The 72,089-nt window shown below is 37.0% G+C and overlaps 1 protein-coding gene across 1 annotated transcript; it reads left to right on the forward strand.

The window, feature by feature from the left end:
- The first annotated feature begins 34,069 nt into the window (after positions 1 to 34,069).
- LOC126381562 (protein bric-a-brac 1-like) lies at positions 34,070 to 53,594 on the forward strand. Its single transcript, XM_050031028.1, has 5 exons — positions 34,070 to 34,078; positions 34,276 to 34,333; positions 48,951 to 49,217; positions 52,327 to 52,493; positions 52,969 to 53,594. The coding sequence occupies exons 1-5, from the start codon at positions 34,070 to 34,072 to the stop codon at positions 53,455 to 53,457; spliced, it is 990 nt and encodes a 329-aa protein (XP_049886985.1). The 3' UTR covers positions 53,458 to 53,594.
- The last annotated feature ends 18,495 nt before the right edge of the window (positions 53,595 to 72,089 follow it).

The following is a 72,089-nucleotide window of genomic DNA, read 5'->3' on the forward strand; positions in this document are numbered from 1 at the left end:
CTACTGATAACGCAGTAAACTCCTGCATTTCAACGGCGTTTATGTCGGTTCTTATATATATACAACTACCACCATGTTCTTCCCATTTCCGACAATATTGGGATATTAGAATATACCCGTTTAAGTTAATACATTTTAATGTATCTTCCGTCAACCAATGCTCTGTTAAAGCTAACACGTCACACTTGAGGTCGGAACTGAGAAGAACTTCGAGTTTATCAGTTTTATTATTTAGTGAACACATACACTTCTCATCAAAAAAATCGAAACACTTCCGTTTTCATTGTTTCTGTCCGAATTTAACACAAAAAAGAATTCATACGATGAAAAAAAATACATAAATGTATAGCTGGCAGTTTGGCCATTACAGTAATAAGCGAAAATTCTAAATTCAAAATTAGAATTTCATTTGTTTATCTTATAAACGAAATGAATCACTGTTTTGAGACAAATGTGTGTTTAGGGTTGGAGTACATTTAGCGTTTAAAAACTAAAAATTGGCGCCTATCCTTAAACTTTTTGTTTTTTATTTCAATACTGTGACTTTGGGACGTCTGAAAAAAGGTTTTTTTTCTAAAACGTATGGATACTTCGCCCACAGAAGCCGCCCAAGTTGTGGCATTGCTGGATTCTGGCCTTAGTCAGCGTGTTGTGGCTGCAAGACTGCATCTAAGCCTGTCATCTGTTCATAGAGTCTATAAACGTTATCGGGAGACTGGTTTGTTCACGCGCCGTTCAGGATCTGGCAGGAATCGGGTCACTTCTGAGCGAGATGATCGATTTGTTGTAACAACTTCTTTAAGAAATCGACGCCTTAACGCTTTTCAACTGCAGCAGCGGCTTCGTGTTGTACGAAGGGTGGCTGTAAGTGACTCTACAATTAGAAGAAGGTTGAAGGATCGTGGACTGGTACCGCATAAGCCAGCAAATGGGCCGAAATTAACTGCAGACCATCGAAGAGCGCGCCTTAACTTTGCACGTGAGCACCTAAATTGGTCATACCTACAGTGGAGCAAAGTTCTCTTTTCTGATGAGTGTAAAATTATGCTGTATGGTAACTACGGAAGGAACAAGGTCTACAGAAGAGACGGAGAACGCTATGCACAATGCTGCATTGAAGAAAAGGTCAGCTATGGTGGCGGTTCGTGGACGGTTTGGGGAGGAATCAGCGCCGACGGTAAGACAGAGCTTGCTTTCGTGTCTGGGCCACGTCTGCCTGCACTAAACTGTCATCGGTACGTCGAAGAGTGTCTCGAGCCTCATGTGATGCCCTATGCACATTTTATTGGCAACGGCTTCATATTCATGCACGACAATGCTAGGGCTCACACCGCGGGCGTCGTACGAGATTATCTTAACGAAGTCGATATCTCTATTATGGAATGGCCAGCAAGAAGCCCGGACATGAATCCCATTGAATATCTGTGGGATGAATTAAAGAGACGAATTCGAGCAAGAGATCCTGCCCCAGAAACACTTAGCCAGCTGCAAGATGCAATCCAAGAGGAATGGGACAATATACCACAGCATGTGATCGTGACTCTCATCCGATCGATGAAGAACCGTATGGAAGCAGTAATTAGAGCTCGGGGAGGGAATACAAGTTATTAAATAAACGTTTTTTAGCTTTTTTTTTCATTTACGTGTGTTGTTTTATCCATTTCCTTTATACTCCATCCATACTAATATTATAAATGCGAAAGTAACTCTGTCTGTCTGTCTGTCTGTCTGTCTGTCTGTCTGTTACTCTTTCACGCCTAAACGGCTCAACGGATTTTGATGAAATTTGGTATGGTGATAGATGATAACCTAGAAATGGTCATAGGCTATAAATAATCACGCCATCGTTCTTAGGGGGTAGGCAGTTGGCAGATAACTAAATTGATTTAGTGATTTGTAGTCGTTTTTGTTGGGACTTTTGCTCTTTCACGTCTAAACGGCTGAACGGATTTTAATGAAATTTAGTAAGGTAATAGTTGGTTATCTAAAAACGGTTGTACGATCAAATTGATCACGTCATCGTACTTAGGGGGTAGGAAGTAGGCAGAAAACTGAATTGAGTTAGTGATTTTTTTATGGTTTTTGCTGGGAGTTTTGTCTATCATGCCTAAACGGCTCAACGGATTTTGATGAAATTTAGTTAGCTGATAGATAGTAATCTAGAAAAGGATATGGCCTATTAATATTTATGCTATCGTACTTAAGGCGTAGGCAGTAGACAGAAAACTAGGTTAGTGATTTTTAATTGTTTGTTTTAAAAGTTTGCCTCATTCACGCCTTAACGTCTGAACGGAATTTTATAAGACTTGGTTAATTTAAAGATAGGATCTTAGGCACGGACACAGGCTACTTTTTATGGCGGGAAAATACCTCATTCCCGCGGAAATCTAGATTTCGTGATCGTGTCAAGAAGCGCATGACGCCATAGCTACTGGAATGATTTCGATGTTTTTTTTTAAACTGAGTGACCTCAAGTTAGTACTTGATCACTTTTCTAACTTAGAGGGTAGGTAGGCGCCATAATTTAGGGAATTTATGATAAAATTTTGATGCAACTGTCTTTATTAAACAGTTATATCTCATTCCTACAGGAACCTACACATAGCTATAGCTAGCTATCTATTAACATTAAAACTCTTTCTAGAATCACATTACGCCAATTAATTGATCTGATTTGTATAAGTTTTTTTATTCAACTGACTGTTACATTACATACAGATAAAATCTAATTACTTACACCACATAATTAATATAGTACTACATGACTAGCTACGCTTTAAACTTGAGGAGGTAATTCGATAGACATTTATACGAACTTTAAGCCCAGTAATCAATCATAGTAATAAGGTAATACTCATTTTAGACAAAGAAACGGATAGGTAATCAGTTCGTCAACGAAATTATAACACCTACACTTAGTTTGTTTACTATTTAACGAGGGAAAATAATCCTTACTAATATTATAAATGCGAAAGTAACTCTGTCTGTCTGTTACGCTTTCCCGCTTAAACCACTCAACCGATTTTGATTAAATTTGGCACAGACAATCTTTAGACCCTGAGAAAGAAAATAGGATACCTTTTATTGCGAAAAGAAGGGACGAAGAGATTGAAATAGGGGTTGAAAGTTTGTATGGGATATTTTAATTTTAAAATATAAATCCATGAAACTTTATATTTAAGCACTTGATAAAAAATAATTAAACATTTGTTCTAGCGTTGCTGAAATTTCGACCAGTGAGGGGGTGAAATGAGGGTTGAAAGTTTGTATGGGAGTTCGTCATTTTTGGGGATAAAACCACGAAACTTTATATTTAGGAACTTGATAAGAAATAAAAAAACAATTTGTTAAAGCGTTTTTGAAAATTCGATCTTTGAGGGGATGAAATAGGTGTTGAAATTTTTTATGAGGTTCGTCATTTTTCAAGATAAAAATATTAAATTTTGTGTTTAGGCACTAAATAACAAACAAAAAATCGTTTGTTCAAGCATTTTGAAATTTTTACCAGTATGGGGGTGAAATACGGGTTGAATGTTTGTATGGGTATTCGTCATTTTTGAAGATAAAACCATGAAACTTGGTACGTAGGTCTCTTAGGATGTGCAGAGTTTTTCAACAAACGGATTTTCCGAAATTCGAACGGAACGGAACGGATTCGGAACGGGAACTACGAAGCCAAACTTTTTGTATACAAAATATTAACCACTGAACTTAGGAACATGATATTTAGTAGTTTTGGGTGTATCAAGTTAAAAAAAATTGGCTTTTGTAGATAAAGTTCCTTTTAACGAATACTCTGCATCGCCGCCACTGCCGTCGGTCGTCGTTCGTCGTCGCGCACATTCGCCGAAGTGTGGCGGCAGTCAACGGCGCTGTCTTGTGGTGGGGGAGCGCACGTGGTGTATACGTGGCCTGCTCGCGAGTGTCGAGTCCAAACAATTTCTACATTTTAACAAATAATAACAAAATAGCAAACGTTGTGTACAAAAAAGTTTTAAATTAGGTCATTTTAAAATATTTTTGTACACAACGTGACGCTGACCCCTGTAAGTGTCTTGGACATAAGGGACCGATAAATATTCCTAGGTAATTTCTGCCACTCAATGGAATACATAGGTACTTTATAACGACTGTAAACAGATATTTTTTATTTTTTTTTAAATATACCTACTTACTCTCTTTTAATCACATGCTATACCGTTCCTTTTATATAATCCTTAATATTCAAATTAAAAGTACGCAGACGAAGTCGCGGGTACCAGCTAGTAAACTATATTTGGTAGGTGTATCTCTCTTCATCGCAGCAGATATTGCATTTTATATCTGTTATATTGGTCGCTAATTCAATGTCATGTGAAACCGGGCCCTACAACAAACTCGCAGCGCGCCTGATCCGCATACACGACTACCGTATTGGTTCGTGAAACTCCGGCGCACGACTGTCTTGTAGATGATTTTTTCGTGATCAAGCCATTCATTGTTCGGTAGCCATTTATTGGATTGAAATTGTTTACAGTCGCGCGGTGGCCGACTATGAATTTAGCTCACGTACCCCATGATGTTAGCGTCTAACAAGCTATACGTGGACTGAGATCGTATTTCGATGGACTTTTAATGTTCGGGTCATCCAATTGACCGCGGCAGATTATGTTATTAAAATACCCATCTAAGCATAATTAAACATTCAGATGTGTGCTCACTTGAATAGATATCCTCGAGAATACATAAAATATTATTGTGACTATTTCTTAGTTAAAATTCTAAAATATTAACAAAAACTAAACGATAATCATTCATTTTAGAATTTACCATATAGATATGTATTTTCCTTGCACGATGTGGGTACCTACCTAAATCATAAATTAGATTTTAATTATTATAGTTTTACTACTTAAGTTATTGTGTAATACAAAGTTGGTGAAGCAGCTGAAAATAAGTGAGTTGATTGAGAAAATCTGCGTCAATAAGTTTGTCGATTCACACTTCACCGATTTCATAAGTTGTGTCTTATGGTCTTCATCATCAAGTATAATTATATTATTTAATTATCTTTTATTTATTATTTTTACTACATAAAAAAATATTTTTTTTTAAATTATACTGATTTATAAGAAGTTGACCTAGACATAGACCATGTCAATGAGTGAATCAGTTTACTTCGAGACATACTTACGTGCGCTGCGCTTATCTAGACGGAATGGGCTAGCAGCTCCTTAGCAATCGAATTAGTTACAATTCCTCCACCATTATAGACAATATGTACACACACAATGTAACCACGCATTGATATTACACTGGTTCCAAAGTGTCGTTATGTTATGACGGTGTAATGGCATTCATTCGGCTTCCCACAGAACACTGAAACTATAAATTGCAATTTGCCTTATTGCAGTTGTGTTGGGTTGCAATAATATTCCGCTGCAACAATTCTACGCATGATTATTATATTGAAGACTGCTTTTGTTAGCAATCAACGATATTTAGAACTAAAAGCTGTGTTTAATTGTTTAATCCCATCGTGATGAGCTTTAGAAGAATTATGTTCTTTTTTCTTATATAATTGTTTGCTTAGTCGACTTTAAATGTTCGCTCTTATAATTCATTAGATATATTTTCTTCTATAGTTATGCATACTGAGGTATAATATAATTCTCCATTACATCGTTTCATACGCTGTGTAGTTTTTAATAATAAGCACCAACTTTCTGGAGCGTCGCGAGTAATTTCTCCGGTCACAAATAACATATGATTTATAATGTATAATGTCTACATTTGTACAATGAGCAAGGTACCGTAGTAAGTTCGGCGGGTTCCGTTGCCCACATTGTAATATTGTACCATCTGTCTTTGTACGGATCCCATTTTCTGTGCTGTCTTAATTACATTACAATATCTGCAGGTTACAGTAATATAAGTGTTGGTTGTATTGTAGGTGTTCATTACTAGGTCTCTTTTTCGAGGGGTCCAGCCACGGCATGTGGTAGTAAAACAACGGACTTAATTATGTTTACAAACACTACAAAGTGTCTATTAAAAAAACAGTTTATTATTTTAATTGTTGTAAGATTGTTGTTCATTATTATTTTAATTGCGTCCCTTAAATTAATATCATAATCCCAGAACCATAATTAGGCACTGGCATTCACTTAAAATCTAAATAATGTAACAAATCTGAGCAAATAGTTGAATGTAAACGCTGGTGGAGTCTACATAATGACTTGATTGTGACTTCAAATAAAAACTAAAGAACTTCAATTTATTGATTGAAATAACTTGATGCTGAATACCAACAAGGGCCATTAGAATTTTTGAAAGGGTTTTATTGCCACTATTCGGCGACTGTACGTGCTTTTAACTGGCCTTTCAACGGTCCTACACTTAATGCATTTATGCAAACTTCTGCAAATATCTCGCTTGCCCCAACTACTTAACTGCCAGCGATTTTACTTGCCTTTTAAGTGGCCTGGGTACACCACAACAAAACTGTTACTAACTACGATATATATTATTATGCATTACACAATCCATAAACGAATGAGTATGAGACATAAATATCCTGTCGTACACCTGAATACGGACGAATTACTCGGAAATAGGAACAGAAAGGATTTAACTTTTAGCGACAGATCGTACCAACCGGCTCTCGAATTTACACCTTAGCCAATTTAATGCAGATCTGTGTGCGCCACCTAGAACCTCGGGAATGCGTTTGTTCGGTTACACCTTGTTTCCCGCGGTATCCAAACGATCAAGAACTCGAATGGAAACGTTCACAACTTAATGCACTTAAAGAAAAGGGAGTTGATCATGGTTCGGTAGCTATGCAAAATTCCGCCATCGCAAACGACGCATTGTTGCTGCGTATTAGCCTTATTTATAACCCGTTGTGCTCCCCCTGCACCCTCCACGAGGTGCGGGTTAGCGGTTCAACGCGCCAATGAGAACCCAATCTAATTCTGTGATGCCGGTGTTTCCAATCAATCTAACGACTGATCAAAATTTGAATAGGAACGGTCATTTCCTAACACACTTTTGAGCTAAGAGTCTAAGCTGCGCTGCGGTTGATTGCTTTCTGACAAAATATAAACTGACTAGCTGGTACCCGCGACTTCGTCTGCGTACTTATAATTTGAATATTAAGGATTATATAAAAGGAACGGTATAGCATGTGATTAAAAGAGAGTAAGTAGGTATATTTAAAAAAAATAAAAAATATCTGTTTACAGTCGTTATAAAGTACCTATGTATTCCATTGAGTGGCAGAAATTACCTAGGACTATTTATCGGTCCCTTATGTCCAAGACACTTACAGGGGTCAGCGTCACGTTGTGTACAAAAGTATTTTAAAATGACCTAATTTAAAACTTTTTTGTACACAACGTTTGCTATTTTGTTATTATTTGTTAAAATGTAGAAATTGTTTGGACTCGACACTCGCGAGCAGGCCACGTATACACCACGTGCGCTCCCCCACCACAAGACAGCGCCGTTGACTGCCGCCACACTTCGGCGAATGTGCGCGACGATGAAAGGAACTTTATCTACAAAAGCCAAATTTTTTTAACTTGATACACCCAAAACTACTAAATATCATGTTCCTAGGTTCAGTGGTTAATATTTTGTATACAAAAAGTTTGGCTTCGTAGTTCCCGTTCCGAATCCGTTCCGTTCCGTTCGAATTTCGGAAAATCCGTTTGTATCCGGAAAAACTCTGCACATCCTAAGAGACCTACGTACCAAGTTTCATGGTTTTATCTTCAAAAATGACGAATACCCATACAAACATTCAACCCGTATTTCACCCCCATACTGGTAAAAATTTCAAAATGCTTGAACAAACGATTTTTTGTTTGTTATTTAGTGCCTAAACACAAAATTTAATATTTTTATCTTGAAAAATGACGAACCTCATAAAAAATTTCAACACCTATTTCATCCCCTCAAAGATCGAATTTTCAAAAACGGTTTAACAAATTGTTTTTTTATTTCTTATCAAGTTCCTAAATATAAAGTTTCGTGGTTTTATCCCCAAAAATGACGAACTCCCATACAAACTTTCAACCCTCATTTCACCCCCTCACTGGTCGAAATTTCAGCAACGCTAGAACAAATGTTTAATTATTTTTTATCAAGTGCTTAAATATAAAGTTTCATGGATTTATATTTTAAAATTAAAATATCCCATACAAACTTTCAACCCCTATTTCAATCTCTTCGTCCCTTCTTTTCGCAATAAAAGGTATCCTATGTCCTTTCTCAGGGTCTAAAGATTGTCTGTGCCAAATTTAATCAAAATCGGTTGAGAGGTTTAAGCGGGAAAGCGTAACAGACAGACAGACAGACAGAGTTACTTTCGCATTTATAATATTAGTAAGGATTATTTTCCCTCGTTAAATAGTAAACAAACTAAGTGTAGGTGTTATAATTTCGTTGACGAACTGATTACCTATCCGTTTCTTTGTCTAAAATGAGTATTACCTTATTACTATGATTGATTGATTGATTGATTGGGCTTAAAGTTCGTATAAATGTCTATCGAATTACCTCCTCAAGTTTAAAGCGTAGCTAGTCATGTAGTACTATATTAATTATGTGGTGTAAGTAATTAGATTTTATCTGTATGTAATGTAACAGTCAGTTGAATAAAAAAACTTATACAAATCAGATCAATTAATTGGCGTAATGTGATTCTAGAAAGAGTTTTAATGTTAATAGATAGCTAGCTATAGCTATGTGTAGGTTCCTGTAGGAATGAGATATAACTGTTTAATAAAGACAGTTGCATCAAAATTTTATCATAAATTCCCTAAATTATGGCGCCTACCTACCCTCTAAGTTAGAAAAGTGATCAAGTACTAACTTGAGGTCACTCAGTTTAAAAAAAAACATCGAAATCATTCCAGTAGCTATGGCGTCATGCGCTTCTTGACACGATCACGAAATCTAGATTTCCGCGGGAATGAGGTATTTTCCCGCCATAAAAAGTAGCCTGTGTCCGTGCCTAAGATCCTATCTTTAAATTAATCAAGTCTTATAAAATTCCGTTCAGACGTTAAGGCGTGAATGAGGCAAACTTTTAAAACAAACAATTAAAAATCACTAACCTAGTTTTCTGTCTACTGCCTACGCCTTAAGTACGATAGCATAAATATTAATAGGCCATATCCTTTTCTAGATTACTATCTATCAGCTAACTAAATTTCATCAAAATCCGTTGAGCCGTTTAGGCATGATAGACAAAACTCCCAGCAAAAACTATAAAAAAATCACTAACTCAATTCAGTTTTCTGCCTACTTCCTACCCCCTAAGTACGATGACGTGATCAATTTGCTCGTACAACCGTTTTTAGATAACTAACTATTACCTTACTAAATTTCATTAAAATCCGTTCAGCCGTTTAGACGTGAAAGAGCAAAAGTCCCAACAAAAACGACTACAAATCACTAAATCAATTTAGTTATCTGCCAACTGCCTACCCCCTAAGAACGATGGCGTGATTATTTATAGCCTATGACCATTTCTAGGTTATCATCTATCACCATACCAAATTTCATCAAAATCCGTTGAGCCGTTTAGGCGTGAAAGAGTAACAGACAGACAGACAGACAGACAGACAGACAGACAGACAGACAGACAGACAGAGTTACTTTCGCATTTATAATATTAGTATGGATTGTTTCGCAACAACCAAAATTATTAAATACAAGAAAATCCTTTTGTATGAAAAATCTAAACCACTCAAGTTAGACGTTTGAAATTTGGCATGCAGGTACTTTAGTAAACTTAAAGCTTAGTTGCAACAGGATATTACAAAATTCCCACGGGAACGGTAGTTAGCGGGAAAAAACATTTGTATGAAAAAATCAAATCTAAATAAAAGGAGAAACTGACTGACTCAGTGACTGACATATCAACGCATAGCCTGAACGGCTAAACGTAGGCATTTGAAATTTGGAAGGGACATAGCTTAGGTACCGTAGAGGTGCACTAAGAAAGGAATTCCCGGAATTCCACGGGAACGGAAATTAGCGGGAAAATCTTTTTGTATGAAAAATCTAAACCGCTTAAGTTAGACGCTTGAAATTTGGCATGCAGGTACCTTAGTTAACTTAAAGCTTAGTTGCAACAGGATATTGCAAAATTCCCACGGAAACGGGAGTTAGTGGGAAAAAAACATTTGTATGAAAAAATCGAAACCGCGTAAGATAGATATTTTCAATTCAATTCAATTAAATTATTTATTGCATTCCATGTAGTACAATCACTTCACTGAAGACTTTCAGAGAAATATATCTATTTTCTTGTATCGTACTTTTTAGAGCGTGATTTTTCCATAGTCGGGTTTTAGTTTTTAAACTTATTTTTTTACAATATGTATTTAATTTGAGTAATTTTATATTGCGATATTTAACAACTTTTTGTTTACTTACAACATATTATTTCACATCATTATGTTATTTATATTATTTTGGGGTCTTATTTATTAAGATACTTCCGATAAATGTTTAATGCAAGATTCGGAGAACCTATCCGGAACATGTCTGAGCAGTCATGTTATCAACTCAAGGTAATTATCGAGTAAATACAAGAAAACCCGCAAGTAAAATCTAGTAATATGTACATATTTAATGTGTGCATATTAAGCCAAATTAATTAAGCATTTGATATCCAACTTCCATTCGGAAAAAAAAATTTTTCGTCCTCAGTTTATGTCCTCTAGAGGGCGCCACAGTGCTCTTAGCATGACGCCACGTAGCCTACAACTACCAGATAATCAAGACACTTCTAGTGACATCTCATTTGTTAAATTCTGGCAGGTGGTTTAGAAGTTAGGTAGGAACAGACGAACATACATACATAAATGCATAGCTGCCAAACACATAACCCTTTTTGCTTCGTCGCGGTCGGGTAAAAACTAACTTAGTAGGTATTTCGCAATGTTAAATATGTGATTAAAAACTAAATTCACTTAGCTTGTGGCAGCACTTATAAACATTTAAAGCAACGCGTTTATAAAGTAGCGTCGTATGCAATACCCTCAGAAGTAACAGAAGGTAGTGCTTGCGTGCTTATTTCGAAATAGAACAAAATGGCGTCAAATCCCACGAAGATCCCTCATTAGGTGGACGAAAGCGAAAACGCCCGAAAAAGAACGAGTTTTAATTCGGGAAAGCCAGTTTCCCTTACGTTAAAGAGTGGCTCTTTTACGTTTTGTTTTTAATTAGTTGCCGCTTAAACTTTTGCGCGTTTACGTTGTTCACTTTTAATTCAATTTTTTTTCACCCTAATAAAGCTTTTAAGAAACATATATTTGACTACTTATTTGACATATTCCGTCAAGTTCTTTAAGTAAATGATACTTTTTGCCTTCTTGTTCCTATATTAGTGTGTTTGATGAATGTCTTTCATTGTACAATTTATATTTGACAAAAGTATAATTACTTACTGTCTTACTTTCTATAAATAGTTTTTATCCATACATAAGTACTTGTACACTTACATGTAAACGAATCCTTTCCTCCTTATAATATTTGTTTATATTCACAAATCATTAGTCTTCCATGATGGATAGAAGCACTCTCGAACATTTGGTTTGTTCAAGGAAAATAGGTATAATAATAACGATTTTAATATAACAGAGAGCGAATTGCGCTCGTGAACATTATGGAAACAAAACAATAGACAATGAGTCGTACATACACGTGGTAATGTTCTAAATTAATTATAAACAGACGCGTCGGAAATTTTCTCGGCTGGCGTCTTACAAGCGATTAGTAATTGTGTTATCGTTCAATTTAAGTCATTAGTTCTCGGCCCGAGGCGCGCCCCTCTCGTCTGCTTACTTAAAATATTATAACTTTTCCCCTTCCACATGAACCAAATATTTTTAGGTGGGTACTGTAACTTCATCTCAACCAGAACCAACTCGCGACTCTTCCTAAACATCCAAAACTTGAGGAAATTTACTAATGTTTGCTTAATTCTAGAAATTCTCCATTCTCGTATTTTCGTCTCTCTCTCGTATTTTTAGATTTTTAGATCTCGTATTTATATATTACGTGTCTTAGCGGACGATCGACGTTATGAACCTACCAAGATTAATTTCATTCTTAGATAGATAGATAGATAAAATACTTTATTGAGCACAATGGACACAAAAACAGAGATAAGGACAAAATATACAGAAAAGCACAACAGGCGGCCTTATTGATCATGCAGCAATTTCTACCAGGCTACCTTTGGGTCTTAGTTTACCCAACATTAAAAATATGTCTGAAGTAAGAAAATATTCGAAGCAGAATAATATATAAACGTAGTTGATTCTATTATTTATAGGTGCTGTTGAATATTAAATGGTGGACTTAATGTGAAACTACAATTTACAAATTCAATGTGTCCACGCCCTTTGCTGGTAGTTACGAGGCATTGATGTGAATAATGAAGGAGTGTTAAAAATTACAGTCGTTCCGTATACTACAAAAGTAGTTTTATATTAAAAAAATATAATAAATGTTCGACAAATTCGGGTGTAAATAATTCAGCTTTTGCGCCCTGTGGCCTCCCGAGTAATTGCGAGTGTTACACTTGGGCCACTAAATCAGCGGACATCCCCCCGCTAGTGCGGTGACTATCGTCGCCTTATATTGAAAAATACGTAAGTAAGCACTTTTATTTTCAAAAATCACATTAGGTTCTGATTTTTGTTAACAAAACCTCAGAACGGACAAACTATGTTTAATGCATTAAACATAGTTTGTCCATTGTGAGGGTTTGTAAAAGTATATGGTCTCAATTTTTACCCTAAATGAAATTAAGAAATGGACGTTTATTGAAGAAAAACATCAGGATGAGATTTTTCAAAAAGCGCTTACGTGGTTTTCACTATAAGCCAACGCTATAACCTTTCGCAATCAACGAGCATCCCACAAATTAGTATTCAATTTGTGGTAATTATTCGACGTCTCAGCAGCTGAAACTGTAGCAACATCAAGCTAATGCCTAGAAGTAGCTTTTTATCATCATCATCAGCCCATTAACGTCCCCACTGCTGGGGCACGGGCCTTCCGTATGGATGGGTAGGGAGATCGGGCCTTAAACCATCACGCGGGCCCAGTGCGGATTGATGGTTATTAACGACTGCTAATGCAGCCGGGACCAACGGCTTACCGTGCCTTCCGAAGCACGGAGCAGCTCGAGATGAAAACTTTTTTTTTTTGTGGTCACCCATCCAATGACCGGCCTTTGCGAAAGTTGCTTTACTTCAACAATTGCAGACCGAGCGCGTTAACCGCTGCGCCACCGAGCTCCTAAGAAGTAGAAAGAAGCTTTTAATTCATCTTAATTTGCATCGACAAATAACTGGCGCATTTCACCTATTTATCACAGACTAAACTAGCGTGTGTCGCTTGCCCCGCGGCCCCGCCCGTAGTGGGGGGAAGGGTAAACGGGGGGTAAAATTAACATGTTTGTCTTGCTTACGTCGTCGGCAACACCGAAACTACGCCGAAGTCAAATAAATTCTTACTCGTTTTGCATAAGTACACGCGTCCTAATGTTTGACTTAAACATTGTCACCTCGCTGTAATTAATGCTAAGAATTAAAACTTTTATGTTTGTAAGTACAAGGAATGTTAATGAAAACGGTTGAATTATTTGCTACAATGGGGGTGCCTTAGTGAAGTTATAAGTACGTAATTACGCCCCGAAGAAAATGTTTTACTTGCTGGCTACCTATTATTTAGAGTCTATGTTATACAACTCTACTTAGGTTGTCTGTGACTCCATTTCTATTCTTATAATGAAATACTACAATTTAGAAACCATTTCATCCAAATACGAAAATATACTTCCGAAAAAACTTTTACAAAATGACACATTGCCCGCACCTAATTGTGGGGAAAATGCACTGTATATTATTCTACGAAAACACTTATTTGTGTTTTATTCCGAACACAAAGGTTCCGTTCCGTACCCAAATTATTTAATAATATATTGTATGTTCTAAATCATAGGTCTATCACAATATGAATAGCAGAAAATTATGTACCTATCTCCCTGGTAAACAAAGTAATAATTTAGAAGCGTTTATACATACAATACCGAACGTTACACATTTTTTCGTAAAATTACAATGGTATAAATGTACGAGTATGGTCTAGGCCTGAATATATTGTATTGATGTTTTACAATCTGGAGGAATGGTCGATTTTATATTTTATTATGACAATGGCCCCGATTCCTGCAGACACCTTCTAATTTTATTTTAAGTATACCCGTCATTTTCTTATCCGCCGAAAACGAAAGGGGCGGATGACTGACACACTTTTAATTTTAAAATGAAAGAATAACCCGGGCGATTAAAAGAGCCATCTCGCTGATATGGTGTGCTGTCAAATTAATTCTGTCGAGTTATTGGCCAATATAAAACTACGGGAGGGCTTTTTAAATTTCTGCCTAAAATTGACATGTGTTCCATAAATTTTATGCCTGTCGATTACATGTCCCTTTTCTTTTAAGTAGATAAGAAAATGACAAATCAAAATTAGATGGTGTGTCCGAATCAGCAGCAATGTGTTAGGTCAGAGAATAGAAGGTAATCCAAAGTAAAGTAGGTAGCAAAAATAAACGGCTTTGAATGACGTGAGGCCAACCGATCACTTATATATAACCTTTTGAAAAGACCTTTTGAATAAAATGCATTATTGGACATAAATTGATAATCGATACAACGCCGATCCATGACATTTCAATATTACGTAACAAATCAAACCTAAAAGAAACAGCAACAAAATGGAGCGGAACACGCGCTCTAATATGTAAATACCGTTCTAAGAACAAAAGCGAACCCAACGGACAGACGAACAATGGGAAATATGTGTAATAGAGAGGCAAAGTGCCTATCAAGCCTTCAGATGCTGTAAACATATAAAATGAAGGCGGTTATTGTTCTTCAGAAACAATACGAGCAACATTTTTCCAACAATTGACTGAAGCTATTTCAAGTGAAAGCGCCATGGAAAAAAATAACGACCAGTGGATACCACATCGACGCACGTTTAAACAATCAAACGGGGAACAAAAAGACAGTAATGTGGAAATGGATAATGCAGAAGCGCTGCTGATACCGCGCCACAGGTCATGGGCGGCGGCGGCGCGCGCGCCACCCGCCCTGCCTCGGATCCTACGTCCCACGCGCTAATACGTATAAATTGTGTATGCATGGTTGTAATATTGAAATCCATACTTCCATACTAATATTATAAATGCGAAAGTAACTCTGTCTGTCTGTCTGTCTGTCTGTTACTCTTTCACGCCTAAACGGCTCAACGGATTTTGATGAAATTTGGTATGGTGATAGATGATAACCTAGAAATGGTCATAGGCTATAAATAATCACGCCATCGTTCTTAGGGGGTAGGCAGTTGGCAGATAACTAAATTGATTTAGTGATTTGTAGTCGTTTTTGTTGGGACTTTTGCTCTTTCACGTCTAAACGGCTGAACGGATTTTAATGAAATTTAGTAAGGTAATAGTTGGTTATCTAAAAACGGTTGTACGATCAAATTGATCACGTCATCGTACTTAGGGGGTAGGAAGTAGGCAGAAAACTGAATTGAGTTAGTGATTTTTTTATGGTTTTTGCTGGGAGTTTTGTCTATCATGCCTAAACGGCTCAACGGATTTTGATTAAATTTAGTTAGCTGATAGATAGTAATCTAGAAAAGGATATGGCCTATTAATATTTATGCTATCGTACTTAAGGCGTAGGCAGTAGACAGAAAACTAGGTTAGTGATTTTTAATTGTTTGTTTTAAAAGTTTGCCTCATTCACGCCTTAACGTCTGAACGGAATTTTATAAGACTTGGTTAATTTAAAGATAGGATCTTAGGCACGGACACAGGCTACTTTTTATGGCGGGAAAATACCTCATTCCCGCGGAAATCTAGATTTCGTGATCGTGTCAAGAAGCGCATGACGCCATAGCTACTGGAATGATTTCGATGTTTTTTTTTTAAACTGAGTGACCTCAAGTTAGTATTTGATCACTTTTCTAACTTAGAGGGTAGGTAGGCGCCATAATTTAGGGAATTTATGATAAAATTTTGATGCAACTGTCTTTATTAAACAGTTATATCTCATTCCTACAGGAACCTACACATAGCTATAGCTAGCTATCTATTAACATTAAAACTCTTTCTAGAATCACATTACGCCAATTAATTGATCTGATTTGTATAAGTTTTTTTATTCAACTGACTGTTACATTACATACAGATAAAATCTAATTACTTACACCACATAATTAATATAGTACTACATGACTAGCTACGCTTTAAACTTGAGGAGGTAATTCGATAGACATTTATACGAACTTTAAGCCCAATCAATCAATCAATCAATCATAGTAATAAGGTAATACTCATTTTAGACAAAGAAACGGATAGGTAATCAGTTCGTCAACGAAATTCAACGACACGAGGGAAAATAATCCTTACTAATATTATAAATGCGAAAGTAACTCTGTCTGTCTGTCTGTCTGTTACGCTTTCCCGCTTAAACCTCTCAACCGATTTTGATTAAATTTGGCACAGACAATCTTTAGACCCTGAGAAAGAAAATAGGATACCTTTTATTGCGAAAAGAAGGGACGAAGAGATTGAAATAGGGGTTGAAAGTTTGTATGGGATATTTTAATTTTAAAATATAAATCCATGAAACTTTATATTTAAGCACTTGATAAAAAATAATTAAACATTTGTTCTAGCGTTGCTGAAATTTCGACCAGTGAGGGGGTGAAATGAGGGTTGAAAGTTTGTATGGGAGTTCGTCATTTTTGGGGATAAAACCACGAAACTTTATATTTAGGAACTTGATAAGAAATAAAAAAACAATTTGTTAAAGCGTTTTTGAAAATTCGATCTTTGAGGGGATGAAATAGGTGTTGAAATTTTTTATGAGGTTCGTCATTTTTCAAGATAAAAATATTAAATTTTGTGTTTAGGCACTAAATAACAAACAAAAAATCGTTTGTTCAAGCATTTTGAAATTTTTACCAGTATGGGGGTGAAATACGGGTTGAATGTTTGTATGGGTATTCGTCATTTTTGAAGATAAAACCATGAAACTTGGTACGTAGGTCTCTTAGGATGTGCAGAGTTTTTCAACAAACGGATTTTCCGAAATTCGAACGGAACGGAACGGATTCGGAACGGGAACTACGAAGCCAAACTTTTTGTATACAAAATATTAACCACTGAACTTAGGAACATGATATTTAGTAGTTTTGGGTGTATCAAGTTAAAAAAAATTGGCTTTTGTAGATAAAGTTCCTTTTAACGAATACTCTGCATCGCCGCCACTGCCGTCGGTCGTCGTTCGTCGTCGCGCACATTCGCCGAAGTGTGGCGGCAGTCAACGGCGCTGTCTTGTGGTGGGGGAGCGCACGTGGTGTATACGTGGCCTGCTCGCGAGTGTCGAGTCCAAACAATTTCTACATTTTAACAAATAATAACAAAATAGCAAACGTTGTGTACAAAAAAGTTTTAAATTAGGTCATTTTAAAATATTTTTGTACACAACGTGACGCTGACCCCTGTAAGTGTCTTGGACATAAGGGACCGATAAATATTCCTAGGTAATTTCTGCCACTCAATGGAATACATAGGTACTTTATAACGACTGTAAACAGATATTTTTTATTTTTTTTTAAATATACCTACTTACTCTCTTTTAATCACATGCTATACCGTTCCTTTTATATAATCCTTAATATTCAAATTAAAAGTACGCAGACGAAGTCGCGGGTACCAGCTAGTAAAATCTATAAATCGAAAAATGAATATCTTGTAATACTTGTATATTCGTATTTACAAACTATATTAATTTATTACGCTTAAAAACTGATGAACGCTGGCTCGTGTGACTTGGCACTGTGTTTTTCCTCTGTGGAGAGGATGTGTGATTAGTTTTATCCTTCGCCCTCTCAGTTCCTCCCTGCAGTGTAGCACCAAACGCCACTATAATGATTATGTGATTATGAATAAAGTCAGTATGTATTCAGCACTTGGTAGTTTCAGTTGTCTCCCTACGAACGTCCCTATATGGCGACCCTGCCATCCCATATTTGGGAGCCGTTAGCATAAGCGTGAGTGCGAAATAGATCACAATGCACTTTGAACTCGGGATACCGGTGCTCGTGTCAATCATTTTTATTCGGGTTCGTGAAATTAAAATCCACAATGGGCAACTCTGCAACTAAAACTGAGTCCGGGACACAAAATCAAAATCAAGTGATAACGCAAATTGGGCAGCACAACGAGATAGAACAGCGGCACGCTATACTGGCGGAACATTTGGGACGTACTAGCTGGTATGTGTTGGCGTTAGCGATCATCGTGTCCATAGTGGTGGCTTTCTTTGCCGTACGCTACGCCGTCGTGAGCTGCAATAAAAGGATGGATCGCCGAGCTCAAGGCCAAATCATGAGGAACAGACAGGTATAGCTTCAAGATTTCTAATTCTCACACCCATGGCGCCACGAGCAATCATTACTCCAGAAAACATACAGTATCAAGTACGCAACTTTATGACAGTATTCTGCTACAGACACCAACTTCTATACTGCGACACCAGTATTGAGCACGTCAGTGAGAATTTGATTAAGGTGAAATCTGTATTTATTTCAAGTCATACAGAGGGACTATTTACAAATGGATCATTAAACAACGTACGACGCGAAACAATTTGTGATGAAATCGGAAATATACCAGTTGGAATTGGAAGCGAAGAGATAATGGTCGTCCGTCTTTCCCTCTGCGAAGGCAACACCTGGCAGTTCATCTGGGCCTGCGCTTTCCCCTAATCAGTGATAAAGTACGTGTAAGTGCAGCAATAGTGCGGTGACTGTCCCTCCCCCAGTGTTATCGTTCTCAAATTTCCCTACGTTAATTAAGCGCGAAAACTGTGAACTGCGGCAACTCGAGAGGTTATATGAGGTATGAAATTATAATGTTAAAGTCTAATGTAATCACTAATATCACTATCTATATTAATTTTGCAAGTGTATATGGATGGCAGAACTTATAGAAGAATTACTTGAGCAATTAACCATTGTAAGAGAGTATTTGATTAAAATAGGTCCTAAGAGACGGAAAAATAAAGGTGAAGCATTAAGAAATAAGATAATAGAGTTTAATCAACTAAGTGACAGATATAACAATTACATAAGTACTTTGAGTAAGATATTATCATCTGTAGACCATGCTGAAAAGGAGTTAATAAGCAATTTATGTGTACGTTTTAATGCAGTCCATTTAGAGGTTCAAAGGTTATTGGGGCAAACTACTTCTAGTAATTCCAGTAGTAGTGCAAGTTCATCAGACAGCGAATTATCCACAATGGCTAAATTAGATTTAAAGGTGGCACTGAGCCTTATGCCGGTGATGAACGATACCGAGGCCAATACTAAAGAGTTGATAGATGCTATCGGATATTATAGTTCGACTTTGGACTCAGAATCAAAAGCTAGTCTGATAAATTTCGTACTAAAAACCCGTTTATCCCAATCTGGTAAATTAAATCTGTCTAATTCGTATGGGTCTGTCAGTGATTTGTTGAAGGATATGCGTCAGACTCTACTGCCGAAAAAAGCTGCGACAGCGCTTCAAACGAGACTGCAACAGGCAAGGCAGGACGTCAAGTCAGTGGCAGATTTTGGTAAGCAACTTTCAGATTTATTTGTCGATCTTACAATTTCACAGTCGGAAGGAAATACAGACAGCTACAAAATACTAAGGCCAATTAATGAAAAGATGGCTATAAAGAGGTTCGCCGATGGGTTACGTAACCGTAGGCTGGGAACTATAGTGGCTGCTCGCGACTTCCAGCATTTGAAGGATGCTATACAAGTCGCGCAGGAAGAAGAAGCTTCGTCATCGACTCCTTCAGGAGAATTTATAGGTATGTACCAAAATCGCCGTAGAAATCATAATGATTCCAACAGGATGTATGGCAGTCGAGGCGGACGCGGTGGACGTCCACTGTATACAGGCCGTCCTACAAGAGGTAATGCCAGGGCACGCCCTTACAACAGACAATATAATCAATATTCACCAAATCCGAGATTCGGGTATCGACAAGGGTCATTTCATAGGAATAACTACAAAGGTAGATCTAATTCCAATCGCAGATTTACGGCACATAGTAACATGCACATAATGAGTCATGATAACTCTTCATCAAATCATGATACAGTAGAGCAACCAAATACAGCGTCACTGAATCATTTTTTTCGAGCATGATTACATTTGCATGACCAATAATCTAAACAAAGTATCATTTGGTTTAGAATATCAAACTTACCAATGGCTAATTGACACCGGTGCATCATTGTCAGTAATGAAACGTGACTGCGTGATAGGTTTACAAATTCCAATCCATAAAACGAAGCTACGAGTAAACGGTATCGGCGGGACCGTAATATCAGATGGATATGTTTATTTAAAATTACAATCATGCGGCCAAATCATGCACCCTCCATTCTTCGCAACTCTATGACGTAATACAAATGAATCGCCCTGTATTAACGAGCATCGCTTATACGATATGTTGCTCCAATTGATAACCAACGCTGTCTTTGTATGGACTTTTGAAATTGTTTATTTTGATTTAGTTTCCAGTTTTGAACTAGTAACTAAAACTACGATATGTTTACGTAAGATAGTTATTCTGAAATGTATATAAACCTACCTTATGTAAAATTAAACATAAGTCATTAGTTACGAATTCATAGTGTTCTGAATTGTGATTGAACCGTTTCCTTACTTAGTGCATGTAAACTAGTAGGTAACCTTTAAACCAGCATTTTCTTCCAAGAACCACTCAGGATGCATATTAAATATGAATCAAATTTACTGCGCACTCTTTGACACTGCATTATTTGAAATCAATAGGTACGTGGTAAGGTAACACCGGGGAACGTAACGAATAATCAACAAGCTCATAATTTATAAGCCGTATCTAACGTATTAAAATATGCATCCGCTGATACAAACTTATTACGCAAATATTCCTGGTAATTGCGGTCCAATGCGGAAATTTATTATTGCGTTTCATGCGTAGGAAAGTTTCGATTAGAGGGCACCACCGCCGACGGAATAAGCTGAATAATGACCGAACCTGCGCGGGATTGCACTCATTTGCTATCAAAGAAGTTATTCGGACCACTGTGCACTTTAACACTCCGCTCCGCTCTGCCTTCAATTTAATTTCCGTTTTGCTTCAAAATATAAACACAATCTTATTGACTAATGTTGAGCGTATCTCCACAGTCAAAATGTAATAAATAAATCGCACCCCCCGTGGAAAAACGCAGTAAGTGGACTAGCGACATTTTTTTTTTATTGCACCATTCAATTCAGCGTACACGAATACACCTTCTCACAAATTTTCATTAAGATATCAGTAAAAATGAAGAAATTATTACAAAAACAATGAAATTGTGCAACATTGATAAAAATATTTTTCCCCCATAATAAGAAAGTAAGTATAAATACGTGATTTTTTTTTGGTATTTTCCCATATAGTAAAGTCATAATAACACTTACTTCGATTTTACACGAAAGTTTTTTAGGATGGTCGAGTCGTAAGTAAACGTACTGACATGTTTCACGACATTATACGACACGACCGTGGTTGTACGTCTAGTTACTTCGTTATTCCACGAATGTTTTAGCGTTACTATTTGTTGTAACTCCAGCTACTTGCCTATTCTGCGAATCTTTTAGTGTAACGGTTTGGAGTAAATATAATCACGTAGTTTTTTCCAAGCAAGGTTTGATATTACTATTACGTTATTTCATTTATCTTCATTTTTCGATGATATATTTTACACTATACTCTTCGTAAATATGAATACAACTCTTTTAAAGACAATAATTTGAATCATTTGTCGTGTTATTCTAATTACCTGCAAATATAGACTACTTATTAATGTCCTAAGTAAATATACTTACTTATCACTAGCGTAAATCCCTACGTTTTATTTGGTTACTGTACTTACGCCGTGCCAGCGGCGGCGGGCTGCACACTCAAAGAGAGGTATTAGAAAGATATTAGAGAGGTATTACATCTATCCACCAATTTTTCGTCAATCTCGACTTTTTATTCAACCAAAAAACGACCTTATTATTATTGCACTGTGATCGTTATTTGTAGAGTGAAAGCTGATTGTCTATTTGTGATCGTAGTTTTACCACGGTATTCCGTCAGTCAGCATACGGCCCTACAAATAACGATCGCATTATAGTAATAATAAGGTCGATTTTTGTTAGAATAAAAAGTCATGATTGACGAATGTTGGATAGATGTAATAATTATCTCTCTATTTAATTTGTTCATGGTGGCTACTCGAAGCGTGCATATCTTTGTGTGGAAGTAAAAAACTCAAGGATTATACGTATGCTCAACTTGGACAAAATCGAAGATGGTGAGTTATTTACTTATAAATAGACTAGCTAGATTTTAGGTACCTATTACCTTACCTACTTAGTATATTACTATTTATTAGACTATTAATATTATAAATATTTTGTTTTGTAAGGTTTACACAGAAGCAGATCCTACCTACCTACCTACCCTACCTACCTACCTACCTGACGACCTACTTGACGTAAGTTGGTTTGGTTAATGCGTGATGATGATTGCACTGCTCTGTACTAATTATTAAAGTAAACTAAGCATGCCTATGTGCCTATTCGGTGCTTTTAATCTATAAACTAACTACCTATTTAAATTGGGGTGTGCCGTTTTTGTACATTCGCTATCACCTGGCATAGCACCTGGTATATGAATAAAATAAAGATATTTGAACAAAAAACTGTTACGTGATCAACTGTAGTATTTCGGCTTAACTTTTGCAAAAACACCCTTGATTTTATTATTAACGCATTGGTACTAACCTTCTATTTAATACCTAAATAACGATAAAATATCTAGGTTTGTGTCTAATTTTTAGGGTGATTTGGTAATGGGTCCTTTTTATTGCTTAACGTCTATTATGTACCTACCTACAAACAATGTATTTAAACCATTATGTTACAATTAACAGATTCCACTAATACTGCAACCCAATCCAGTACAACCCAGTGGAAGCATGACCAGAAATGCAAAAATATTTCAAGAAACTATGGGATATCTTCTCGTCGTAGTCAACATGAGACACATTCTCTTGAAGGTTCGTATGTACCTATCCGTATCCTACTAAAGTTCTTCTCTCGTGTGGGTTGAGACAATAATTGACTGACCTCATCAACCCTGGTATCAGGGTTACTACTGAGCCGCTATAGGTCCATGACATGCCTCATGTAACGACGACATACCTGCATACTTAATTAAGCCGCAACCGACTGCCTAACGTGCCCTCCGACGCACAGATCATCTTACTTTTGGGCAAAAAAATAATATTAGTACCATTTCTGATTTACGACTTGGCCGGGAAGCTAAGCAGCTGAAAACGTTCCATGTTTTGTATGCCGAAATATCCTTTCAGTATTTGTATTCTAGATTGATATAGGTATTTACCTACTAACCTGGAAGCGGCGCGTGGTAAAGTATCTCTGAAATAGTCAGTGCCTGTGTATTTATGGTATAATTATTCTGTCATTTTCCTCTTATCATAACAACCACAGATATATTTTTGATTTGCTTAATGTAGTTTTTTCTAGAGTTATCTCCTATGCAAACCAACTGGCTTTTATGGGGTTTTAGCCAAGTTGCAAACGATTAAGTACGTAAAACGACAGTGACAGACCTTATGTCAATCACATACATTTTTATCACTGACACTGTCGCTTTTCGGATACGTTGGAAAATTGGCTCATCTCTAAGCCTACTATAATATGTATTAATGGTTGTTTTTCTTTTAAGAAATTTATTATCGTACTTAATAGTTTTTTATATTTTGTCATTTGCAGGTTCTACCGAAAAGCAAAGTGATCGGAAAGGAGCAAAATGTTCAAGAAAACACTTAATGACTAACTGTAATAACTGAAAATGAAGGTTTTTCTAATAAAGGCAAGTGCCATACCGTATTAATATATTTTGTGATTATGCATGTATTAATTAATAAACGTTTTAAAATTAAAAGTTGGATTTTAATTACAAATAGAAATAACTCCCTGAAAACTAAAAACCCATGCGGGTCAAACGGGTTTCGGCGCAGCTAGTAAATAAATATATTTTTTTAATACAAATTAGAATAAACACTTAATTTAACACTGATTTTATTTGTTTCAATATACAGGGTGGCCCAAAAGTTCACGTTCAAAATGAAAAATTTGATGGAGGGGCTCATTAGCTACCAGAAACACCCCCGTGTATGTTCAGCGATTATTTACGGTTTAGGAGATATGACCCATTTTACACCTTTTTCTTGATTTTCTATCTTACTTCAGAAATCATCATTTTGTCGCTATCCCTTTCTTAATAATTCTAATTTTTTCTTTCTAATTTCTAATTATTTTGCTTCATAACTATGCCTAAGTATGTGTATCGCTAGGTGAAAAAATAAAAACAATCGAATGAAAGATAAAAAAGTCATTGGAAGTTGGAAGTCAAAGTGAGAATTCGTCTAAAATTGTTACAGTTGTAAGTCTTCGCCGAAGAATAATAAACACATGAGATTTTCATAAACCCTGAAAGTGTTTTTAAAAACTGCTCCATTTAATAGGCTTTTAGACACATCCAAAAAAGTACCCTTAATAGGGGCATAAAACTAAGTAATTAGCCCTCAAAGATTGCAAGACAGACAGATTTTATTTTAGCATCTTATAGTATGAATCACCAACAGTGTTTGGGGATAACTTTTTCCTTCATTACAATATGAATACCAAAAGTGAATGCAAGTTTTGTCTTCAGACTGTTGCTATGTCTACCCTGTTAGCGATTATGAGCGTGATTTTTTTTATTGAAAATGTGTCTTTGACCACAAAGGTAGTTAAAGGTTGTTAAAGAACAACGTTAGAAAGAAGCAGCTACCTACATTGTATGAGAATGTAAATTTTTCCTTCAAATCTGTCTATCTTGCAATCTTTGAGGTCTAATTATTTAGTTTATTGCTTCTATTAAAGGTACTTTTTTTGATGTGTCTAAAAGGCTATTAAATGGAGCAGTTTTTTAGAGATACCTACTTTCAGCGTCCATGCCAATCTCATGTGTTAATTATTCTTCGGCGAAGTTTTAACAACTGTGACAATTTTGGTCCAATTCTCACTTTGACTTCCAATAACTTTTTTTTTGTCTTTGATTTGACTGTTTTTATTTTTTTACCTAGCGGTATATATCTTTAGACATAGTTGTGAAGTAAAATAAAATAATTATTAAGAACGGGATAGCGACAAAATGATTATTTCTGAAGTAAGGTAGAAAATCTAGAAAAAGGTACAAAATAGGTCATATCTCCTAAACTATAAATAATGGCTGAACATACATGGGGGTGTTTCTAGTAGCTAATGAGCCACTCTATCTAATTTTTCATTTTGAACTTGAAGTTCTGGGCTACCCTGTATAATGTATGAGCATACATACTTCTACATTCTAGACTAACCCCTGCAACAAACAAGTATTTAAAGATACATACAATTATTTTGAGATATTTCCTTATTAAAAAAGCAATTTCTATAGTTACACTATCAAAGATCATTTACTTTCACGTGGAACAAATAGGTTTCTCAACTTACGCAAAACATGTTGTTAAAATTTTTCGTGTAAGAACGAAGTAACTAATACTTACAACATCCGAGTAAGATGAAATCGGAAGGTGAACAACGTTGTAGGTAAAGTTACAACTGTCAATGTTGTTTGCACTACGTAATAATAAAGCAGTATCTGTACTTACAACGGAACGTTTGATTATAGTTTCGTGGAATATCTACGCAACCATGTTTTTTTAATTTTTTTTCAAATATACACAATTAATCAAAAATTAATAAATGTGGGTCAATCCGGGCTACTTTTTGCTATTATTTTCTCTTTGAAGGTTATTTCCAGGACTTATAACTAATTAGTAGGACAGTTTTTTTTAGCTCCTGAAAAGTTGATAAAATCAACTTACTGCGTTTTTCCACGAAGGGTGCGAAATATAAGTAAGTATCTACACATTATTGAAAATCTCAATTAGCGCTGCGTCAAATGTTGTCGTCATTAAAATTATTGATCGTGAAGTTAGCTCCGTCTCGACCGCTGTTATTTACAAATATGAATTTTTTATATAGTTTGCATAAGAATGGCGCCAGGCGCCTCCCCTACCTCCCCCTATTAATAAACTAAGCGTCTATTAAATGATACTCCCCATATAATAACGGCTCTTGGAACGACCTCGCGAACGGAACAACAACCTACTACAATACTACGCCCTGTTAGAAATTCTCTGTGCGCATAAATTCAATATTACTGTGCCTTTTCTGCTAAATCCTTGCAAAAAAAGTGTAGAAAGCCTAAATTTCTTGGTAAGAGGGCTTTTGAGATCCTTTTTTATTCATCATGTACTTACTTTAAGTTTTTCGTACGAGAAAGGTTAGAGCACTGGACGTACGTACATTATACGTATTATTAAGTTTTATCTGTTTTTTTGCATCGCATAAGGTGGTTCTACATTCTATCATGGGTAACTTAAAATCTTAATATAAGGAATTATAATATACTAGCTGGTACCCGCGACTTCGTCTGCGTACTTTTAATTTGAATATTATGGATTATATAAAAGGAACGGTATAGCATGTGATTAAAAGAGAGTAAGTAGGTATATTTAAAAAAAATAAAAAATATCTGTTTACAGTCGTTATAAAGTACCTATGTATTCCATTGAGTGGCAGAAATTACCTAGGAATATTTATCGGTCCCTTATGTCCAAGACACTTACAGGGGTCAGCGTCACGTTGTGTACAAAAATATTTTAAAATGACCTAATTTAAAACTTTTTTGTACACAACGTTTGCTATTTTGTTATTATTTGTTAAAATGTAGAAATTGTTTGGACTCGACACTCGCGAGCAGGCCACGTATACACCACGTGCGCTCCCCCACCACAAGACAGCGCCGTTGACTGCCGCCACACTTCGGCGAATGTGCGCGACGACGAACGACGACCGACGGCAATGGCGGCGATGCAGAGTATTCGTTAAAAGGAACTTTATCTACAAAAGCCAAATTTTTTTAACTTGATACACCCAAAACTACTAAATATCATGTTCCTAGGTTCAGTGGTTAATATTTTGTATACAAAAAGTTTGGCTTCGTAGTTCCCGTTCCGAATCCGTTCCGTTCCGTTCGAATTTCGGAAAATCCGTTTGTTGAAAAACTCTGCACATCCTAAGAGACCTACGTACCAAGTTTCATGGTTTTATCTTCAAAAATGACGAATACCCATACAAACATTCAACCCGTATTTCACCCCCATACTGGTAAAAATTTCAAAATGCTTGAACAAACGATTTTTTGTTTGTTATTTAGTGCCTAAACCAAAATTTAATATTTTTATCTTGAAAAATGACGAACCTCATAAAAAATTTCAACACCTATTTCATCCCCTCAAAGATCGAATTTTCAAAAACGCTTTAACAAATTGTTTTTTTATTTCTTATCAAGTTCCTAAATATAAAGTTTCGTGGTTTTATCCCCAAAAATGACGAACTCCCATACAAACTTTCAACCCTCATTTCACCCCCTCACTGGTCGAAATTTCAGCAACGCTAGAACAAATGTTTAATTATTTTTTATCAAGTGCTTAAATATAAAGTTTCATGGATTTATATTTTAAAATTAAAATCCATACTAATATTATAAATGCGAAAGTAACTCTGTCTGTCTGTCTGTCTGTCTGTCTGTCTGTCTGTTACTCTTTCACGCCTAAACGGCTCAACGGATTTTGATGAAATTTGGTATGGTGATAGATGATAACCTAGAAATGGTCATCCATACTTACTAATATTATAAATGCGAAAGTAACTCTGTCTGTCTGTCTGTCTGTCTGTCTGTTACTCTTTCACGCCTAAACGGCTCAACGGATTTTGATGAAATTTGGTATGGTGATAGATGATAACCTAGAAATGGTCATAGGCTATAAATAATCACGCCATCGTTCTTAGGGGGTAGGCAGTTGGCAGATAACTAAATTGATTTAGTGATTTGTAGTCGTTTTTGTTGGGACTTTTGCTCTTTCACGTCTAAACGGCTGAACGGATTTTAATGAAATTTAGTAAGGTAATAGTTGGTTATCTAAAAACGGTTGTACGATCAAATTGATCACGTCATCGTACTTAGGGGGTAGGAAGTAGGCAGAAAACTGAATTGAGTTAGTGATTTTTTTATGGTTTTTGCTGGGAGTTTTGTCTATCATGCCTAAACGGCTCAACGGATTTTGATGAAATTTAGTTAGCTGATAGATAGTAATCTAGAAAAGGATATGGCCTATTAATATTTATGCTATCGTACTTAAGGCGTAGGCAGTAGACAGAAAACTAGGTTAGTGATTTTTAATTGTTTGTTTTAAAAGTTTGCCTCATTCACGCCTTAACGTCTGAACGGAATTTTATAAGACTTGGTTAATTTAAAGATAGGATCTTAGGCACGGACACAGGCTACTTTTTATGGCGGGAAAATACCTCATTCCCGCGGAAATCTAGATTTCGTGATCGTGTCAAGAAGCGCATGACGCCATAGCTACTGGAATGATTTCGATGTTTTTTTTTAAACTGAGTGACCTCAAGTTAGTACTTGATCACTTTTCTAACTTAGAGGGTAGGTAGGCGCCATAATTTAGGGAATTTATGATAAAATTTTGATGCAACTGTCTTTATTAAACAGTTATATCTCATTCCTACAGGAACCTACACATAGCTATAGCTAGCTATCTATTAACATTAAAACTCTTTCTAGAATCACATTACGCCAATTAATTGATCTGATTTGTATAAGTTTTTTTATTCAACTGACTGTTACATTACATACAGATAAAATCTAATTACTTACACCACATAATTAATATAGTACTACATGACTAGCTACGCTTTAAACTTGAGGAGGTAATTCGATAGACATTTATACGAACTTTAAGCCCAGTAATCAATCATAGTAATAAGGTAATACTCATTTTAGACAAAGAAACGGATAGGTAATCAGTTCGTCAACGAAATTATAACACCTACACTTAGTTTGTTTACTATTTAACGAGGGAAAATAATCCTTACTAATATTATAAATGCGAAAGTAACTCTGTCTGTCTGTTACGCTTTCCCGCTTAAACCTCTCAACCGATTTTGATTAAATTTGGCACAGACAATCTTTAGACCCTGAGAAAGAAAATAGGATACCTTTTATTGCGAAAAGAAGGGACGAAGAGATTGAAATAGGGGTTGAAAGTTTGTATGGGATATTTTAATTTTAAAATATAAATCCATGAAACTTTATATTTAAGCACTTGATAAAAAATAATTAAACATTTGTTCTAGCGTTGCTGAAATTTCGACCAGTGAGGGGGTGAAATGAGGGTTGAAAGTTTGTATGGGAGTTCGTCATTTTTGGGGATAAAACCACGAAACTTTATATTTAGGAACTTGATAAGAAATAAAAAAACAATTTGTTAAAGCGTTTTTGAAAATTCGATCTTTGAGGGGATGAAATAGGTGTTGAAATTTTTTATGAGGTTCGTCATTTTTCAAGATAAAAATATTAAATTTTGTGTTTAGGCACTAAATAACAAACAAAAAATCGTTTGTTCAAGCATTTTGAAATTTTTACCAGTATGGGGGTGAAATACGGGTTGAATGTTTGTATGGGTATTCGTCATTTTTGAAGATAAAACCATGAAACTTGGTACGTAGGTCTCTTAGGATGTGCAGAGTTTTTCAACAAACGGATTTTCCGAAATTCGAACGGAACGGAACGGATTCGGAACGGGAACTACGAAGCCAAACTTTTTGTATACAAAATATTAACCACTGAACTTAGGAACATGATATTTAGTAGTTTTGGGTGTATCAAGTTAAAAAAAATTGGCTTTTGTAGATAAAGTTCCTTTTAACGAATACTCTGCATCGCCGCCACTGCCGTCGGTCGTCGTTCGTCGTCGCGCACATTCGCCGAAGTGTGGCGGCAGTCAACGGCGCTGTCTTGTGGTGGGGGAGCGCACGTGGTGTATACGTGGCCTGCTCGCGAGTGTCGAGTCCAAACAATTTCTACATTTTAACAAATAATAACAAAATAGCAAACGTTGTGTACAAAAAAGTTTTAAATTAGGTCATTTTAAAATATTTTTGTACACAACGTGACGCTGACCCCTGTAAGTGTCTTGGACATAAGGGACCGATAAATATTCCTAGGTAATTTCTGCCACTCAATGGAATACATAGGTACTTTATAACGACTGTAAACAGATATTTTTTATTTTTTTTTAAATATACCTACTTACTCTCTTTTAATCACATGCTATACCGTTCCTTTTATATAATCCTTAATATTCAAATTAAAAGTACGCAGACGAAGTCGCGGGTACCAGCTAGTATCCCATACAAACTTTCAACCCCTATTTCAATCTCTTCGTCCCTTCTTTTCGCAATAAAAGGTATCCTATTTTCTTTCTCAGGGTCTAAAGATTGTCTGTGCCAAATTTAATCAAAATCGGTTGAGAGGTTTAAGCGGGAAAGCGTAACAGACAGACAGAGTTACTTTCGCATTTATAATATTAGTAAGGATTATTTTCCCTCGTTAAATAGTAAACAAACTAAGTGTAGGTGTTATAATTTCGTTGACGAACTGATTACCTATCCGTTTCCTTGTCTAAAATGAGTATTACCTTATTACTATGATTGATTACTGGGCTTAAAGTTCGTATAAATGTCTATCGAATTACCTCCTCAAGTTTAAAGCGTAGCTAGTCATGTAGTACTATATTAATTATGTGGTGTAAGTAATTAGATTTTATCTGTATGTAATGTAACAGTCAGTTGAATAAAGAAACTTATACAAATCAGATCAATTAATTGGCGTAATGTGATTCTAGAAAGAGTTTTAATGTTAATAGATAGCTAGCTATAGCTATGTGTAAGTTCCTGTAGGAATGAGATATAACTGTTTAATAAAGACAGTTGCGTCAAAATTTTATCATAAATTCCCTAAATTATGGCGCCTACCTACCCTCTAAGTTAGAAAAGTGATCAAATACTAACTTGAGGTCACTCAATTTAAAAAAAAAACATCGAAATCATTCCAGTAGCTATGGCGTCATGCGCTTGTTGACACGATCACGAAATCTAGATTTCCGCGGGAATGAGGTATTTTCCCGCCATAAAAAGTAGCCTGTGTCCGTGCCTAAGATCCTATCTTTAAATTAACCAAGTCTTATAAAATTCCGTTCAGACGTTAAGGCGTGAATGAGGCAAACTTTTAAAACAAACAATTAAAAATCACTAACCTAGTTTTCTGTCTACTGCCTACGCCTTAAGTACGATAGCATAAATATTAATAGGCCATATCCTTTTCTAGATTACTATCTATCAGCTAACTAAATTTCATCAAAATCCGTTGAGCCGTTTAGGCATGATAGACAAAACTCCCAGCAAAATCCATAAAAAAATCACTAACTCAATTCAGTTTTCTGCCTACTTCCTACCCCTTAAGTACGATGACGTGATCAATTTGATCGTACAACCGTTTTTAGATAACCAACTATTACCTTACTAAATTTCATTAAAATCTGTTCAGCCGTTTAGACGTGAAAGAGCAAAAGTCCCAACAAAAACGACTACAAATCACTAAATCAATTTAGTTATCTGCCAACTGCCTACCCCCTAAGAACGATGGCGTGATTATTTATAGCCTATGACCATTTCTAGGTTATCATCTATCACCATACCAAATTTCATCAAAATCCGTTGAGCCGTTTAGGCGTGAAAGAGTAACAGACAGACAGACAGACAGACAGACAGAGTTACTTTCGCATTTATAATATTAGTATGGATTATGTGTTTGTTTGTCAAAGTCTTGTAAGAGCTGGTTGGCCTGGAAGGATCGTAAGTAATAAAATTTATTGAATGTAATTGATTTTAATTGAGTGCGACACACAATGTGCGGGTTCGTTTACCTACACGGTCATCCGCGACCTTTGTCCCAGTCGTACAATATAATCTGACGACTAAAAGGTTTATTTGCGTCTAAACACAATGAGATACATTTACTGTTTCAATAAACAAGACTAATCGAAATTGGAATTTGTATTATGGTTTCACTTTAATAAGCAGTGCTTGAAACTATGCTAGTTGAACCGTTATTCACATATCCACAAATAAAACAATAAAATCGCAATAAATATTCTTTAATTGAACGGTTTTCTTAATATAATAGACGGCTACAATAGAGAAAATATTTCCCAGGAAGTAATTTTCTTTATAGGTAAACGCATTACAGCGAATAGTTAAATCAAGTTACTGTGCGGTATTGTCATGCTTTGTAAGGAAAATACACGTGCACCGTGCCCTCCAGCACCCGGCGCAGTCGACAGTTAATACACTTAAATAATTCAATTGTCGCAATATACCTACCGCCTCAAGATGTGCACCAAATACACTAACTAGACAGATATCTTTAATTTGCTTACGTCTCATCGGTCTTTGGAACGTGTCAGTATTGTTTAAATTGCAAAGGGAAATACAGACTACAAGTGCTAAATGGAAATAGTGGTTTCTGCTACGGTTATTACCCACCTACATGCTGAATTAGAAATGCACGGTTACGCGAATAGATACTACGAATGACGGCTTTTAATGACGGCTGTTCAAGAAAGGCGAATCGAACAGCATAGCCTGAAAGAATAAAATTATCAGTTGAAATAAACCCTACAATTTGCAAAGGAAATTACAGTAGTCACATTTAAAAATAATAATCGAGGAAATTAGTGTCAAGTTGCAGTAAGTTTTCTTTTAACAAAATAGAACATCGCGCTTGTATCCCCGAAGGGGTAGGCAGAGGTGTATAGTAATACACCCACTCCTCGCCAGATTTTGTTTATATTAAGTTTAAGTATGTGGGGAACATTTGTTAAGTTTATACTTGATGGAGAGGTTGAGGGTTGTTTTCTTGACATTTGCTTCGACACAAGGTTATATGAAGTTTTGACGTATGTAATACTCGTAATATAATATGTAGCAACGGAGTGAACCTAATAATATTATCGCAAGTCGGTGGCTGGACCGCGCCGCGCCGCGTACATAAATCTATTTTATCGTACTCGAGCAATAAATTTTATTTCGGGATCTTTAATTCTTTGTTATTGAATGGATTTTAGTGTTTTATTCGAGTAAACAAACAATACACACACGTTTCGGTACTTAGGGCACGTGCGCGTTTCATAAACACATACAGCACTGTGCCCAGGCGTCGCTCGACTTAATAAAAGATTTTATTTGTAGATTGGACTGTGAGTTATTACACCTATTTAACGGCTCGGCTTTTGTCTGCGTTCAGAATTAAAACTTCGATAAAGTTTAGTTGTAGTTAAAGCACAAAGAAATGCCGCTCTTTGCTGTATAATTACGCGTCGAACGTAAATAAACGCACTCGCGCACCGGTGCCTTCGACGCGTGGAATACAGTAGTGATCGATAAAATGTGCAACTGTAAACTTCCTCCTAGATGGGAAATGTAAATTAACTGAAGAATTGCTCTTTTTCATGTGACCGCCTCAATTTAGAAGGCTGATTAAGCGTGCCCACGCTGGGGCAGTAGAGCACCTCGCGTGACGGCTACAGCCGGCCACTCGTTGCGTCAGCGCACCTACCTACACTATCTACACGACCACCACATCACACGTACTTTTAACAGAACATTACGATTTTATGAATATACTTATGAAATATTTTTCTAATCCGCATCTAACTCGTGATAGTCACTTCACATCACCACAAGATTTAAGTTATCCACAAATCAAATGCTCGCTCTATGAAATGTGTTTATTAAAAGCATTTGTAAAGATATTCTACGAATTTTAATAATTTTCAGCTAGCAAGCGTCTGACGCAAGATGGCGCCGGTACCTGGGACGTTCACTTTTTGTCGAGCCCAAATGACAAGCCGACATATTTAAAAAAATGTACTGCGGTTTTTGTACCAGCCACAGAATTTTTAACTTCAATATTACAAAACGACACCCACTTTTGTTTCCGACGTGTCTGTTTGTAAAGTTTCGTTTAATATGACACAATATAATGTTTGTGTTTTTGTTCACAGGCAAAGCTGCTAGAAAACTCCCACGCATGGCTCGGAGCATCCACGTCCTCTATTGCAGGTCAGTTGAAGTTACATATCCGTAGCTTGTAACAGTTTCTTACACAAAGCTATTCGTGAATTTTAAAGACACATACAATTATAATAAAGCACATTATTTTGACCATTTAAGTTATGCAATAGTTATTTATGTTTTCAGTTAACTTAAGTCACAGTTCACAGTAGAGTACCTAGAAGTGTTTGTGTGTTTTTGTGTAACCTGCATGGCTGTCTGTCACGGTGTAATCCGCACCAATAATGATGCAGTACGTAACATTATTCATATTCCGACACGATAAGTATTGTAATACATAGTTGTCGGTTGTTGTCGCTGCTCCGCGCGGCGGCGGCGGGGCGGCGGCGTGGGAACATTCCGCCACCAGGGAAACTCTGTTCGACCTCCATTACGGGTTGCAGCACCACGTTACGTATACGGCTAAAATATTATTATGAATGGTTTCGTAGAATCGAATGGAATTATAATACTTAGCGTACAAGATATCATCGCATAATTAGCATTCTTGTATTGTTCACTTTTTTATGGTTCAATCCAACCTGTAAATCTTGTTCCACGCTACTTACTCTCAGTGTGTCGATCGACAAACGGCTGGTAACGTTTGTCATAGTATTGCATCATCGTGCGGAGTACTCTGCTAGGCTACTATTGAGAAGTTTTGCTTTTATCTGTCAATCAGACTACCACGGTCATACCCTCAAACTGAAGGCGCCAACGTGGACGCAGAGCCAGCTGCAGAACGCCATCCAAGCCGTCGTTACTCAACGCATGCGATTCACTCAAGCCGCCACACATTACGGAATACCCAAAGGAACACTTTACGACAACATACTGGGGAAATCGAAGCGGATGGCCGTCCTAGATGAGGCGGGGCTGTCGGCCAGTGAGGAGAGGACCGTGCTCGACTTTTGTTGTGAAACTAGTCTATCACCATACAATAGAAGGACTACAAAATCTCTAGCAGAAGTTTTGGCATTTGTTGAGAAATTACGAAGGAACCGCGACCCTGGGTTCGCTTTCATAGGATTAACCGGCTTCAGGTGGTGGTGGGCATTTTGCAAGAAACACTCAATAGTATCACTATATTACGAAGGCGCAACTAAAGATAAAAATTCTAAAGTGAAAACGGAACACACGACTGATGATGAATCTTAGAATTAAAATTCCTAATATTGGCTGGCTTAGATAAATTAAAACCAGTATACCTAGCCGTGTGGGTGATAAGATAAGCTGTAACATCATAGAGTTCATCGTATACTTAGGATACTTTTATACCAGATATAGTTGTATAATAATTATCTGATTACTAGTGGCTGTGCCTACCTCTATAGATATTGCAGACGTACTTTTTTTTTTAGACCCTCAGACGGCATTAACTACTTGGACGAAGTACAGTCGTATGGTAAAAACCATGTTAAATGGTTTAAACTTGTCTTCAACCCGCAATGGAGCAGCGTGGTGGAGTATGCTGCATATCATATGGGCTTGATTGTTTATAAAAATAAATAGTTAATGCCAGATGAAAAATTTGAAGTAAGTACTAAAATTAAAATTGTATTTCAGAATTATGAAGCTAATTTCTTGAAAACAGAAAAGCCTTCGTCAAATAATCTAATAAGGATTCTTGGGAAACTACTAGATTATATGCCGAAGGCTTTTCTGTTTTCAAGAAATGAGCTTAATAGTTCTGGAATACAATTTTATTTTTAGTGTATACTTCAGTAATTGAATATTTTCTCAGTTCCTTCTATCTTTGCGGAGACGTTTGACGAATAGAATAGATTTAAGTAGGTACAGCTAACTCAACTGGTACGGATAAAACAGTCTCTGCCTATCGTTTTAATCTCTATGTCTGTCATGTCATGAATATCAGGCTAATTGGACGAATTAAGTGAACGTGGTAATGCAACTTGATTTTGACATAGATCACGTAATAAATGGAAATGTATTGAAGGTATACAATACAATAACTTGGAATCCGTGATAGGTAGCCCTGTTCGGAGAACGTGTAACTTACATCTTAGTGTGACAGGTTCGAATCCCGACTCGGGCTGTAAACCACGAACATTGTGAGTTTATCGTAGATAATTGATATCACGTGGTTTCCAAGATTTGTGCCCGTTTAATGGCAATAGGCTCGCCCCGTATTACACAGGAATTACACATAGCGTTGAAAGGAGGGACGGAAGTGATACCTGAAGTTGCATTATTACCATAAAGTAGATGTATTTCATATGTGTTTTAGGTACATAATTATTATAGAAAAACCTCAATAATAAATAAGTTTTATTGATATATACAAAAGTAGATACCGATTTTGTGACACATAGTTATAGCGAAGAACTAGAAAGTTGAAAGTAAAAAGCTAATTTTTTATTGGTGCTTGCGTTAAAGCACCAAAAAAGGGAAAAGTAACCCTCAGGGGGACGAATCAGGACAATACAGATTTCACGCAGAACAAGTCGTGGACAACAGCTAGTCTAGTGTAATTAGCTTTAGGCTTTGACGTGATCTGGTTTAAAGTTCGGTTGAGAGATTAAATGTGTGACATACGGCAGCATGCGGCGTATGACTGAGTAATTGAGTTGCCTGTAAAGTATAACTCTTTTAGCTGCTAGAAGGGGACGCCAGACAACTGGTGTCGCAGGCTCACTGCAAAATGAATGCGGTTAAAATGTCATTCATAATGTCGGTTGTAATCTGTAGGCCTTAACTTATAAGTGCAAAGTTTTGTATGATTCGAGCGACTGGTCAGGCGGATTTATCTACCTGCATACTAGCTTCTGCTGTGTAGATTATGATTTGTTATATTAACGCGATTTTTGTAGACTGTTGTTTCGTTCAGAGCTTTTAAAAATACATGCATCGCATCGTGTCGTAATCGTAATGAAGTGCATAAAGGGAGCAAACAAGTAATTCATTGAGATTCTTTCAAAATGTTTCATAGTCAACCTCATTTCTTCTCTTTTTCACGTAACAATTTCATACAACTAGGAGTGTATTCCTTTAGGAAATATTAATGCTTTAACGGCCTCCTTGGTCCAGTGGTTGAGCGTTAGACTCACGATCCGGAGGTCCCGGGTTCGAATCCCAGTGGGAAAATATCACAAAAATTACTTTGTGATCCCTAGTTTGGTTAGGACATTACAGGCTGATCACCTGATTATACTCGCTCCTTGTTCGAGAGGTTTTAAACAGTGTAGTCTACGTCTTATGCTCCAGCATCGTCACAATTTTCAAAGCTCATATCCAAAGCTAAAAAAAAAAAAGTTAGTTTCCCGCTTCCTGAACGCAGCTGTCAACTAATGTCATTACGGTTTTTGTGCACCGGCGCGTCACTTCGCCTCCGTAAATAAACTAATTGAAAACTAATATTTAATACAAAAACATGATTGATATAGTGCGAAAAATCTGTTACTTACATAATCAAGTGCTTTTTTCTCTAAAAAAGCTAGAAACAGTACCAAAGAAAAAATGTGGATGACGACGAGCGTAAGTTCTTTTTGATAAAACAAAACGTGGATTATACTGGTAAGTCTTAACATTATCCATCTACTAAAACAAGAGAAGATATAATTATGATCAATTCAATTTAATTCCTTTTATTGTCAAAAACAAATTACTTTTTTTTGAGGTTATAATTTTATAATCCTAACATTCGAAGAAGTAACTTAAGTTGGTACTTATTACTAATAAAAGTAACTAGTTTTATTAACAGAAATAATAATAATATTAAAATTGTATCGTGTTCGTGTTATAACAGTGATTTAAAAGTTATACTTTATTCCGATGTTGATGTTGTTTAAATTCGCCTTATATAAGGCAGGCAAAGATCTGAGGACTATACAGTCTTGACTTTAGTAATTTAATATTCGAAAATCACGATCAAAATAGGCCTAAGCCTTGTCTTCAGTCCCTGATTGCCGCGTTCTTATTTTCATCTGTCAAAAAAAAAAAAAAATTTTGTTTCTTTTTGTAATTGTGTTCTTGGCTTATGTTGCGGTTGATAACTTACTATCAGCGAATGAAATGAGCAGTTTTATTATAAAACAAAGAGAACCAGTGAAATATAACCGCAGAATGGCATAGAAAAGTAAATAATTAACTCGGAAATAATTTGACAAGTTCAGATAATTAGATGACAGAAGCACTTCATGTTTACCCTGTTCATCAAGAAGTACCTATGACACAGTAGTACTCAATATCACAGAGGTCATCTACACCATTGGTAGACAAGATACATAACTTATTCAAGATAACACTTAAAACATTTAGAGGATTATAATTGGTTTACTACAAGATAACCATACTTAAAAATGATATTATATATATTATAACAGTACATAATCCCTTCTCACAGTCTCTGTTAAGTGGTGTTAATAATGTTATCTTCTCCGAATGATACTTACAATATAAGATGATGATAATATACCCTAACAATAAAAACAGAAAGAGTGTTAAGAGAGTACAGGCAAAAGATAGCCTTATTATAGTAAGCAATTTCTTCCAAATTACTCTAATCTTATTATAATTCAAGCTTCCAACGTATGGGTGATGATTATTGGCACCTACCTAACCAACAAGAGAACACCACTTGGAGAGTCACCTAGTTAAACACTAGTAGTGAACTGTCTGACTAGAGAATAGACAGACTATTTGTTTCCCTTTAGAGCTATCACAATAGAGGATAGACAATGGACTTGATGTATCAACCCTATTAACATAAAAATCAACCACTAAGACTGTTGCAAAGCGCAAATATACCTATGCCTTATTTTAATACCTAGAGCTATCATTTAGCGGATGGACAGGGGACTTGATGGTACCAACTTAATGTACATAAAAGCTATCACTAGGAAGTTTGCCATTGCTAAGCTCTAATATACCTATTTTACATTTCCATACCTAGAGCTATCACTTAGAGGATAGACAATGGACTTAAAGGCACAATGCACATAAGAGCTACCATTAGGAAGGTCGCCATTGATAAGCGATAATATACCTATTTGTCATTTCCATACCTAGAGCTATCACTTAGAGGATAGACAATAGACTTGAAGGTATCAATGCAATGAACATAAGAGCTACCACTAGGAAGGTCGCCACTGACAAGCGCTAACATACCTATTTCTCATTTCCATACTTAGAGCTATCACTTAGAGGATAGACAATGGACTTGATGGTATCAACCTAATTAACAAAAGATCTACCACCAGGAAGGTCGCCATTGCCAAGCGCTAATATACCTATTTATCATTTCCATGCCTAGAGCTATCACTTAGAGGATAGACAATGGACTTGAAGGTATCAACACAATGAATGTAAGAGCTACCACTAAGAAAGTCGCCATTGACAAGCGCTAACATACCTATTTCTCATTTCCATACTTAGAGCTATCACTTAGAGGATAGACAATGGACTTGATGGTATGAACCATATTAACATAAGAGCTACCACGATTATGGTCGGCATTGGCAAGCGCTATATACCTATTTCTCATTTCCATACTTAGAGCTATCACTTAGAGGATAGACAATGGACTTTATGGTATGAACCCTATTAATATAAGAGCTACCACGATTATGGTCGGCATTAGCAAGCGCTATATACCTATTTCTCATTTCCATACCTAGAGCTATCACTTAGAGGATAGACAATGGACTTGATGGTATCAACTCAAATAACATAAAGCTACCACTACAAGTATCGCCTTTTGCTAAACGCTAGTAGATAGCTAGAACATAGACCAACTATTTTTTATACTTTTATTTCCATGTTTGGTTTGTCACTTGAGGAATCGAAGATAAACCATTGAATTGTCGGGGCTTACCTACCCATGTTGAAACTCAAGATTAGACTAATGCTGAGAAACAATAGACTATTATGTCAAATTGATTATTATAAAATAATGAGAGTACAAATTCTGAAGAAATAACCGACAATTCAAAACCTAAAAGCCTCTGTTCTATTAATCAACCTCAACTGTGCTAGAAATCAAAGTATGTAATGTCAGAGATTACTTTCAAAAGAGATAACTGTACACAAGACATGGTTAGAGAATACTGCTATTAAATTCTTTCAACCAACATCATAAAATTCAAATAGCACATAAATAATAATGAATAACATTGCCCGAAGAGTGAGTAAACGAGATAGCAACAGGATCTGTGGAACAGAGACAACAGTATCAGCAGGCAGCCCCACAGCCAACAGCATGAACAGAAAGCCCACAAGGAACAGTATCAGCAGGCCGCCCCACAGCCAGCAATAAAAGCAGTGATGCAACCAGTCATGATCAGCAGTGCTATAACCAGCAGTACCAGCAGCCCTACAGCCAGCAGTAGTAGCAGAGCTACAACCAGATGTATTAGCAGTCTCACAGCCATTAGTATCAACAGTGGCCCAGGCAGCAAGGCCGTTTAAGAATAGTACCTCATGAGGAGGAAGAATTCCCTATAAAGTTATAATGGGAAAATTTGCACAAGCAAATATATTTTTCAAAATTCTGGTAAAATTAATTCCGAATGTCTTATCACTAAAAGTTTTAGCATTATCATTAAGACATGGGATTCAAATCCTGTCTTTGTTAATCAGGAATAACAATACTAATCTCAGTATAAATTGGGGTACCTACCTGATAATATTATAACTTCAATGAAAATTTCCTTCAAGTATTACATTCGAAATTGTAAAATATTGATACCTAGTTCGGTTAGATAGAATAGTTGCCCTTTTTATTATTAACTCATAGGTGAAAAGGAAGGAAAAATAGTTCATTAGTAACATATAACTTACATCACCATTAGCGTTTTCTCTAAATTATGTTGTTGTAGATTTATTATGTTGTTGCTGATCAGCCCAAAACACAGTTTACAATTAATATAAAAATTACAACAATAATGTCCCTCCACTTAATCAATCGGAACCAAACTGCAGTGGAGAAGTAACAATAATATTTTCATGATAAATATATGTTTATCTTATTTTTCGGTTAGTGTTGTAACGTAAATCAGGCAGGTCCCTTCACTAAATAACCTGACATATTAAATCTTCAGGATGGGTACGAGAAGTGAATCCCTGTGCAAACAACAGGATCATGTTAAGTTAGGTTAAAGGAAAAGATGATTTTTACGAACGATGATAATATACCTATACGACCGATAATTAATAAATTAATGTTATCCTTATATGTAACTGCATACCTAAGGGTAAAATATGTTTTATTCATTTATTTATTTTTTCCAGTAAATAATAGGACGTCACTATTACTGTCCTAAAAACAAATTCAATAATTATTACACTAAAGAGATAGCTGCGTAAACAATGTTACGTGTGTTAATGTGTTGTGTGTACGTTGTTCTATCATCTGATTGGTGGGTGAAAGGTTGCATAGAGGAATAGGAAAAAAATCCACAACAAGTTATATTTATTATTACCACATAAAAAAATATACTAAATATTATTACCAAGCCCATACGGTCGATATTAGGTAATACACAATAACTTGGGCTCAGGTAATCTATTTTAATAAAAACAAAATCTTAATTATTACGAAGATAATTATCACACAAGTACATAATGTAAATGCACTTCCCCTCTTTATACTTTCAGCCTCATTTAACAATATCTTATAATAAAGAGGAAAGTTTAGTTCAGTGGTTCTGAATATTTTAATGAAAAAGGTCATTTGAATAAATGTATCGAAATTCTTACTTGCACTTATATTTGTATTTTCTCTAATCAATTTGACATGTTGTCTTAGGATTCATTTAACTACTCAATGTCGACAACAATTGCCAACTTAGCACAGGATGTTACAATCAATCTTGTGTCTGGGTGCCCTCGTCATTACCCGTTCTTCTTTATGTATTTCTTCTTCTTTTATGTATGTAAACAAATAATGTGTAACTTTGATAATTATTGTAGCCCTTGGTATGCCAATGAAAAATGAGTGTTATACTATATGATGAAGTCTCACAGTCCTTTCGACTATAACTATCGTTGTTGTTCAAGAGCTTCGGAAATGTGCTCTATGGTGAGGTCCCTGTGAGGCTCTTATAGCCAATCTTGATGTTGAGCTCATTCAGAAATTTGTTCTTGTGTAGTTCTTTTGTTGTGAAATTGATAGTAATGTGAAATAGGTATTTAATGTACTTGCTCAACTTCAACTTAATTATTTAGAACTATGTATCTATTCTAGTACAGTATAGTATAACCAATTAACCATATATTATATAACATACATAATATCGATTCCATTCTTGAGAACTGGTGAAACTTGTTTAGCGAACAGTTATTATTCTTATTGTTTTTTACATGATAATATCAAAACGTTTGGTGGAACGCCGCGCTGAGTTTATCAGGCGACGGCTGTGCCTCTCACTGCCTTTATTGGGATTAAAGTCATGGGCAGCTTAATTAGCTTTCGTGATAACAATGTACTTTATTCATTAATTAATAATCATATTATTGGTACTCGCTTCAATTTAAATGTTTCATTCCCAACTAAACTTTGAACATCTACACTGTTTAAAACCTCTCGAACAAGGAGCGAGTATAATTATGAGATTAAACGAACTTACCTGTAAGTGAAGTTCTATCTCAATTATACGAAGCTCCTTGTTCGAGAGGACTCCCTCCCTTCAATTTTAATATCCCGCCCTAAAGCTTCCACAGGTGATGGAGTTGTCCATGAAACATGCTTTAAACATAATGACATTAGTTGACAGCTGCGTTCAGGAAGCGGGAAACTAACTTTTTTTTTTTTAGCTTTGGATATGAGCTTTGAAAATTGTGACGATGCTGGAGCATAAGACGTAGACTACACTGTTTAAAACCTCTCGAACAAGGAGCTTCGTATAATTGAGATAGAACTTCACTTACAGGTAAGTTCGTTTAATCTCATAATTATCCGAAAGTAAGATGATACGTGCTTCGGAAGGCACGTTAAGCCGTTGGTCCCGGTTAGTACTTACCGATGTAAGTAAGTAGTCGTCACATGAGTCACGTCAGGGGCCTTTGGCAGCTGAATAGTAACCCCAGGGTTAATGATGTTGGTAATCCACCTCTCAACCCACACAAGAGAAGAAGAATGTTTTTAAGAACATATTAAGCTTAATGTATATACACTACACGTTAACGCTAAATATAAATTTAAATCCGTCCACTTATTGTTGTTACTAGTGCGTATACTCCATGTATATACTCGCCTCGCTTCATAAATATTTGATGTAATTAATGTCTTGGTAATGAATTATAAGAATTATGTGTTTAAATAATTAGTTTTTAATATTACTAATCTATAAATTATGAATGAATAAAAAAATCAATTATAGAATATTAATATAGAAATCTGCAATATTGCAGAGCTACATTAGGAAATAAATGATCAGCCAATAAATAGATTGAAGTGCGATGTGTTTGAGAAATATATTTTTTTATTTTAATATTAATATGATATAACCTAATATGTTTACTTACTATGCGTAAATCGGTGTTCGTCACGCAATTTGCAAAATCAGTTGTTTTCAATTTACCTCGCCGATTATTTTATGAAAGAAAATAAATTATCATATCCATCTTTATCACACTATATTACCTTTGTCATTATCTATCAACTCACAAAAGTGTGAAATAAACCCACACACAATGAATGTGTAAATCCATACTAATCCATACTAATATTATAAATGCGAAAGTAACTCTGTCTGTCTGTCTGTCTGTCTGTCTGTCTGTCTGTCTGTCTGTCTGTCTGTCTGTTACTCTTTCACGCCTAAACGGCTCAACGGATTTTGATGAAATTTGGTATGGTGACCTAGAAATGGTCATAGGCTATAAATAATCACGCCATCGTTCTTAGGGGGTAGGCAGTTGGCAGATAACTAAATTGATTTAGTGATTTGTAGTCGTTTTTGTTGGGACTTTTGCTCTTTCACGTCTAAACGGCTGAACGGATTTTAATGAAATTTAGTAAGGTAATAGTTGGTTATCTAAAAACGGTTGTACGATCAAATTGATCACGTGATCGTACTTAGGGGGTAGGAAGTAGGCAGAAAACTGAATTGAGTTAGTGATTTTTTTATGGTTTTTGCTGGGAGTTTTGTCTATCATGCCTAAACGGCTCAACGGATTTTGATGAAATTTAGTTAGCTGATAGATAGTAATCTAGAAAAGGATATGGCCTATTAATATTTATGCTATCGTACTTAAGGCGTAGGCAGTAGACAGAAAACTAGGTTAGTGATTTTTACCCACGACGGAACGGAGCAGGTATATGCGTTTAGGGTGAGAGATGTTTGTGTGTGCGTTTGTGCAAAGAAATGTTATTAATTATCTTCTAATTAATTGTTTGTTTTAAAAGTTTGCCTCATTCACGCCTTAACGTCTGAACGGAATTTTATAAGACTTGGTTAATTTAAAGATAGGATCTTAGGCACGGACACAGGCTACTTTTTATGGCGGGAAAATACCTCATTCCCGCGGAAATCTAGATTTCGTGATCGTGTCAAGAAGCGCATGACGCCATAGCTACTGAAATGATTTCGATGTTTTTTTTTAAACTGAGTGACCTCAAGTTAGTATTTGATCACTTTTCTAACTTAGAGGGTAGGTAGGCGCCATAATTTAGGGAATTTATGATAAAATTTTGATGCAACTGTCTTTATTAAACAGTTATATCTCATTCCTACAGGAACCTACACATAGCTATAGCTAGCTATCTATTAACATTAAAACTCTTTCTAGAATCACATTACGCCAATTAATTGATCTGATTTGTATAAGTTTTTTTATTCAACTGACTGTTACATTACATACAGATAAAATCTAATTACTTACACCACATAATTAATATAGTACTACATGACTAGCTACGCTTTAAACTTGAGGAGGTAATTCGATAGACATTTATACGAACTTTAAGCCCAGTAATCAATCATAGTAATAAGGTAATACTCATTTTAGACAAAGAAACGGATAGGTAATCAGTTCGTCAACGAAATTATAACACCTACACTTAGTTTGTTTACTATTTAACGAGGGAAAATAATCCTTATCCATACTAATATTATAAATGCGAAAGTAACTCTGTCTGTCTGTCTGTCTGTCTGACGAAGTCGCGGGTACCAGCTAGTCTTTAATAATATTGGCTAGTGATTAATTCAATATTTTCACAATGTAGCGTTGCATTTTACATTGTACAAATTTTTAGGCATGTTAGTGTGATTTATATTTTATAATAAGTACAATTGAATAATGTATAAAGATAGATAAAATAAATGAGATCTAAAAACGATGTGATATTTTTGTTTTGTACTTAGTAAAGGACTTTATTATATAAGACTGGCATTGTGAAACATAAATGTATTTATAAGTCGGAAAATATCTGGAGTCTTGCAGTTACTTAAGAGACTCGAAAAATCCAAGTGTTCGAGTTTCTAAGCTGCTCTGTTCCTACTTAAACTTAGTTTTGTAAATGTGCTTACTGGTGCCATAATGACAGCATTTTGTGATAATATTAGAAAGTGAATGGAGGTTATTGCGTAACAGTAGAGTGTTCATTCGGACATATAGTCTAGGTTATAATAAGGGCTTACCATTAATCCTATTAATTATGTAGTGTTAAATCATACATCATGCATAAATCCACTCTCGTAATCCTTACCGGTGTAGAAATAGTATAATAGTATAATATAAGAATAGAATCCTACCGACGAGCCACGTACGAACTAGAAATATAAACATTCAAGTTTTCCGAGGTGTTCTTACAGCGCCCACTCATTGCTCATTCGTACATGTTTAACACCAAAGCCTGATTTGCACAACACCGCTATGAATGAGAGGTTGTGCCCAGCGGTAGGATCTTACGGGCAACATTAAAATGATTAATACAAATCTGCCGAATTTAATGCAGCATTCTTTAGTTTTACTTAACTTATATTAAAAATATCACTCATTGAAATGAATATATCCTTGACAGAGGGATGTGTCGAGAACTGCAGGCTCACAGTATAGCGCACAGTTATGCATCTCATTTACTTGTAGCGTGCGCAGACGGCTATCAACATTGTAAACACATTAATTAACAGTTTTATTTGTACACAAAGTAATTTCTCTCGAAAGTAGAGCACAATCCGCGCGCTATTACGGCCGCTGATCACGAATGTACAATTTATTTTCTGACACTTTTTGTCACTTTTCACTTCTGCAACTAAAATGATTCATTTATTTATTTATTTATTTGTACACAATGAAACAGACACAAGAAACAAAAAAAAAAAAGTCAAAAAAATCAAAGTTTTATCGTTAAGTAATACACCTGCGTTAATAGAGATTCATTTATGGCTGCAAATTATCTTTCGGGGAGTGTAGTCCAGCCTTTCTAATGGTGATCATGATCGTGAGTTCATGTATTTATAAATAAGTACGAAACATAACATTGATTGCTGCGTAAATCAATCTGTACTTACATAAGTATAATTAAAGATCCATGAATTAATTATATACGTACATGAAAATAAGTACATTCATATGCCATTTTCTATTCATTTTGAATATTAAATACAAATCAATGTAAAGAACATAATATGACATAGCATCACGATTCACGATTGTATCCCTAAAGGAGTAGGTAGATGTGTATAGTCACTCCTCGCCGGCTATGTTTAAGGGTAAAAGGGCATATAGGCATGATGTTGTTATGTTAAATTTTAGCAATTAGTATTAAGTAAAATGGTAGTAAATAATCCAGTTAAGAGAAGTGAATAATGAACCATTCTTTGAGAACTTTGTCCCAGTAAATACCCGTACTAAATTTGCTCAAAAGATAATACGTAGGTACTTTACAAGTTGTATCTCTACTATGACAGAGTTCTTGAGAGAAAGCAGTAAATTTTAGCAACTATTATAATCGTATGATAATGTAAATTACTACTCTGTAAGACTGGGATACTTTGTAATTAGTAATTATAAATAAAAACACCCGATAATAGGTATTTGTTTTACTAATGACTGTAATAATGAATATTCTTCCTTTTTATATGCAGGTTTTTCCGGCAGGTCAGTATTTAGGTATCTTTGTTGATTTTTTGCATGTGTTCATTTCATTTGTCAAAATTGTTTATTAATAAAAAATATTTTGTGTTTGATCACAATCTCACCTAATGGTAAGTTGTGGCTTAAAGTGATGTACGCTTACCTAATAACTGACTATTCACTAGTTTTGAGGAAGAGTGAATAGGCAGGGAGAAAGCAGTGGGGCGAGGCACTATGCAATCGGCCCAGCAGTGCGTAAACCAGGGCATTGTGATCGGCACACATGCATAGTATGGCTGCCCGGACCTCTCTCCCCTAGCAGCTTCTTCAGACATCATGCTGGAACACGAGTGTCTTCACTTAATTGTCGAAACTATACTACCCTTAATATGTACCTATTAGCACCACCCAGGGGTCACCCTACACGCGAGTGACTTCAACCTAAGCGATTTCTACCCCCAAAAGGTTGAGCCGGTCACATTATTTTAAAGAGCTTTGCTTATCTAATGAAAAATCATCTTCCTCAACCTGCGAAGTTTGTGAGAAGAGGTTAAGATGCGTAGGTACCACTTATCTTATATGAATGTACTCGGATTGCCTTACAAAGGTTGTGTTTATTTAAACAACTAAAAGCCAAAGTAGTGGTATAGAAGGCCCTTAGACGCCCTTTTATCAGAGCCTACGAACAGAGAATCATATTTGATTTATGCTTTCATTCACAACAGCTTAACATCTTAGGATTTTGTGGGTGGGGATGAACTAAATATAATGTTCTAGATAGTATTGCCCGATGGACCTGGCATAACAAAATTTGTTAAAACTCCTCTAAACTAAATGCTTAACATCGCAGTCAATGGGACATTTAAAAATACCCACATTTTGACCCCACAGACAAAGTACATTTTATGACATACGGTAGATACCATTATAGCATAATCAAACGCCAAATTATTCAATTGCATGCATCATCAAATACAATACGATAAAAAATAATATTTTCTAGGAGCTGCGTGGAATCACCTTTCAGTTGATTAAAACGGTCTACCAAAGTCATAGTGGAATTTTACTATATTATTTAACTTGACAATGGCTCCGATTCCTGCAGACACCGCCTAATTTTATTTTAAGTTATATCCGTCATTTTCATATCCGTCGAAAAGGAAAGGGACGGATGATTCACAGCTCTTTATTTTAGGAAGTATGAGTAAATGAATGAATAACCCGGGCGAATCAAAAAGGTACGTCATTGCGGTATGCAATCCGTTTGACGTGCTGTCTACTTAACTGTGTCGGGTTATTGACTGATGTAAAATTTTTAGACGATTGGTTTAGATTTGTGCTTAAAATTGACGTGTGTTCCATAAATTTTATGCTTGTCGATTACCCGTCCCTTTCCTTTTCGGCGGATAAGAAAATGACAGATATAACTTAAAATAAAATTAGATGGTATTTACAGGAATTAGCATCAATGTGTTTTAGAAAGTTATTTGTCCAATTTAATCCAGAATCCGAACAAGCGAATCCAAAAATATATTTCGGGTATCGCACTGTATCAAGCAATAAAATTAACACGTGTCCTTTCTTTTTCCAGCAGACAGCTACCAATACCAGCTTCAGTCCATGTGGCAGAAGTGCTGGAACACCAACCAAGGTCTGGTGCACAACCTGCGGTTCCGGGAGCGCGGGCCCCTCAAGTCCTGGCGACCAGAGACCATGGCCGAAGCAATCTTCTCCGTGCTGAAGGAAGGCTTGTCACTCTCCCAGGCGGCCAGAAAATACGATATCCCGTACCCGACGTTTGTGCTGTACGCCAACCGCGTCCACAACATGCTGGGTCCCAGCGCGGACGGCGGCGCAGGTACGTTACATTTGAGTACATACCGCCCTGTTCTGTGGTGACTTAAAACACGCAACATAAATCTTCTTCCCTAAACATCGATAAAGTTTAAGCCTAACTTTGTAGAATAGTACCACTTTCAGTCACCACCGAATGCTACATCCGCATTAGTTTACATTTTTCTGGAAAAAATATATTACTCTGCGTTACTAAATAAAATATTTTGAATCGCAAGATTAAACTAAAGATAAACTATCAGAAGAGTACAAGAAATAGGAGTGAGATTGGTGAAGATCAAAATGACATAATTCAGCAAGATGAAAAAGCCAAGATGGCAGCCAACAAAGTGCACTTTAATCTATACTTATAATAAATCTGTAGAGAGGTCAATTCTGTACATTAAATATTTTTTCAAAATAACTATCAGGGGATGATAAGTGGTCGATACTGATGCCAAAAATGCAATCAGTAAAATTTTTGTCTGTCTGTCTGTCTGTCTGTATGTTCCTTATAGAAACAAAAACTACTGGACGGATTTTAATGAAACTTGGTACAATTATTCTTCACACTCTTGGACAGGTTATAGTATACTTTTCATCACGCTACAATCAATAGGAGCAGAGTAGTGAAGGGAAATCCTTTTGTATGAAAAATCTAAACCACTCAAGTTAGACGTTTGAAATTTGGCATGCAGGTACCTTAGATACCGTAGAGGTACACTAAGAAAGGAATTCCCGAAATTCCCACGGGAACGGGAATTAGCGGGAAAATACTTTTGTATGAAAAATGTAAACCACTCAAGTTAGACGTTTGAAATTTGTCATGCAGGTACCTTAGGTACCGAGGAGGTGCATTAAGACAGGAATTCCCGAAATTCCCACGAGAACGGGAATTAGCGGGAAAATCCTTTTGTATGAAAAATCTAAGCCACTCAAGTTAGACGTTTGAAATTTGTCATGCAGGTACCTTAGGTACCGTGGAGGTGCACTAAGAAAGGCATTCCCGAAATTCCCACGGGAACGGGAATTAACGGGAAAATCCTTTTGTATGAAAAATCTAAACCATTCAAGTTACATGTTTGAAATTTGGCTCGCAGTTACCTTAGATACCGTAGAGGTGCACTAAGAAAGGAATTCCCGAAATTCTCATGGGAACGGGAATTAGCGGGAAAATCCTTTTGTATGAAAAATCTAAACCACTCAAGTTAGACGTTTGAAATTTGGCATGCAGGTACTTTAGTAAACTTAAAGCTTAGTTGCAACAGGATATTACAAAATTCCCACGGGAACGGTAGTTAGCGGGAAAAAACATTTGTATGAAAAAAATCAAATCTAAATAAAAGGAGAAACTGACTGACTCAGTGACTGACATATCAACGCACAGCCTGAACGGCTAAACGTAGGCATTTGAAATTTGGAAGGGACATAGCTTAGGTACCGTAGAGGTACACTAAGAAAGGAATTCCCGGAATTCCCACGGGAACGGAAATTAGCGGGAAAATCCTTTTGTATGAAAAATCTAAACCGCTTAAGTTAGACGCTTGAAATTTGGCATGCAGGTACCTTAGTTAACTTAAAGCTTAGTTGCAACAGGTTATTGCAAAATTCCCACGGAAACGGGAGTTAACGGGAAAAAAACATTTGTATGAAAAAATCGAAACCGCGTAAGATAGATGTTTTCAATTCAATTAAATTATTTATTGCATTCCATGTAGTACAATGGGGTGTTACATAGGCATAGGAACTAAAACATGGACCCTGTAGGGCACAGCATAGTTGAAGGGAAGAGAGGAAGTGTGTATTAAAATTAAAACTCAATGAACAATCAATTAAAAAAAAAATCAATTCAATCAATTAATTCAATCTAGCATGCATGCATACCTTAGTAAATATAAAGTTTATTTTTGGCTGTAATATTTTGAAAAATGGGAGTTATTAGGAAAAAAATTGTATGAAAAAATCTAAACTGCATAAGTATGCACTCCCACACACACAAAGATCTCTCTCTTATATAACACGCCACGCGGACGAAGTCGCGGGCAAAAGCTAGTAATAAATAAAATTATCAGAATAATGGACTGAAATCGAAGATAACTATAAGTTCAACAATATTTTCCTACAAAATAGTGGAATTCCGATTCATAAATACGATGAACTTAAATGCGATCGAATTTAAATTAAATATGTCTGACAGACGCTATTACATTGATGAAATTTCAGAGAACTGTAAACAATGCTTTTGTGAAATGCCGTTATGGATGTATAGTTAAAATTAAGTTACATTTAAAACGTTGATATGCGAATGTACATTGTTATGTGCGCATTGTGAAACTTTGCTGAGCGAATTGTCGACTAAAGATTTTTTCAGGTGTGTTTCGTTTGTGTATCCTGGATCTACGATGCAACCGATTTCGACATTGTATCGCTATTTCTCTTCATACTCTATGATTAGTTATATAAAGTAAGAAAAGAAGTTGTGATGTTTCTGTTTCTGGTACCAATTCAATTATGTTGCTATATTTGTAATGTCAAAGAGTAGTATATACCGACACAATCGCAGGTCCACGATGCGAAGAAAATATCCCATTATTATCGACAATATTGACATCCTAACCGTCCGGATATGAGTTTCTAGATAACCTGCAATAATAATGATGCCTGGAAAACCAAACGCTTGATGTTATTTTTCATATTATTGAATCCAAACTATTAATTTGTTTTGTTATTTATAATCCATTATAATTATATATTTACTTAAACAGATACAACGTTTGTACCGCTAATATGAAAACAAAAAGTTAGTTTAACTCTATCCTACCTTATTAAGTGGTGCAATGAACAATTGGACACCTGTTGGTGCTTTTTCATTAATTATCTTTTTTTTTAATGTATGTCAAATCCATTTAAGTCAAAGAACCCATATGGCGTTTGATCGTTTGATTGTTTTCTGCCTATTTATGGTTTGGTTGTTACTGGTCATATCTGATATTATTTTTGTTTTTAAGTTACGGTTATAAACGTTCTTTGTTATGAATTGTAGTGTTTAGGAGTTCATATCTGGAGGGTTCAGATTTAGCTTTGTAATGGTGGAGCTTTATCTGTTCACGTTTGACTATTGGATGGATTCACAGATTTGAGGCCGAAGGGTCGCGGGCGGCCGCAGCGCATCCTGCTGGGCGTGTGGCCTGATGAGCACATCCGCGGCGTCATCCGCGCCGTCGTCTTCCGCGACACGCACGCGCCGCACACCACGCACCACATCAAAGAGGAGGTGCTCCCCGTCTACCCCGCCATTACGGTCAGTATCGCGAAATTGAAATTCTAATCAAAACCTCCCTCAAATAATGCATGATGGTCCCCTTTGGCGCTCACCTCGCATCCTCTCCGCTCGACTATTCCCCAACCCCGTTTAATAACTTTTTTATTTACCACCGCTATTGCGAAAATGCTTTTGCGAATTATATTACCTATTGTAATTGCTGTGCGATTTCGACGCGTTACACTTATGGACCTAATGACCACTCACTTACAGTGAAGTTTAGGATCGCAACAATTCAGATTGACTACGACTTGTAACAGTGACAAATACGAACCGTCGCTTTCATTCGGTGTGACTGTCATATAACGTTACCTATTCTTAACCTGATAGTGCTAAGGGAAGACAGTTGCACCTAGTGAATGCGCAACCTTAGTTTTTAACAGTATTTGCAATTTTAACCCCTTACCTGGTAAATTGCAGACAGATTGTAATTTCCCGGCGTTGCGTGTTTCAGGATGGCATGGGCGTACAAAATGCCTACGGGAATGCCTGTGGAAATGGGCGCGAAGGCGGCGTCTCCCCGAACGCGGCCGCTGCCGCCGCCGTGGCCGCCGTGGCACACGGTTTGCGCCGGCAGATGTGCAATATGGTAGTGGCTGCACAGCGGCCGCCCGACCACCCGGCGCACCTGGGCCTGCCCCCGCTGCCACTGCAGTCGCCGCGGCTCCCCTCGCCGCTCTCCGCCGGGCTCGAGTCGCCGCTCTGCTCGCCACCGCCACCCGGACACGCGCTAGAGCCACCAAAGCCCACCGACCCCTTCCGCCCATTCGCATCACCCCGCCCGGATAGCCGCTACAGCGAGAGAGACGTAGCTGAGCTGTCAGACATGGGCCCTCCCAAGACCCCGGTATCGATCGCCAAAAATGGCAAAGATCTAATGTCGACCCCAGTGCCGGTGAAGATGGAGCCTCCTCCAGTGGAAGCGCGGGCTGAAAACATCTGAAGCGAGGCCGCGGGCGCAGCGCAGTCGCACACGCCAGTGGGCGTCCCGCCGTCGCCGCTGCCCGCCTATCCTTATTTCGTGCCCAACCGCAACTCCGTCGGCTACTTCTAAGCGCTGCATATGCGCAGCCATGAACACACGACAGCCGCGCGGTTGTGCGGTTGCACGGTGAATGATCCGGTGATTCCGAGCCGGCGACTAATTTACCTTTTTAATTTAAATTTATTCATTTCATCGCATGAAACATTATTTAACTAATTATTATATTATAATTTAATGTGGGGTATCGCTGTGCAATATGCTTGTTGATTAATTATGAATTTTGTATTATTATGAAAGAGTACTTTTAGTTATTTTTAAGTTTTTTTGTTAATTAGCGAGGGACACGTAACGTGTAAGTAGTCATGCTACATGTCTCTACCACTGTCGCTTGGTGTTTCATTATTATCTACTCATAAGTATAATAGAATGTCGAACATTACATGTAAGCTTAAACTAACTTTACAACTTAGATCCATCTGTGAACATAGGGAAATCAAAATTAAAAATATTTGGCCCGATTCAAAAGACTGTTCGGTATACCTAATCTTATTCAACAACATACGTGTAAGACAAAATTTATGAATTAGTCTTAGATATAACCATAAATTAAACATAGATGTATCTTTCTTTTATCGTCAAGTGGATGTCAATTTCTCTACTAGCGATTTAGTAACTGTGTGTTGTTGCTTTTTGTAGAGGCGCCCGCGCGCACCGCTGCGATTGACCGGCGGGCGGCTGGCGGGCGCGGCGGGCGCGCGCCGCGTTTCATTGTTCACTGTTCGTGCAGCGATTCACATACGAGTAGACTTAGTGATCGCCAAATGTAATATAGATGTATCATTAGCCAGTAGTGATTGTTCCAAATGTTAGGCTAAATTAGATCGTTTAGGGCTCGACCGATATTACTCGTGTATTAGACAATCAACTTTAATGATCTCCTGTAATATTTTTCAGAGATGTTCTGTTCCGTTTTAAAATTGTATTGCAATAAAACGTCGTCTAATCAAGTAAAAAATCTCAAAATACAGTAGGCGTTTTGAGAAATTTCTGTACTAAAAGTTAAAACCCGTCTACCCATGTAATAATAGTTTTCGAATCTCTTGACCGCACTAGATTGTATTACTAGTGAGGTCGCGAGACATAATATCGATGTCTTGATGTGCTATCGTAAGCTGTTATAATAGAACATCATAAAAATTTAATAATGTAAGAGCTCCCATTTTCAACATACATAGTCTACTATTATCGTCGAAATCATACAATCATTTAGCAGGTAATCTTCTAATAATATGTTTCATAAATAGGTATTATATGTAAAGATGAAACTGATCATCTCTTTCGACTGATCTATCAGGACGCCTAATTTCAATTACGGATAGAGTATCGAACAACACTACCTTAAGGAAGTCCAAACCTTACTTTATACTCCTCCACCAGAATGTACAAGAAAGTCTTAATACATCTTTATGTTTAATACCTAAACTTTCTGAGAACACAACTTCGGCGAGCCCATCTTAGATTTAGATGCACTAAAATCGCCAAGCATAGAATGTACATCTTTCGAGCGTCTGCTAACCTACCTGCTCGTAGCTAGAATACATTTCAATTTAATTAGATTATCTATATAACTATGTATAGCAATGGATCAGATAAAGTCATGCTAATAACGATAGAAACTTCACATGTACTTCGTAAGACATCTATGTCGTGTAACGTGCTCCCCCACCGTGTGCAGGTGGCTTCCAAACTACTACACCACTCTCGATGAGATCCCTAATTATTCAAACAAGAACTTTACCTGAAACTTTTTTTTGACTTCTCAATAGTTTTTCAACTGTCCATACAAATTGAATCCAGCAGGGTGTAGTTTTGTATGGCGAGTAGAAAGATGATGAATAAAGAAAGAGTTTTTAACGAAAGTTTGCGGAGCACCCCTGCCACCTACACACGGCGCCCGCGCCGAGAGCGAGCCGCGCCGATCGGCGGCCCCCTCCGCGCGATACAAACAACTTTGACATCTCTTAAGTGTTGTTAGTGTGAAAGAATAAGTGTATAATGTACAAATTTGTTTTATCTAAACATCTATTGGACAGTTGTAATGTGTCTCATAGTTTCGGCAGGAAATTTTCATTAAATCTTCTTGCTGCAAGGGTATACCATGATTTTAGATATTGTTGGCGGACATTCGTTGGCGATCGTTCTTCATAGTAACATTAGAGTGGGAAGGCGCGGGGGCGGGCGGCGCGGCCGCTGTGGTCACGCGCCGCCCGCCCCGGCGCTCGGCAAGTCTCGTCGCAAAACATGCTAGAAAAGCATGTTTTAAAATAAGTCTCCAAGTGGCCTTGATACTTCACTATTATTTGGAATTTGGATTATCTGATTCGTTCAATGTTTGGATTAGTGTATAAAAAAGACCAAATTAATAAAAAATACATTTGCGATTCAGATCTAATGTTAAAACTGTTTGGCTATCCTTTTGGAAATAAAGTTTAAACTAGGTGAAAAAATTAAAATTAAAAAAGTTATATAATGGCCTATACGTTTCGGATAAATTGCGTAATTTTGGTAAATGTTTAAATACTACGCATATTTTCTATTGTGTAAGTCTAGGCTAATGTGTTCAAAAAGTAATTAAAAATTTAAAATTTTTGAAAAAGTAGAAAGTGCCTTCCAAATTTTTGACCACAGTAAGTGTTGGGATGGGTGCGGCGACGATCTGCTGGTGGCGGGCGGTGGCGGCGGCGGCGGCACCCGGCTGGCGGCGGCCGGCCGCGCAGGCTCGCGGTCGGACCGCGCGTCCGCCCGCACGCGCGCTGCCATCGCCCGCACTGAACGTGCTTAACTATAATAAAGTTAGAATAATAAAAATTCAAAATTATTATATAAAATTAAATACATATGACTATTATTATAGAAAAAAATATACATAAAATTATATATTTGGCCGAAATGGTAATACCCTGATAGGCAAGCGTTATAAGGTTCGGCGTCAAAATTGATTCTATTTTCGTTGTATAACACACCATTACTATAAATTAATTGGAATTCAATGCAGACATCGCAAAGTGCCATTTGTTTGAACTGAAAACGGTTCATTTCTTTTTGTATCACATGTGGATTTTGTAGTTATAATTAAATATTAATTAATTTATTATGATACTGGAAAAAGTATACATTTCGATTACATAAATAAGTACCACGTTATTTTCGTGATAGGTAGTTAAGTAAAATTACTTGTAGTATTATTGTACCTACACCTACAAAGGCGGTTTTGGTTGATAAGTAGACATTTATTTCGTGATGCTGTATTCGTTTTGATCATTACTGGCGACTCGCACATTATTATGACTGCATGACAATTTACTATCGTCATATTGTTCTTTGGAGTGATATGAAATCATGAATGTAGAACAATATTAGATATAATATTACTTTTGAAAAATTAAAGTAGTATCTACTGTAATGTTATTATTATCACAATCGTTTATTTATTTCAATTTAGTAATTATAAAAATATACCGCCGGCGGGCTCAAACTATATTGTTTGTGTGTAATTAAACAGAATGAATGGAGCAGGGACGTCAATCCTGAAGATAGATAACAAATATATTTTAAAGAATCTCTTCGTGTAAGTATGTTGCGTACGTACAAACGCCATGTGAAAAGACGCGCCTGAAATGAATACTTAGTGTAGAGTATTCCTGAACCACCTTCATGAACCATCTTTAAGATTGACATCGCATTTCTCCCTGTATTGATACCTACCCACCTAGTACCTAAAACGCTGTTCGTCGCTACGATAATGAACCATTTCCTTTATGATATTAAGTGGTTTATTCTTCGTTACATCAACTGACTGTTTAGTTTTAAGTAATACAGCTATCTGGTAGGTATCGTGGATTTTTTTTAAATCTAAATAAGTATTGCTTTCAGTTGTAACAAATGATTTTAAATTGCATATCATTAGCAAAATGAACACACTGAAAGTGTTCTCTGTGACCCGTGCGGTGTACTGTGAATTATATTGATGTGTCATTGTCATATATGATTACCTGATATATTCATTCCCTTCGCGACTTTTAAATAGAAATAGGTACGAAGTAGACTAAATCTTTTTCAATGCATGTATCACATACGTATCTATTTGTAGTACTTATTTTGTTGCAATACTCCAGTACATTGTAGTCAGCGCAAGCGCACCGCAGGGGCTACAGGACACGGAACGAGATCTATCTGTATCAGTAACTTTTCCATTTACCTCGTCTATCGATACAATATAAGTCGCAGCTGTAAAAATCGTTGTAACACTTATGTTATATCAAATTAATGTTGTTAAGATTTATTTTCAATATCCTGTGTTCCTGATTAATTATAATTTTATTGTATACATGTCTTAATTTTCAATTTTTAGTAAGTATCCAGACGTAAATGGAATGGTCCGCGTTTTATTGGAAGTACCTACCTATTTCAATAAAATATACCTACCTATAAGATGGGAACTAAATTATTTTTAACTATTGAAATAGGTAAATAAAAATTGCATTAATTTCATGATAGTATTGTTTCACGATAGATTTACAAATATGTTTTTCGTTACTGCCAAACGGTACCATAGTTTTGAATTTTCGATCAGATTATTCATTATTAGAAAAAAATAATACGCGGTCATAGCCACTGTCTATTATCAAGTACACTTGATTAAAAAATAATCATATTATAATTTACCTTCACAATGTAACAGTTCTAATGATACTTGTAGTCTACCGTATCCAAGTAACATATTGAAATCGTTTAGTGACCGTTCAACAGTAAAATTATAGTAGTTATCTGTCTCAAATTACATTCAATAATGTTAAGTTCGTTAATGTCACAGTGTACCGTTGTCTGAATGAATATATAAAATAGAGAAAAATTTCGTTTCATTTATACCACCTCCCGTATAGGTACCACGAAATAACCTCCTTCTTCTTTGAAGTCGGTTAACAAAGCTGCCACTGCAAAGTCATCGTCAGATAACAGCCTCCATGGTCTAGTGGTTAGAGCATGGGGGTCATGATCTGGAGGTCGGGGACATTGTGGAAATCACTTTGTGAGACTGCCCTTTATTTTACGTAGTAAGGATACTGCAAGCTTGAATCACGGATTGTCCGAAAATGGTAAATAATTCCGGGGTTCGGAGGGCACGTTAAGTATAATAATATAGGAGTCTCAACGCGGCATTCGTACGAGACGATCGTCTGTTTACAACGCGGTGAGAGAATTTATTTTCGAGTAGGTATCGAGCTCGCCGAGCGCCTATTATTCGCGCCGGCCGACCGGTTACTTGCCTATCCGCTTAAGCTAAGGACGAGTTAATGCCGCAGTGAAACAATCTTTTTTATGGAGGATATTGAATCGGAGGAAATTATGGAGGAGGTGATAGAACCCTCGCCGTTACCATCGGAAAGGGCTCCTACCCCAATTCCCCAGATGCGAGGAGCAGTATCTCGAGCTGGTCAAGACCCGGAATGTCTCAATCAAGACAATTTGAGCAATCGGAAATTGGTGGAAGTAGAAATACACACTGAAATAGTGACGCGGGAAAAAAGCCATGAGGAAGGAAATCTGAATTCGGAGAAAGTACCTTGTAAGAGAGAACGTGAGGAAGAGTCACCTGACGATGATGGGTTCACCCTAGTTATGAGCCAAAATAAGAAAAAGATATGGAAAAGACAAGAAGCAGTAGAGGTATACATTTATTGTAAAAACAAAATACCTAAACAATTCGCATTAGCAAAACTGTTGAAAGAAGTTGGAATTATAGGAGTGAATAAAATTAAATACCTGAATCCGTACAAAATTAGAGTAGAAGCAAGAGATGAAGCTGTGGTTTCTCAGATGCTAAATTGTAAGAAATTTGTTGATATGGATTGGAGTATCCAACGTGTCAATGACGTCCATATATCTTATGGCGTCATCAAAGGAGTCGACATGGATCTCCTTGATGAAGATATTAAAAACAATGTCTCGGTAGAAGAACCGGCTTGCTTAGTATCAGCTAAGAGATTACAGAAACGAGCCGAAAATGGCAAGTGGGTGCCCTGTGACGTAGCGCGACTAGGTTTTTAAGGATCCGTTGTACCATCATTCGTGAGAGTTGGTCATTTACAAATTTCTGTTGAACCTTATGTGTTTACGGTAACTCAATGCTCGAGATGCTGGAAGTATGGTCATATTGCTGCGAGATGTCCATCAAGAGAGATTGTTTGCCCTAAATGCCGTGGACCCCATGAAAACTGCATGAAGGAAAATTTCAAATGCGCAAATTGCTCACAGAACCATATGTCTTTAGAGAAACAAAAGTGTCCGGTATATCAAAAGGAAAGACGAATTCGCGAGATCATGTCGGAATTTCGATGTTCCTATGCAAAGGCTCTTAACATGTATGTACCCCCAGAAAGCCCGGTACAACCTGCTAAAAAGGAAAACGAGATTCCGTTAACAACAGCAGCCGAATTTTCGTGGTTTTCGGAAAGAAATCCACATATACAGGACGACTTAAGACCAGCTGAAACTCCTGCAACGAAGAAAGATCACATTGAAAAGAAAACCAATAAACAGAAAAAACAGAAGAACAATACAAAACGAAAAGATAACGAGTGTTGGTGGGATAGTACCGATTCCGAAATAAGGTCAGATTCGACAGTGGAAGGGAAAAAAAAGGAACAGAAATGTGCCCAGAAACAAGAACAAGAACGAGAAGTCACTTTTAGTGAACTGATAGCAAGAATTAAAGAAGTGGTGTTTATGAAGAATTTAAACTTTAAAGATAAAATAAGTCAGATGATTAGATTGTGCATTGAATGGTTAATTCTTGTGGCAGTTGGAAATGTATCTGAGTGGCCGGTCTTAAAAATGTTTCTAGGATATATAAATGGCGCTGTTTAAAAATAGTAATAGGATTAAAATAGGTCAGTGGAATGCACAAAGTGTAAGTCCTAAAATTATACCATTTGAAAATTTACTTTTGCAAGAAAAAATTCATATCGCTGCTATAAGTGAATCTTGGCTCAATCCCAATATTTGCGTAAGGCTGTCTAACTATACTATTTATCGACGGGATCGTAATGACTCCTACGGGGGGGTTGCGTTGGTCGTGCATACATCCATCCAGTCACATATCAGTTCGCTAGTGAATATAGGAAACTCCGGAATTGAAGTGGTACATGTCAAAATTTTAAATTGCGATTTTATTGAAAACATATTTTCTGTTTATTGTCCGCCATCTGTTAGAACGCGTACAGCACATTGGTTTTCTTTGTTTTCGTTAGTTACCAAAAAAACACTCATTCTAGGTGATCTGAACGGTCATCATCCTAATTGGTCAAGTAGGCTTAATGACAAAGGAGAACAAATTTTAGACGCGTTAATTGATAGCAATTTTGTTATGTTGAATGATGGTCAAACGACGCGAATTAAGTTCGTGAATGGAATTCTACAGCAATCATCGCCGGATATATCTTTGGTTACATCTGATATCGCTTTGAAATTTACATGGACAGTTACAAACGAAACTTTAGGAAGTGATCATAGATTTATTATACTTTCAACCTATTTACAAAACACTATGCCGTCGATAGTTAAAAGAAATTTCAGAAAAGCCGATTGGACCTCGTATACTGAACTATTACAAAATTTGTTTTCAAATTTTAATTTCTCTCAAACATTACAGTCAGCATATGACGTATTTGTAGAATATATTAATATAGCTGCAGATTTACACATTCCTTTTATTAAAATCTGTCAGAATCCCACCAAAAAGTTTGTTCCTAAGGCTTATTGGACGCCAGCTTTGTCTGAAGCAGTAGCGAAACGTCGTCTAGCACTAGCAGCTATGAGACGTAACCCTACCCCGGATAACATAGACGAGTTAAAAAGTAGGATAGGTTCGGCTCAAAAATGTATAAGAAAAGCACGTGCATCAGACAGACAAACATACTGGACATCGCTAGACCAGTCCGTTTCACCTAGTGACATGTGGAAAAGAATGCAGTGGACTAAAAATACCAGAGGACCAAGAACAGCAATACCTAATCACTTAGCTAACGAACTGTTACACAGCCTTACCCCCGATTATGTACTGCCACGTGAACCTTGTTTTACATCTAATGAGTCAGAATTGGGTGTTGCTATTACTAGTTCGGAACTATATCAAAGCCTTAGGACCTGTAAAAATACTTCACCGGGACTAGATGCTATAAGTTATTGTATGTTAAAACACTTACCTAAGAAGGGAAAACAATTTTTGCTGTTTCTATACAATGAATTTTATATAAAAGGATTCGTGCCTCTTCAATGGAGGGAGATAAATATAGTGGCGTTACCTAAACCTGGCAGAGATCTAACTTCTACATCAGCTTTGCGCCCAATATCCATGATGTCATGCTTATGTAAAATTTTTCACAGTATACTTAACAAAAGATTAGAATGGCATTGTGAGAGAAAGAAGATATTTAGCGAAAATAATACAGGTTTCAGAAAAGCTCATTCGACTTACGATAATTTAACAAGTTTGATAACCAGGATATATTTAGGTTTTTCGGAAAAGAAAAATACAATTGCATGCTTCATGGATATTGATAGCGCATATAACAATGTGGATATTTTATTTTTATTAAGGGTTCTAGATGATTTAAAAGTAGGCCCAAATTTATGTCTATACCTGTGGAATTTCCTAAAAGAAAGACATCTCAAAATATTAATAGACCGAAGTTATGTATGCCGATACACTTGTCGAGGATTAGCACAGGGCGATCCTAGCTCACCCCTTCTTTTCAATATCGTAACGATATGCGTGGCGAGACAAATAAGTGATGTTTTTATGTCCCAGTATGCCGATGATTTTGTTTTTTATGCAACTTGTACAAGGTTGGATGAAGCTCGGTCTAAATTACAAAGAGCATTAGATATTTTTTCTGAATTATTAGTGAATATCGGTCTAAGCGTGTCTTCTAATAAAAGCAAGATTTGTATATTCCAAAGGAGTTTCAAACAGGATCAAGTTGACTTACGAATAGATAATAAGAGTTTGAGTGTGGTTGATAACATTAAGTACTTGGGCATGTGGTTGGATCGTAAATTAAATTGGAACAAACATATTAACGAAATTAGATTTAAAGCTCTAAAATTTGTAAATATTCTTAAAGTTTTAACAGGGCCGGGTTGGGGGGTTCATCCAATACACTTAAGAAGATTATTTATAGCTTGTGTTAGAAGTAGATTGGATTATGGCAGTTTTTTATATGACGTTAGCTCTAAAAAACAATTGGATAAATTAGATGTTGTGCAGAATCAATGTATGCGAACTATAGGCGGCTTTATCAAATCAACAGCTGTGCATGTAATGGAATGTGAGCTCGGCATACCCCCTTTGTGTGTGAGGAGGAAGTATCTAGCCGGTAAGTATTGGCTCAAGTGCAAGTCCTTTACAAACCATCATATAATAAACCTGCTTGGTAAGTTGTTGTTAAAGAGTCGAAGTGTCTTCTGGAAAAACAAGAAAACGCCGCTTTTAGTTCACATACATGATTCTTTTAGGGATAAGTTAATATTTTCGAGTAATCAGTTGGAGATGTTTGGTTTTAACACTTGGGTTGGTAACATGAAATTAGCCGAGTCAATTCAAACACAAATTGATTTAATAACAGGGCCAAAACGCCAATACGAGCCTTTAGTATTGGGCGATCTGTGCAACCAGTTCATAAATGAGAAATATAGCAAATATTATAAAATATTTACGGACGGTTCAAAGGATAATAGTGGCGCAGGTGCAGCTTTTTTTGATATCCAAAACAACAATTCCATCAGTTTGAAAATCCCTGCCAGTGTGTCAATTATGCGGGCGGAATTGATAGCAATCGCAGAGGCTCTGGCCTACGTCACTGATGTCCCATGCTCGAAAGTAGTTATTTTGTCCGATTCGAAAAGCGCGCTCCAACATGTTGCTCGATGCGCCTCGTCGATACGAGGGCTACCGATAGCATATGACATTATAGGTACCATGTATGAACTGACTGCACAGAAGAAGAAGGTTGTGTTGCAGTGGATCCCTTCTCATACTGGTATAACTGGAAACGAAAAAGCCGATTATTTGGCAAAGGATGGTACTACGAATGGGGAATTTCTATCTTGTTTACCATATTTTACGGAAGTCTTAAATAGCATCAAAGAACTATGTAAAGAGCAGTGGAAAGTACATTTTGATGAGAGGTCTCTGACTAAGGCAATATGGTACAAGACTATACAACCCAGTTTACCGCATAACCTGTGGTTCGCGGGTACTGGTATGAGTAGGGAATCCATTGTATTAGCCCATCGACTTCGATCCGGACACATTCCGCTAAATAGTTTCGGCTTTTTGAGTGTGCGTCAAGCTAGCGGCCTCAAAAAAAAATGGGCACGAAAAAATAATTTGACCATACCAAAAAATAGTACTCTTATTGAAAAAAATAGTACCTGTTGTAAAAAAAATAGTACCATCACGGTTCTGGAGTTATAGCCATGTTTTATTGCACTTGCTAGCTTGACGGTGAGCGAAATTTGGCGAGAGTTAACGACAAGGTCTTTCGCTTTGATTTAAACGCCAAAAAATAGTACCAAAATAGTACTCACCCCCTGCAAAATACCGAAATGAGTACTTCAACGGTTCCAAAGTTATAAAGGCAGTTCTTTGATCCCGCTAGCTTGACGTTTTGAAAATACCTATTATCTAGGGAACGCTTGCATACTTCAGTTTGTAACTAATGTCAATAAACTCGTATGAAATAGTACTCCCTACCATCATAATTTGGACCTGATTCTCTTTGTAGAAATATGTCAAAAAGTCATTATAACCTATGTCATACATTTATCAAGACAGGTACCGTCGCGAACAAAATTATTACACATGCTCAAGAAGGATGTTGTCAGATTTTAGTATTTTTTCCCCATTTTTGGGTAAAAAAGTGTTTCTTTCTGTGTACTATTGTGTACAAATAAATAAATAAATAAAAATGGTGAAGTGCCAGGATTGTCAGATGAAAGTAATATCATTGTTGAAACTCTTTGAGTTATTCTACAAATACTGCAAATTGTTTATTAACAAACACTTCGATCCGTAACAAATTGAACATGAAGGTATAAATTATAAAATAAAACAGTAGATTAAAAATGAATTATGATGTATTAAAATCACAGATTGTTTTCAATAAGAACTAGACCCATGCAGCCATTTTCTATTAAAATTAGTGCATATGGGTGTATGAAATAGCATTTTTTTGTAATAGCAACACTCTGAAGTGCAAAGAAATGGTAGGGTAGACCTCCAAAATGGCAATACTGGCGATGGCAATACTTACGAATAAATTGTGAGGTTATGTAATTGTCTACGTGACTGTATCAACAACAAATGTATGGCATAGGTTATGATGATTTTTTAACATATTTCTACAAAGAGAATCGGATCAAAATTATGATGGTAGGAAGTACTATTTCATACGAGTTTATTGATATTAGTTACATACTGAAGTATGCAAGCGTTCCCCAGATAATAGGTATTTTCAAAACGTCAAGCTAGCGGGATCAAAGAACTGCCTTTATAACTTTGGAACCGTTGAAGTACTCATTTCGGTATTTTGCAGGGGGTGAGTACTATTTTGGTACTATTTTTTGGCGTTTAAATCAAAGCGAAAGACCTTGTCGTTAACTCTCGCCAAATTTCGCTCACCGTCAAGCTAGCAAGTGCAATAAAACATGGCTATAAATCCAGAACCGTGATGGTACTAATTTTTTTACGACAGGTACTATTTTTTTCAATAAGAGTACTATTTTTTGGTATGGTCAAATTATTTTTTCGTGCCCATTTTTTTTTTGAGGCCGCTAGCTTGACGCACACCTTTTTGATGAGGAAAGTAAACTCACCAAAATGTGACATATGTGATCAAGTGGAGGATGCTCTGCATGTGATGGCGGAGTGTGCGCGGGTTGAAGCGGAAAGGCGACAATTTCTAATACGATTCCCGAATATTATTATCGAAGATGTTGGTTTGTATAATAGTATCTTGGCTTTCCCATTGTCGGACAAGGCTAGGGTGCTATATAAATATGTAAAATTGTGTTTACGTAGGCGATAATCTAGGTTAGTCCGATGGGGGTGGCGTGGTCAATGTTTGACAAAACCCTCTTTATTAAATAAAGATTAAAAAAAAAAAAAAATATTAACCACTGAACTTAGGAACATGATATTTAGTAGTTTTGGGTGTATCAAGTTAAAAAAAATTGGCTTTTGTAGATAAAGTTTCTTTTAACGAATACTCTGCATCGCCGCCACTGCCGTCGGTCGTCGTTCGTCGTCGCGCACATTCGCCGAAGTGTGGCGGCAGTCAACGGCGCTGTCTTGTGGTGGGGGAGCGCACGTGGTGTATACGTGGCCTGCTCGCGAGTGTCGAGTCCAAACAAGTTCTACATTTTAACATATAATAACAAAATAGCAAACGTTGTGTACAAAAAAGTTTTAAATTAGGTCATTTTAAAATATTTTTGTACACAACGTGACGCTGACCCCTGTAAGTGTCTTGGACATAAGGGACCGATAAATATTCCTAGGTAATTTCTGCCACTCAATGGAATACATAGGTACTTTATAACGACTGTAAACAGATATTTTTTATTTTTTTTTAAATATACCTACTTACTCTCTTTTAATCACATGCTATACCGTTCCTTTTATATAATCCTTAATATTCAAATTAAAAGTACGCAGACGAAGTCGCGGGTACCAGCTAGTATCTCATAAATTAATGTAAAAAGTCCGCATGGCCGAAATCAGAGGCGAACACATTAAAATTGCGTAATGTTTTTGGTTAGGCGCATTATTTTATTTTTCACATTTTTTCCGAGAAAGCCTTTTGTGTCTGGTTTTATATTATCAGTTGATAATTAAGAAGCATAATGACACCTGGTTTCTCAGAATAATGTAGAAAATACAATAATATTAATAATAATTGAACATTAAAAAAAACAATACATTAAATCATGACTTAAATCTATAATTAGTGTTCATTTATTATGAGCACTTCATCCATGCTTAATGCCGGGTGGTCGAACGTATCATTATGCCTCGCCCATCCCAAATAAAAAACGACACTGATGACATGGGCGCAACTACCCAGTGTTCTTCTGCCTTGAATACAAGTGCAATAATAACTGCTTATGGCATCTCTACCTTCAGCAGCAGGGTTATATAAAATGTAAGTTAAATAGACTTTTGAAGTTATATGCCTGGAATTTATTTTGCACCTTAATAACGAACTGTCATCATTTACAGCTTCCGGGTGCCTGTACATTTCAACATCATATACGCCAGTACGTTTACGATGTTGAATTATATTTGTAAGGGCCAAAGCTGGGTTCCGGCTTCAGCGCTCCATCTTCAGTTGTAGTTGTAGGAGTTGATCGTTAACTCAAAGATTCGTTAAGTAGGTTAAATTGTTTATTACGTGTTTATTAGCGCTCGTGGCTAGTACGTATCGTTTACGTTGAGTGACCGTTTCACACTGACCCACTAATATAATCGACTGCGCATCGCTACCAAAAGCAGGGCGCAACGTTAGCAAATTATGTTCGGTTGAAGACCGTACATGCTCCCAACTTATAAGAGGAAAGAAAAGTAAATTAAAAGGGTGAAACGATATGATTCGTAAAAGATCGTGTAACCAATACAGCACAGTACAAAATTTACAAGTTACTTAAATATCTTAAATATTTCATTGCCTAATTAATGCTAGATCCGTCATCTGCACTGAAGTATCTCCGTAAAGTTTCTTGGGTGCAACAGCTGCGTAGGATGGCTCCCTCTGCTGAAGTTCCATGCTCTGACGGCTCGTCGTAGTCGTAGGTAGATTTATTTGTACTGCGTGCGTTGTCCTTTCCTTCTTGCCATTAATTATTCGACGGCATTTTCTTATAGAATAGTATACTGCAGCAGATATGACTCCTACTAACAACAGGTACAAAACAATGTATTGGTGGACGTCGTGAGTAGTTATCTCGGCGTTTGGTAACTTTTCGTTGTCTTTCTGCTGTTTCAAAAGTTTGTCTATGGTGTCGTGTAGCTTGCTTTGATTAAGGGTGGAGGAGTTGTTGTTTATTCCACTGAAGTCAAAATGCATCTCTTCCGTTAGATGCATGTTCACATCCGAAAGCTGGAGCAGGCCAGGATCGACGTTCGTCTGGCTTCCAAAATGGTTGAAGGCGAAAAGAGTCGTATCCTTTTTCTGAATGACACACCCTTCCTCCAAATCCAGTGTTCCAACTCTCTCCGTGTTCGTTGTCATAACATTATTTCCGCATATGACTCTAGCGTGGCAATTTTTGCAACAAAAATAAAGCCATCTGTTTGTTGTATGCAATTTGATCCACTCGTCGGAACATTGAACTGCAGTTGTTATGCAATGCGGATTTGTTTGCTGTCCTAGTATTTTTGCCTCGTACGGCGCCAGTTCACTATGTAGGCTTGAAATCGGATAGTTCGTGTTACAAATGAAGTTTATCTCATTTATTTGTACACATTGATTAACATCATCTTGGCTCATAGATATGTATGTATCTTTTCTGAAGTTGGCTGCTATGTGCGTTGACGTAGTTGTTACCTTTATGACGTCATCGTTAGGCTGATACATCGGGAGCGGTATTGCTCGAAACACCTGATAATCATCGTCACTCGTTAGCGGTATGTGCACTTCTAGCAGTAGGTATGATTGCGTAATACGAGCCTTGACATAAATAAGCTTGTAAATATCTTTTAAGTTTTGTTCGATATTTTTTACAGGTAACGTGAGCCGAGTCGATATTCTCGCTGCAATCATGTGTAGTTCGTGAATTAGTTGTTTCGGGGTGAGCAGGTGGATGTCCAAATGGCCGTTGTGGATGTTCATAAGGGTATCCAAAAGTAGTTCCTGCGTACGTTTCAAGTTAGTTAAGATCAAGCTGGCTGTCAAGGACGCTGCGTTGATTTCGTTCATGGAAGACATTAATTCCACCTTATACACGATTTTGTTCATGAAATCGTTAGCTCTCGTTATGTAATCGTGTATAACGTCCAGTTACTGCTTCATGAAGTTTTCGTTGGCTTTGATCAAGTTATTTTCAGATTCGACTATGCTCGTTTGATTCTTAATTAGCTGCAAAAGATAATTTTCGTTCTGCTGGACTTGTTCAATGTCGTTTTGGTATTTCGCAGCAAAATCTTCATCCAAAACACCAAATAAAGTTCTTGCCAGGTTACCTACTCCGTTAAAGTAACCTCGTTTTCGGCGACTTAAATGTTGTTCCAGCAAGAGGGTGTTATAGGCAGTCAGCTGATCGAGTTCGTGTTTTAGTTGCGACACTACTGGTTCGCATGGCTGTTTGTCGCTTCTTTGACATAAATGATCGATATTATTTATGTATTGTTTTATCCTTGAAGTTCCTTGCCAGAAACTTGTTAAGTTGTAGTAAACTAAGAGAGTCCATTCATCGTGGATGAGTTGCAGGTTTCCTATTTCATCAAAATAAATTGGTTTATTGGCCTTGATTGGTGTAGTTTTCAGTGGTGACGTCATCGGTGTGGCGACAGCGGCAGCACTCGAAGTTGATGTTAATGTAAACAAAGACAACAACAGTATTGTGAAACAGTTCTTCCTCTTGTGGCATTTAGTTGTGCGATCTCTCTTAGTAGGTTGCTCTCCTGGCATATCGTTGCTACTACTCTCTATCGTAGTTTCTGTTATCTCACGTTTCGGAAGAGGTGCCAGCTTAGTTATCGGTCGCTTGAGGACGTTGTTCTGTGTCTTGATGGTAACGACACGAACATAACCGTCAGCTCCAGGGTGTAGGGTAAGTACTCGTGCCATAGCCCATTTCCCAGGAGGCAGATTATCCTCTTTTACAAGAACTAAGTCTCCAACGCAGATATTTTCCTTCGGCTTCAACCATTTGCTCTTAGTTTGCAATTGGTGAAGGTATTCGTTAGACCACCGACGCCAGATATGGTGTTGCATCTGTTCAACCAGCTTCCATTTATTACGGAGATCTATTTTATCTTCAGAGCAGTCCTCTTGAGGCAGCGACATCAGTGGTGTCCCGGTAAGGAAGTGACCCGGCGTCAACGTGTCTAGGTCATCCACATTCTCGGTAAGTGGGCATAGCGGTCTACTGTTCAGGCAGGCTTCAATCTGCGCGAGTAGTGTTGTAAACTGCTCGTAATCCAGCTTTTGTTCTCCCAGGACCCTAGTTAAGTGAAATTTCATAGATTTCACTGCCGCCTCCCATACGCCAGCCGCCGTTGGCCACTGCGGGCATAGGAAGTGCCATTTGATTTGATGGTTATTTATTGCTTTGAAGAATTCAGGCGAGGTCATTGTTTTGTATGCGGTGAATTCTTCTTGTAAAATTCGAGCGGCTCCCTTAAAATTCGTGCCATTATCCGAATACATATGCGTCGGAGTTCCACGCCTCGCGCACAGTCTCTTTAGGGCTGCCAAAAATGCTTGAGAGCTTAGATCTGACACCAATTCGATGTGAACAGCCTTCGTAACTAGGCATATAAATATAGCAATATATCCCTTTGTAGTCTTCACTCCCCGTCCTTTGTTTAATTTGACCTCCACGTGTCCAGTGTAGTCCACGCCGCAGTGGGTGAAGGGTCGAGACGGTGTTACTCTCTCCAATGGTAAGTTTCCCATAATTTGATCTTTCTTCGTTGTTCTGAAGCGATGGCATCTCACGCATAGACGGATAATGCTTTTGGCTGCACGCGTTCCACCCACTATCCAGTAGCGTTGTCTCGTGTACGCTAATGTTAACCGCACGCCACCGTGTAACGTGTGCTTGTGTGCGTGTTCTACAACAAGCTGTGTAAGACGTCCATGATGCGGTAAGATAGCAGGGTGCTTGCTTTCTTCCGGTAGAGTGGTGTTATGCAGTCGTCCTCCCACTCGTAGTATTCCTTTAGCGCCCAGGAATGGAGTTAAATTTAATATTTTGCTTTTTGAAGTTACAGTTCCGTTTTTCTTTAGATATAAAATGTCATCGGCAAAATATTTTTGTTGTGTGGCCAGAATAATGAAGTCATTAGCCTTTTGCAATTCTGTAGTTGACAAACAAATATCAAACTTGTAACTTTTATTTCTAAGCCTTGTTATGAAACGCGATACCCAGGCTAGGCATCGGGTTGCCTGAGTCATTGTGCCGCATCGTTCTAACAGCTGACTTATTGTGTTATCATCGTTTTGTTTCATAACTTGAGCATGACACTCGTAGGTCATGTCCACGTTTGTTATGAACTCCTTGCTTTCAAAGTCGGCCTTACGTCCCGTTTTTAGCCAGCTAGGTCCGTGCCACCACAAATCGAAGTTTATAAGCTGAGATGGCAGTAATCCTCTACTAGCACAGTCGGCAGGGTTGTCCTTTGATTTGACGTACTTCCATTGTGTAGCGGGTATTATCGAGGTTATGATTGCCGTTCGATTAGAGACATATTTTTCCCAGTTCTTATTGCCTCCTTGCAGCCACGCCAACACGACCTGGGAGTCCGTCCAGCAATGAATGGTAAGTTCATTTTCCGATAGTGCAAGCTTGACCTTCTCCATAAGCCGCGCCAGTAGAAGCGCGCCACATAGTTCCAGTCTCGGCAGGGAAGGTTTCTTGTTCAGCGGCGCTACCTTGGTTTTTGACGTAAGCAATGTTGTGACGCATTCTCCTTGTTCGTTAGTTGTTTTGGTGTAAATTACGCAGGCGTAGGCTTTTTCGCTTGCGTCACAAAATCCAACCTAATTCAATGTGCTTACTGGCACTACTTATCCACCTCGGTATTGTTATTTCGCATAAATTTTCCAAATCTGACTGGATTTTTCTCCATTCTTTCGCCGTTTGGTCGGGTATAGGTTCATCCCAGGTAAGTTTATTATTCCACAAGTTTTGGAATAATATTTTAGCACTGACTATGATCGGAGCAAGCCACCCGAGGGGGTCGTATAGCTTGTTTATATCCGATAATAACATCCGTTTAGTTATTTTCCCGTTCCGTGCAGTCAGGCTCCATTTAAAACAGAAGTGGTCGAGTGATGTATTCCAGCCAAGTCCGAGCATTTTTGTTGGTGTATCCTGTTTGAAGTTAAAGACGTTTTGTTGACTTTTCTGCTCCTCGGGGAGATCCTGAAGGACATCTGTATCGTTAGTTGCCCATTTTCTCAGCGTAAATCCGCCCCTGCGTAACAATTCGAAAAGTTGTTTTTGTAATGTTCGCGCGCCTTCTAGTGTATTATGCCCTGTAATCAAGACGTCATCCATATAGAATTGGTGACGTAATGCTTTATTTGCCATAGGAAACTCGTGTCCTTCGTCATCTGCTAGTTGCTTTAGCGTGCGCATAGCAAGGAACGGGGCTGCTTTAGTCCCATACGTTACCGTACACAGTTCCATCTCCTGTAGTACATTGTTAGGAGATGAACGCCAGATGATCTTTTGCAGGGGCCTTTGATCTTCGTGTAAAAATATGGCGCGAAACATCTTCTCGATATCGGCAGTGAGAGCGT

The sequence above is a fragment of the Pectinophora gossypiella genome, unplaced genomic scaffold (assembly GCF_024362695.1).
Source record: "Pectinophora gossypiella unplaced genomic scaffold, ilPecGoss1.1 Pgos_62, whole genome shotgun sequence".
Lineage (NCBI taxonomy): Eukaryota > Metazoa > Arthropoda > Insecta > Lepidoptera > Gelechiidae > Pectinophora > Pectinophora gossypiella.

Excerpts from the sequence above, each read along its gene's own strand:
- LOC126381562 (XM_050031028.1), top strand. Across the intron at positions 34,334-48,950 it reads ATCCACGTCCTCTATTGCAG|CAGACAGCTACCAATACCAG; the intron begins GTCAGTTGAAGT and ends TTCTTTTTCCAG. Across the intron at positions 52,494-52,968 it reads CCGTCTACCCCGCCATTACG|GATGGCATGGGCGTACAAAA; the intron begins GTCAGTATCGCG and ends TGCGTGTTTCAG.